The sequence below is a fragment of the Peromyscus maniculatus genome, chromosome 1 (assembly GCF_049852395.1).
Source record: "Peromyscus maniculatus bairdii isolate BWxNUB_F1_BW_parent chromosome 1, HU_Pman_BW_mat_3.1, whole genome shotgun sequence".
Classification (NCBI taxonomy): domain Eukaryota; kingdom Metazoa; phylum Chordata; class Mammalia; order Rodentia; family Cricetidae; genus Peromyscus; species Peromyscus maniculatus.
In genome coordinates, this window is record NC_134852.1 from 154,375,474 (window position 1) to 154,447,065 (window position 71,592).

Genomic DNA, 71,592 nt, shown 5'->3' on the forward strand with positions numbered 1-71,592 from the left:
GGCACAGCTGATCTGCTTCCGGTTAGAGCTGGTTGAACATTGACAGCTGCTCCTGGAGGGAGTCCTGGATCGCATCAGCCTAACTTGGTGTTCTCCCGGCCCATCTGAGAATGTGGACACAGGGATTTCAGGCATCTTTATTGGCCACACATTGGCACTTTCATTTCTCCCTTGAACAAGGTCCTAAGGAGGCTGGGAGGTGGTGGCTGTAAACTTAGATACCAGGTCCCACTGTGTACTTGTGAACTCTGGCTCTGCCTTCTGAAGCCTATAAAAGCTTGAGTAGGTGATCCACCATGTTGTGGCCTCAGCATCCTCCTTTGTGTGTGCTGAAGGTCAGAGTTCGGTCTTCCTGTATTGCTGGAGAAAGACATTTAAGCTCCTGTGGTAGGAGGCCTGGATTCAAATGTCCGTAGTGCTTGTCAATGGCTTATATGGTTCTAGTTTGTTTTAGTCTGGGAGCCCAGCTATGGTTTAGGGCTTTGGTGTGTGGTGCCTAAAGCAGGGAACTAACAAGGCAACTGCTGTGGGACAGTCTGTATGTCAAATAACTCTGATTGGTCAATAAATAAAACACCGATTGGCCAGTGGCTAGGCAAGAAGTATAGGTGGGACTAACAGAGAGGAGAATTAAGGGAACAGGAAGGGAAAGGGAGTCACTGCCAGCCGCAGCCATGACAAACAGCATGTGAAGATGCCAGTAAGCCACGAACCATCTGGCAAGGTATAGATTTATAGAAATGGATTAATTTAAGCTATAAGAACAGTTAGCAAGAAGCCTGCCACAGCCATACAATTTGTAAGCAATATAAGTCTCTGTGTTTACTTGGTTGGGTCTGAGCGGCTGTGGGACTGGCGGGTGATAAAGATTTGTCCTGACTGTGGGCAAGGCAGGAAAACTCTAGCTACAGGCAACTCCACATAGTTAATCTGGTAGTTCAAAGAGGTTTATTTTGGGATAACTTACAAGTGAGTTTCAAAATCTGGGAGAGGTGAGGTGCAGTCCAGCATGGTTCTCTGGAGAACTCTGACTCAGTCTGCCATCCAGTGTCCAGGATCACAAGGAGCCAAGAGAGCCGGCATATAGGTACCTCAGGTCTCAAGGTCTCTGGTCTCAGCCACGCCCCAGGGGCATGTCATAGGCTTGTGTGGCAGTTACCTGCTGCCTTACTAGGGGCAGTGCTTCAAGGTCAAAGCTGGAACAGCTACCCACTAGAGGTGCCCTCACCTCTGGTGCTCAGTGACTGCTGGGCAGTGGGCTGCTCTCCCAGAGCTCTGCCTGCTGTGGGCTGTCTGTCCTGCCTACCCTGCCACCAGCAGATGAAGCCCACTCCCTCTGGAGTGAAGACAATAAGCCACAGAGCCCAGGACCATAGACTATGTCAGCCTCTGCCACTGGCCAGCTACAGCTCTCAGTATAGCCTCAAGCCAGGCTTTTCATGGTACTTCCAACGTAGGGCTAGCTGAACTGTGCTCTGGCCGGGGGCACACTGACAGTCTCCTCACACCCCATCAGGCATCAGACAGACCCAGAGAGATTGAGTGTTGGAAACCATGGGCACAATCAGAGTGACTGGAGGGATCATTTGTCCTTTGTCCCTTGAGATAAAAACTGGATCTCCAGCAACAGGGCCAAGACACCTCCAAACTTGTTTTCCAACCAATCCTCAGAACACAACTTCACAGCAGTAGAACACATCTGCGTTCCTGGAGAGCATTGGTTACGTGGACCTTTTGTGACAACATTGGGTGACTCAAATGGAATGAGGGGATTGAGTTGAAGCCATTTGCCTTGAAAAATGTGCCTGGCAAGTATCTGAGACCAGGTTTAAAAGTAGGTGTCTTCATTCCAGCCCTACTACAAGGGACAGGCCAGGAGACCTGGGGCAGAGTGCATGGAGTACTCACACATACAGGACCATTATTTGGAGATCTGTTTCACAGCACAGGAGCCATAGTTAATATACAGTGTTTTTCCTCTTTAGTTTTTTTTTCCTAAAATGGTGAAGTCTCCCATGTAGCCCAGTTTTGCCCAGAACCTGTGGCAAACCTTTTGCCTCAGCCCCCAAGTCCTGCGGTTACAGATGTGTATTCCCATGCTTGCCTGACTTTTCGATTGAAAATGTTTTAAAATTTTTTTCAGATGTATTTATTTTATGTGTGAGTGTCCTGCCAGTATGGATGTGTCTGGGGGTTTTTAATTACTATGAAGAGACCATGACCACAGGAACTCTTATAAAGAAAACATTTACCTGTGGTGGTGGCTTACAGTTTCAGTTTCAGTCCATTATCATCATGACAGAGAGCATTACAGCAAGCAGGCAGATGTGCTGGAGCTGAGAGTGCTACATCTTGCAGGAAAAAGGAAGTCAACTGAGACACTGGGTGGTTTCCTGAGCATAGGAAACCTTGAAGCCTGTCCCTGCAGTGACATATTTCCTCCAAAAAGGCCATAACCACTCCACCAAAGCCATACCTCCTAATAGTGCCACTCCCTATGAGATTATGGATGCCAATTACATTCAAACTCCCACAGTATGTAAGAGCACTGAATGAATGTCTGGTGCCCAGGGACCAGAAGAAAGAACTGGAACTCTTGAAACTGGAGTTACAGATGGTTGTAAGCTACCATGTGGGTGCTCAGAACTGAACTCCAGCCCTTGGTTTAAAATATTTTTAAAAAAAATTGAGGGCTGGGGAGTTGGCTCAGTTGGTAAAGTGTTTGCTCTGAACCATGAGGACCGAGTTTGAGTCTCAGAACCCACATGAGAAAGCTGGGTGTGGTGGTGTGAGCAGGTAATCCACTGGGGAGACAAGAGACCAGTGGGTTGCTGGGGCTCACTGACTGGCCAGCCTAGTGAATTGGTGAACTCCAGAGTCAATGGGTACAGTGCTTGCTCTGTAAGCTTGAGGACCTGAGTTCTCATCCACGAAAAGCCAGATATGAGCATCTATAATCCCAGGTTCATGTTTAAATGGGAGCCAGAGGCCTGTGGACAGAGAGCAGGGAACCCTTTCTCAAACAAGGTGAAGGTGAGGACCAATACCTGAGGTGGTCCCCCCTTCCCCAAATATTCATTCTCTCTCTCTCTCTCTCTCTCTCTCTCTCTCTCTCTCTCTCTCTCTCTCTCTCTCTCTCTCTCTCTCACACACACACACACACACACACACACACACACACACACACACACACACACAAACACACAGGGTGATTTAAGCCATACGCAGGAGCCCATTGTTCCTGTCCTTAGAGGCTCAGAGATGGCAGCTTCCATTTGGTTCTCCCTCAGCCTCCTCCACAAGCCACCGATGTTAGCTATCAGAAAGCTGTCTTTGCTCCTGGCTTTCATTTGAGTAATTTTGTTTTCTGAGAGGCCCAGGCCTCTGCCTTTCTAGGTAGGCAGGCAGGTGTGAGCCAGAAGTCACAGATGTCATACCTAGGGCCATGTGTTTCCGATGCCTTCCAGGTCCCCTGTCTTCATCTGTCCTTGCCACAGTTCTGTTTTGCAGCCATGCTACTTGGCTCCAGCACCTTGGCTGGGAACTCTTCCAGGCACGTGCTAGGCCAGGAGCCAGGAAGGAACTTCAGAAACTGGGAGGACCTGCTCTCAATCCTCCCTCAGCCAGTGGAGGGTCATCAGATCCCAGTCCCTAGAGCTCTGGTCCTGGTGGCAAGCCTCTCCTCTCAGTGGCCTTCCTGAGTCTCCTTGCTCTGGGCTCTTCTGTATCAGCCTCCAAGATGGTACCTCAAGACCCACCTGCAGGCAATCCTGTTATCCAAAGAGCTCTCCACCCAGAGTAGCACTGACCTGTGTAATCAATAGACTGTAGTAACACAAAATGCAAGTCCATCTTCCAGATCTGCATGGAGGTCATGGTACTTCAGCCTGTGGTCTCTGGGAGGCACCACCATATCCCAAGGACACTTATCAGACTGGGGCAGAGGCCTCCCTCCCACAGCCACACCAATGTGCCAAACATGAGCTGCCTGGGAAACAGGTTCCCTGGCCCTGTTGAGTTTTCAGATGAGATGGCAACCTCCAAGGTCACCTTCTATAGCCTCACAGGGCAGCTCAGCCTGGGACTACCCAGCTCAGTGCTTCTGGACTCCCACACCTCAGAGATGGTTTGATACATGACAAGGTTATCGCTGATGGGTTTGGACTACTACATTGGAGGGTGGTTCAAGGGGGAGGGGTGAGGAGGGGGAGATATAAGCCATCCTTCTAGCAGTGGCTTTGTGACTTGTCAATCAGAGTCTGGAAAGTTCTATTGGAAAGCCTTCCACTTGTCCCTACCTGTTCCCATGCCTTGGCTTCTGCTTATGTAGCAACCGTGTCTCCTGAGCCAAGAGGTCCTGGCTGTGTGTCTCTGGCCTCTCTCGACTGGAACCTCGGACAGGATCCACTGCTGCCACCCTCACATGGGACTGCAAGAAGTAGATGTCCAAAGTGCCTTGAGCCACCTCAGGTCCAGTTAAACATGAATAAAATCTCTGGACCCCAAAGCTCGTCTGTGGTGATATTGTGTTCCCCAATATATTGTGCACCCTAATAAACTTATCTGGGGTCAGAGTATAGAACAGCCATAGATAGACATAGAGGCCAGAAAATGGTGGCACACACACCTTTAATCCTAGCATTCTGGAAGCAGAGATCCATCCGGATCTCTGTGAGTCCAAAGCCACACTGGAAACAGCCAGGCATGGTGACACATGGCCTTTAGTCCCAGGAAGTGATGGCAGGAAGCAGAAAGGTATATAAAGTGTGAGGACCAGGAACTAGAGCCTGGTTAAGCTTTTAGGCTTTGAGCAGCAGTTCAGCTGAGATCCATTCCAGATGAGGACTTCCAGTTTGAGGAAACAGGATCAGCTAAGAAGTTGGCTAGGTGAGGTTAGCTCTGTTCTTTCTGATCTTTTGGTGTTCACCCCAAAACCTGGGTCCAGGTTTTATTTTTATTAATAAGACCTTTAAAGATTTATGCTACACTAGTCCATTGTGGCCCCTCATGTCCATGTCCTGACTCACCAAGGCAACACCAAATGGACTCTGAGGAAGCTCAGTTTCAAGTCCCAGTTCTCATCCCTTTTATATTGTGATACAAGGTCTCACATAGCCCAGGCTCGTTTCCAACTTGCTCCTGTCTCCACCTTCCAGGTGCTGGAATGAAGGTACAGGTACTCACCACCATGCTGGTTTATGTGGTGCTGGTGGTGGAACCCAGGGCCTCAGCATGCCTGGCAGGGACTCTAAGCTACACTGCCTGGCCACACCCTTCTGGAATGTTCTATTTGGAGCACTGACTCCGTACTGTGGTTCCAGACAAGGTACTGGGATGCACTCCCACCTGACAAATGTACCAGGTTCTTTCCTTGACATTGCCTTGGACCTGCCCAAGGTTCTGGGTTCCTCCTTTACCCCTGGAATTGGAGTATCCTTTTGATCTCCTACCATGCCCTGGATCATCAATTCGCGGCCAGGGTTGAGGGCAGGGCCTCTATAGGAGTTCAGATCTCTCTCTGACTTTTGAATCCCTTTGCTATCCCCAGATGACATCCTAGGTTTATTTACCCTTAGGGCCGAGCAGGACAGACATCTAGAGGGCCACACAACCCCAAATAAGAATGAACTCAGGGACAGTGAGGAACCGGTGTAAAATCCAGAAGCTTCTCTCTCCAGGTCATTTCAAGTAGGGGTTGATGTCCCTGCCTGGGTGAGGCCCTGAGGTCACAGCTACGTCACAATGTCCAAATGTCTCAGCAACAGGGAAAGGCCTACAACACCCAGGGACCCTGTCATTACAGAGGGGGTGGGGGGTGGGGGAAGGTCTGTGGTCTCCCTCAGAGACACCAGTGAGTTCCATTTTCCACTAACTTTATGATTTGGTTCAAGGGAGGGGGCTTTCTCCCTGATGGAGTGCAGGCTGTGCCCTCACGGCTGCCGTCGACCTGTGTCGGGCTCTCAGGTTCGGTTTGGATGTCTCTGCTGCTTAAGTGTCTTGGCATCTTTCTTATTTTTATTAGGAAAGGGACATGTTCCCAAGCAAGATCAGCTGGTCCTGAATGAACACACGTGGGACCGGCCACAGATGCCCAGGCTGTCCCCAGGGAGCACGAAGAACTTGAGGAGACCCTAGCCTCCCGCCTGGCTGTTTCCAGAACCCCAAGCCAGGTCTGACGAGTTTCTGCTTTCTTCTGAGCAAAAGTTACTGGTTTTATGCTGTTTGCTTGCCTCACCCTGCTCTGCAGAAAGAACAACTGCTTTCTAGGTGGAAATGGGACCAGATCGTCTCTGGGACTTCGTTTATTCTCAGAAAGCAGGAAGCCCTGTGACTCCAGGGGCCTGAGCAGGTGGTGACATGTGCAAAACTCCTCCTGGCCAGAAACAAGAGTTGCCTGTTTTGGGTGGGACTTTTGTTTGTTTATTTTTTGGGGGGTTTTGTTTTGTTTTGTTTGTTTGTTTTAGGATAGAGTGTCTGTATGTAGTCCTGGGTGGCCTGGAACTTACTATGTAACCCAGGATGGGCTTGAACTCAGATCTTCTTGCCTCTGTCTCTTCAGTACTGGTGTTAAAGGCATGAGTTGCCATGCCTAGCCACAAACATTTGTTTTAAATGAGTGAATGACTAGAAACCAAGTCAAGCTTCCTCCCAGGCTGATAGTAACTCCTCACTCCTGTCATGGGATCTCACTGGCTCAATTGCCAGAGTGGACAACTTTCAGAAAGGGCCAGATTTTACAGCTGTGCTGGTAACTTCTGGAAAGGCCAGCTTCCACAGCCTATCAGCTCTGCCATAGAGCATGGGTTGGTGGAGGCTGGTAGTCTGCTAAGTTAGTATGTTTCAAAAGTTAGTATGGGGTTTCCTTCACCTCATAGTCACAAGGTTAGGCCGGGCATTAGTGACTATTTATGGGACTCATAATAGCCCAGGATAATTTGGCTCTGAATCTGCAGCATTCCAAATCATGAAGTTCTACTCCAGTGGTTCTCACCCTGTGGGTCATGACCCTGTAGGGTACAATATCAGATATCCTACATATTAGATATTTACATTACAGTTCATAACGGTAGCAAATTACAGTTATCAAGTAGCAATGAAAATATCTTTATGGTTGGGGAGGTCACTACAGCTCGAGGAACAATATTAAAGGGTAGCAACATTAGGAAGGTTGAGAACCACAGTCAGTCAGCCTTGTGCAGTCTTGAACACGTGTGTGTATGTGTGTGTGTGTGTGTGTGTGTGTGTGTGTGTGTGTGTGTGTGTGTGTGTGTGTGTTTCTTCTGGGAACTTCAGTTTATCATGGAGAGGAGAGGCCATGTCTAGCTTTGAAGCCCAGGTTGCCTCTCCAGTCAGAGCAGATGCAGCTAGTGGCATTATGTGGGAGCAGATACTGTAGTCTTTCTTTCAGAAAACTCCCAATGCCTGGAAGATGATGCTAATTTCTGTGCTTCTAAGAGGAGAATAAGGTCTGGGGGGCAGTTTCCCTGTGAATGCCACGTTGAGTCTTTCCAGCACACTGTTGAGACCAGCAGCTTCACAGGTGTACATGTGAAGTTTGAAATTCTAGCCCGGTACAGGGGCTCACACCTGCAATTCTGGCACTTGGGAGGAGGCTGAGTCAGGACTGCTATTAATTTGAGTCTAGCCTGGGCTACAGAGTGAGCCCCTCATCTGCTGTTGGTAAGATGCAATCACACAGCACCATACACTAGGGAGAGGTTGTTCATGGAAGGAAGAACTGGACAACATGGTGTCTGTCATTATTTCTAATATTGCCACCATCACTCCAGCCTCCAGCAGCCGCTGCCTGCTCAATTATCACTGTACGTCCAGAGGCTGGATCCCCACTGGCAAAAAGAAGGCTCACCAAAGCCCTGGAAAATTCCAAAAGGGCTGATTACTCTCTTTACTCTGATTTACTGTTGTATCTTTGAGAGGAACCAAGTGTCTTTGAGATATTCTTGTATCTACACAGTGAAGCACAAATACTATACAAAGATGAAAAATGAGCCACAGCTACTCCCAGGAGCATGGCAGGGCCTCCAGAAGAGGAATAAGCAAATGACTGAAAGTTCTCAGATATGGGCTCCCAGGGGACCCTGAGGTGGACTGATAGGGTAAGGAATTTATTAGAAGAGTTGTTAAGGACATGGACAGACAGAACAGCATGCTCTAAAGAGAGAAATCAGGGCCCACAGGTAGGTTTCTTATTATAGCTCTCAGAGGAAGAGGAAGTTTTCACAACTGGAGTCTGAAGGTTCTCTGATTTCCAAATAGGAGGCAGGAGAAGGGTAGCCACAATCCCCTCCATATCCCTGTTGATGTAAGTTACTCCCCTATGTGAGAATCTGAGCTAGAGACCCACAGTGTGTCAGTGGGTGGCCTGGTATCTGAGGGAAGAGCTGTGCAGGTCTTGTGGAGACAGAGGTATTGGCCCAGTGTGCAATAGCCTCAGGCAGAGTTGGCTTGATTCTGTGGGGGGCCCAGAGTGCTGACCAAAATGCTCCTGTGGGCCCTCTAGCTTGGGGTTCTGGGTGAGGTGGGGATTAACACACACGGGAATGCAACCTCATTCCTTGCCCAGTTGTAACCTTCATGATAGAAGTGTCGCGTCCTGCTTGACCTGTTGAACAGGTTCTGAAAGGGGAAGTGTGGAATTCGGAAATGATAGCTATGAAATATAGATGTAGATGAAGAAAAAGACAGAGACACAGGATAGCTTTGGGAGGGTTCTGGGTCAATACTACAGACACCTGAGTTTTATTACTCACAGCCTTTATATACCCAAAGCAAGGGGGGGGGCAAAAGACTCCCCCTTTGAAGGACATCACGGTTCAAAGTGCAAAATATAGTTAAGCGTAAACGCCTTCTTAGTACTCAAGACATATGGTGACCACACCTTACAGCAAAGCATCCTGTAATTAGGCCTTGAAGTATAAGATACCTGGTAACTACGCCTTTGGCCAAAACATCCTATTATGCAGCCTTGCAGGGAGGAAACAAGCTCACACTCTCTGACCTTGAGTCAAAAGGAAAACAAGCCACAAGCTGGGATCTCTGTGAGCCCCCACAACTCCCCCGTTCTTTATAATATAAAGGGTCCTTCAGACCCCTCAGGTGACTGTGTCTGTCTTAGGTTGCCTTCTTCAACCAGACAGCCTTATCCATCTTTGAGATAACATTTTCCACCAAGTGTACTCTGTTTTAGGTTGACAGCTAGCAAGAAGAATGTACTTGTCTCTGACTACCAGCCTCTGGCATGGGAGGGTGCAAAGCTTAACTTTATGCAGCTCTAGATCAGTTTTCCACTAAGAGCTTACAACTAGCTTGAATAATCATAGCAATACACCTGCTCCTTATGGCTTCTATACCTCATAGTGAAGAAATAAAGGATGATCAAGATAGAATGGCCTTTTTTAAATGGTTCATGATGTCCACAGCAATTTTAGCTGTATCAAAATCCAGCTTTGCCCTTTTAAAATCAGTGAACTCCTGTTGCAACTGCATCAAATTTAAGGACTACTTTAGCATCATACCAAATTCCTCTCAGATAAGCTAACATTTTCATTGTAAACAGAAGAGGTTACATTCACCCAGTTAAATTTAGACTGACATTTCAAATGAGCTCTTATCTTTAACCCTCTAATCTCATCTCCTAACAATTGTATCATTTCAAATAAAGCATTCAGCTTATGCTCCATTTTCATAACAATATCCTAACATTAACCGGTTAACATCCTAATTCTAATATGAACTTAGCAATGGACACACAATTGGTTAAATTACAATTTTCAACAACTCCAAATCAAGGGAGAAGAAAATGTTTTTGTGGTGGGTGAGGTATGAGTAATTCCATAATTCTGAGCCTTCTCTTTTTCCGCTCCTAAAATCCAATGTATTGCTGCCATCATCTTCCAAAGATACATTTGAGCTACCCAGTCCCAGAGTACCAAACAGCAGCAAAACTTTTGTTCCAGTTCCTCCTTATCAGTCTGGGAGGCCTCTTCAGTACTTCCAATTTGATTTCTCAACCAGTATACTGCCTCTGTAATAATGTTTGATTGCTCCAAAGAGTCTCTTTTCCACAGGGGGAAAACTCTGAGGCAACTGTTCTCCAGGCCTTCTGTTTCCTCTAGGCAATCAGCAGGTGAACACTGGCAAAGGTGACCTCCATGTCACAAGATATAGTGTAGATAAATGGCCAAACACCCAGTTACAAACAGACAGTCATTTCTCAGCCAGATTCAGAATAACTGGAACTCATAGAAGTCTAGGAAATTTGTGCAGCAGGTCTATCAGGAAGCTGGGAATCATTCCTTCCCTTCCCAGACTGCAGGATGTAACATCGGATGATCAGGAACATAGGTTCAGCAAATCTTACTCCAATTCCTCTGGAGGTGGGTCAGCAACCATGGTGTCATCAGGGCCAGCATTCCCCTGTTCCACACATCATACCAAGTACTCAGGCAGCCATTGAGCTTAATTTTCTTCCTGTGAAAAACACAAGTATGCCCTTGACCCCGTATTAAAACAGGGTCAGGATCCTTCCATAATCCAGAGCAAGAATATTTCCATTTCACCTGAGCAAGAGTCACTGGGGTGCCATCAAGACAAAATCTGTCTGTGGCAGATTGCTCCCAGGCATCCATGTTAAAAAAAAAAAAAAACGCAAAATGAAGAGGGCATGATTCAATGATTGAGGATACAGCTCTCCCCTCTTAATTTTTTGAAGCTGCATCTTGAGGCTGCCATGGACTTGCTCAACAATGTTTTGTCCTTGAGGATTATAAGGAATGCCTGTTTTATGCTCAATTTTGTATTGGGAGTAAAATTTTTGAAATGTTTTATTAATATATCCAGATCTATTATCAGTTTTAATAACTTTTGGTATCCCCATATAGGAGAAACATTTTAGGTAATGAACAATTATATGCTTATTGGCCATCAAAAATCTGGAATAAGTATCTATTATCATATGCATGTATTTTAATTTACCAAATTTCACAACATTGTGAATTTATCATAACTGTTTTTGATGAAATGGCATCTTGAATTTGTTGAAACAGCATCCTAACCTGACCATTATTAGTTCAAATGCAGGGAACAGTTTCTATAACTTGAAGAGCTCTATGAATATAATGGCTATCTGTATATAAATTAAATGAACTATCTTTAAGAATTTGAAATACTATAGTCATAGCTCTCAATTCTATTATCTGAGTTGAAGCTGGAGTTGTTTGTACTATGTAACCTTTACCATTGATGACATCAGCAGCTCTCCCATTGGAGGAACCATCAGTAAAAACTAGCATAGCATCTTTTATGGGATCTTTCATCATAACCTTAGGAAATATAAAGGAATGCATTTGGGCAAATTGCAAGAATTGATCAGCTGGAAAATGATTATCAATTTAGCTCCAAAACTGAGAAAAAGCAATTGCCCAAGAATCATTATTTTGAAATAACCAACCAACTTGTTTAGTTAAAGAAACATTGATCACATTTGGTTCTTCACCAAAATATTGCCTAGATTCCATCTGGCTTTTTTTTGTATTAAACAAGCTACTGCTTCATAATAAGGGTTTAACACCTTAGCTGGTGAAACAAGAAGATGAAACCATAAAAGAGGACCATTTTGCAATAATGCTGCTGTATGAGTATGTCTAGTGGGCAAGATATATGCTTGCCAAGGTTTATCATAATTACTATAATGCATCTGTTGATACTGAATAGCATTCTCAACTTGTAAAACAATCTGCCTACCTTTTTCAGTTAACTCTCTGGGCGAATTAGCCTCATTATCTCCCTTTAAACTATAATTTAAGGGTTCCAAATCATCAGTAGATAATTTTAAATAAGGTTGTAGCCATTGAATGTTCCCTAATAACTTTTGAAAATCATTCAAAGTTTTTTTACCCATCTTTTCTTATTTTTAATTTTTGAGGCTTTGATTCCTTAGGGTATGATACATGTCCTAAATATTGAAAAGGTGGTTGTCTTTGCATTTTCTCTGGGGCAATTAATAACCCTGCATGGGCAAGGCCCCACTGAAGCTGTAAATATGTAGCAAGCAAAACTCATTATCAAATAACTTTGTTATGTGTAAAAAACATCCACCTCTAGCAGTTCCTCTGGCGACATAGAGGGCTTTGTTTCATGATATCTGTTTCAGGGAGAAACAGCCTCTGCCGCTGGGAGCCCAGGCTTCCCAGCCTTAATAGTCCTCATGCTGCCGTCCACAACCAGGCAAGAACCCCAGCACCATGCTGATGTCCTGCAGTGAGCACCCACTTAGGCCGGGCATGTGTGCATGTGTGCAAGTGTGCCGGCCACGCCGTACCTGTGCTGCCCAGTGCGGCCATGTCCCTGCCTCTGCTGTGGCTTTGCCCTCCAGGGCTCAGCCACACTACCTCTTCCACAGCATTCTAGTCTCTCTGGAAACAGAGACTCCAGCCACACCAGCAGTTCCCCTGGCCCGTTCTAATCTAGCTATTGCAGTAGGAAGAGGAGTGCCTTTCTGAGAAGAGAGGAGACCTGCAGAGTCTCCAATTTTTGTGAAAGGGAAACTATTAAATCTCCCAAGCCCTCTAGTCCCTCCTTAGTCTCCTCAAATTCAGCTTCATAAAGGTGTCCACACCTAGTGACTCCAACAACTCTAGACTCAACTCAGGCCTGCAACCTCAGTACATCCAGATCATTCACTCAGACTCATGCTATCACTCATTCAAACTACGTGACATACCCAGATATACATATTTTCAAACTATTTACTCAGACCTAAAAAAAAAATTTACAAACTCAAACCTTCATGACTTATATGCTTGCTGCAACTCTAACTTCCTCTGGCTTTTAAAATATCTCCAAGGGAATGTACAAACAACTGTTTACTATTACTCTGAGTTTTCTCACTGCATTTGCATTTTTGACATCCAGAGTACTCACTTCATCTCTTGGTGTTCCATCATTGGATTCAGAAAGCCCCACATTGGGCACCATTTGTCAAGTCCCACTCGACCTGTTGAATGGGTTCCGAAGTGGGAAGTGTGGAATTCGGAAATGATAGCTATAAAATATAGATGTAGATGAAGAAAAAGACAGAGACACAGGATAGCTTTGGGAGGGTTCTGGGTCAAAACCACAGATGCCTGAGTTTTATTACTCACAGCCTTTATATACCCAAAGCAAGGGGGCAAAAAAGGTCCTTCTCCCTTTGAAGGACATCATTGTTCAAAGTACAAAGTATAGTTAAGTGTAAACAGCTCCCTAGTACTCAAGACATCTAGTGACCATACCTTTGGCCAAAACATCCTATTATGCAGCCTTGCAGGGGGAAACAAGCTCAGACCTCTGACCTTGAGTCAAGATGAAAACAAGACAAAGCCACAAGGCACAAGCTATGGGCCCCTACAGAGAACTTATTTTAAAGGTTATTTTCGTTTTTGTGTATATGCATCTGTATGAATTTGTGTGTACTGCATGCATGTAGGTACCTGTGGAGGCCAGAAGAGGGCACCAGACCCCCTGGAGTTGCAGTTGGTTACAAGCTGTCAGTATAGGTGCTTGGAGCCCTTAATTGCTGAGAAATCATTTCAACCACAGGATGGGATATTTTAGAATCAGTTATGCTATGAGACTACTGAAACAATGGACCCCAAGGCACTGGAATTGCCCCAGGAGTCTCATACTGGCAAAGGGAAAGGTTGAAGTTTGGTGCCAGCCAGGAGGAGAGCTTGTCTCCCAAAGAGGTTTTACTGAGATCTGAGAATTTGTCAGGAGAGACTGGAGCTGACAGTGATGAGTCAGTGACGGGCAGGACCACACCTTGACCAGGACTGCTTAGGAATGCACGCCTCCTGCCCTCTGTTTAAACCTGAGCTTTATGTCTGGGCCTCAGAAGAGAGACTTGGGGGCAACTGGGCCACTTTGTTTCTCTTTCCAACATGACCACGTTAATAAATCTTCTCTGCTTTTCACAATTGCTTTTCAAAATGGTGTACTGGAGATGAGTGGCTGATCATGGCTTATTGGGGCTGCCAGGGATCCGGCTTTTGCCATAAAATATCTGTTAACATCCATGGGGTACAGCTTCCTGAGCTCTGAGCCTGCCTTGCTCTGCAGCCCAGCAATTCCTGTGGTGTTCTTCCATGCTGGAAGGAAGCCAGTTGCCCCATCCCTGCCCACATGCACCGTACTCTGCTTAGGGAGGCCTGGCCTTGTGCAGACCACAGGATCTGTCCCAGTTTGTCCACAACAGAGGTTTTAAAGACAATGTTTCTTTAGTGTTGAAACTAGGACAAGCCAGGCAGACCCACCCAGAGGTTCACACTCAGACAGGACTGGTTTCCTTGTGACTGATTTGTGTATTAGGCACTCCAAACAACTCTCTGTAAGTGCTTCATTTGTTTTAGAGAGAGCATCTGAAGCAGGCCCCCAGGCCGCTGGCCCGTGGGATGACTGTATATGCACACAGCTGTTTAAAGCTCTCCATTCCTAAGTTGCCACAGCACCTGCAGAGTGGCTCATGCTCAGGCCGACCTTGCTCTAGGTACATGGAGCCCATGTCTTGCTGCTGGCACAGTGCCTGTTGGGACAAGGGATGATGTGGTCTCTCCCTGCAGGTGTGTCCAGGCCACCACAGCACCATGGACCAAACACCCATCATCTGTGACTACGGTTCTGGCTTCAGCAAGGTGGGCTTTGCAGGAAATGAGGCCCCTCTGTCTGTCTTCCCCACCATCATCGGGAAACTGAAACATAACGTGAGTGACGCCCTGGCTTCATCCTCCAGTCTCTTATGCTGCTTTGGTTACTGCGACTGTCATAGCTCCCAATGTCCTGACTTCCATACTTCTTTCTGTTAGACATCTCAAGAAGGTGGCTTTAGGGACAGACTAGAGGACATGAGCAAGCAGCTCCCATTCAGGTTGCAGCCTCTTCCACACACTTCATAAGAGGCAGCTGCCTCTGGTTGCAGCTTCTCTTTGTCTCTAGTACCTCCAGTCCCAGCTGGAGCCACTGGCAGCCTTCTCCTCCTGCTTCAGGAACCCCTCCTCTAAGCTTGATTGGCAGCACCCCTCCCACAGGTAGTGGCTCCCTCCTCCTCTGGCATTCTCTGCCACCAGCTTCCTCTGACGTGTGGCATCTCTTTCTCTGTAGCTTAAGGTCTTAATGTGGGTTGTACCTGAAGTCGTCCCATAGCACCAGGGGGAGGGAAGCACATTAACAGTGCCGTGGAGCCTCTCATTTTGTGGGTGTGTCCTGAGAACACCAGTGGATGCCCGGGACTCTGGAGAGTCCTGAAACTTCATACTTGTTCTTACTCAGACCTGTGTAGCATGTGAGTTATAAACCATGTACCCATCTATGTTAAGCGAGAGATGCTGCAGTGTTCATTGTGTGCGTGTGGCAGAGGCAGTCATGGCAGATGATGTTTGCAGAATATGGGTTCACAGAACCCCTGAATGAAGAACCATGGCTAAGGGGGAGCACTGTGCAAAGAGCATGTGGGGGCCAGCAGTGCTTATAGATCAGTTATGTGGGATGAAGTAAAGGGTCATAGCATGGGACAAGTCCATTTCTCCATGAAGATGATAAGCAAATCTTCTACTCAGCCTGTCTCCTCCATCTTCTTTCCTTCCATTAACCACATTCCCTAGCCCTGGGCAGCAGGAGTGGCTCCTATGTTCAGGAGAATTCTTCCTTTCCTTTCTCCTTTCCTTTCCTTTCTCCTTTCCTTTCCTTTCTCCTTTCCTTTCCTTTCTCCTTTCCTTTCCTTTCTCCTTTCCTTTCCTTTCTCCTTTCCTTTCCTTTCTCCTTTCCTTTCCTTTCCTTTCCTTTCCTAGGCATGAGACTCAGCTGTCTCATCTGTGTCCTTGATCTCTACCCAGGGCTGGTGACCGGCAGTGTGAGGGCATTGGGTCAGTCTCTGGAGGGAGGCCTAGAGGGGACAGAGAGGCTGAACAAGGACAAATTCATTCTTTCCATTGCAGTCCTGGCCCACAGGCCACCCAGGGACAGGAACCCTGTCCACTTCCTTGCAGTAAATGGTGACTTCAAAGCTGGGTAATCAGACCCAATCCCCACACTCAGAAAACCACACTCAGAAAAGCATCAGAGGAGGCACAGTGTTGGCAATGCCATGTCCCCTTGGTCTTTCAGTCTTTGAGGTCTCACTCCACATGCTTCCAGCAGTGTAGAGGATCCAGAGGGAGTTGCTTCCACTTGACAGAGAAGGGGATGGGGATTTCGGGAGGTGAGCAGCTCACCTGAGGTCTTGCTCAGACCAAGGCCAAAGCTGTAGAAAGGACTAGATAGCTGAGGGCACCAAGCTCTGTGCAGCTGGACTGTGGCTCAGAAACCTACTGTTCTACTGCAGTATGGCATTACTGTAGCCCTACAGCATCACTGTGATGCTCCACTGCAGCAAGGTATCATTGTGCCATGCTCCATGTGTCATGCACCACTACATAGCACTGCAACACTGCAGCATGGTATTGCCACACAGCTGCATGGCTGCACCGTGGCACCATGCACCCATGTAGCCCTATAGCATCACCGTGCTGCTCCATTGCAGCAAGGTACCATTGCACCATGCACTACTGTAGCACTGTAGCATAGTCCCACCACATAGCTGCATAACAGATGGTACCACACACTGATGCAGCATTGCAGCATCTCAGCATTGCAACATTGCCCAGTTCTATGACTGTCCTGTCACACTTGTACCATATCCTCCAACCCCCTTGTCCCTCTTCCCTGTTGCATACTGCCTCATGCACACCGCTGCTCCCATCTAGCTTAAGCATGAGCTTATCCCGGAGACCCTGGACTCCTCTGATGAGTGAGTATGGCTCAGGGTTCCTCCATGAGCTCGCCGAGTCAGCCTTCCTTGTACACTGAAACACCCACCTGCCTTGTTTTCTTCTTTCCTCTGCTCAGACTCAGATGTGGGCATAGCCTGATGGCTCTTCAGTCTGTGCCCTTGCCCACTCTGCTCCTTCTCATCTAAGCAGGCAAGTTCCTGCTAAATCTTCACAGCTCTAATCCTAATGTCTGTTTTTTGGTGAACTGAGGTAGATGCCCAGGCCCCTCTGACACCACGGGAATTCTGTTCAATCCACCTTGAAAGTAGGCCATCTTCCTGAAACCTGGGAGCTAGCTCATGCCACAGGCCCTTTTCCATCAAGTCTTCCAGACCAAGTGTGCAGGATATGTCCCTGTGCCTTCTCTCCAATTATTTTTTTCTCTGCTGGCCTCAGTTTCCACACCTGCAGTGTGAGTGTCCTTATAGTGACCCTCAGCAGCTCTGGACCTTGCAGGCAATGGCCCCCTTTGCTAGCAACCACTGCTGAAAGTATGCATGGTTGGAGAGCCTCCTCAGTGTCTGGGCTAGTGATTGGTGCCAGCTTCCAGCATCCTCAGGGCACTGGCTTGTGTCCATAGATGAGAGCCAGGTACGGTGGGTCCAGCCCCAGCCTGCCGCTCTCAAGGGCTGTCCTGTTCTGCCCATGTTTTTCAGAACCTGCTGGTGGGGACGGAAGAAGAAGACTGTTTCATTGGAGCTGAGGCCCAAAATAATCTGGTACAGCTGAACCTGAACCACCCCATCACCCGGGGAGCCATCACCAACTGGGACAATGTGGAGAAGGTGAGCTATAGCCCCTGGGGGAGGGGGGCATCACACCCAAGCACTTAGCACTAAGGGAAGGATCTGCTGTTAGGGCCTAGCTCTATTGCGGCTCTCAGTCCCTCCATAGTCACAGTCTCAGGGGTCCTAGTTAGGAGACCGCTGTTACGGTTCTGCCTCCTCTGCTTATTGCCCATGCCACCAGGATATGTGGCATGGCATCTTGGACCCTCAGATTCCTTATCTTATAAGATGATATGATTGTTCCTGTGCCATCATGGCTGGTAGGGAAGGATGGAAAAGAAGTCCTTGGCCTCAGAGGGAAGTAACACACAGTGAACGGTCTAACCAGATGTCCACACACCTGCACTTGAGGACCTGTTGCTTGCTTATGATCTAAGCGCTTGAGGCAGCTGTAATGAAATCCTACAACATGGCAGTAAAATTCTCAGACATTGGTTCTCTCACAACCCTCAAGGCCAAGGTGTTGTTGGTACAGACTGCTGCTGAGGGCTGTGAGGGAAAGCCTGCCTCAGGCTGCTCCCTGGGTTCTGGAAGGCTTGCTGACAGTGTTTGGGGGCTCCTTCACTTGGAGAGCGTTACCTCTGTCTCTGCACTCATCTCCTCAGGGCATCCTCCTGTGTGTGTTTGGTTCAGAATTCCCCATGTTGTTAGTGTAGTACCTGAACGAGATCAGGGACACACCATTCCAGTAGAAGCTCCACTCAGTGTCTCCAACAGCACCCACTACAGTGTATTCCAGAAATGGTGACAATGGGGTCTTGGGGCTTCCACAGAGGAGTTTTGGGCATAACTCAGATATAGCAATGGACTAATGCAACTTAATCAGTCAGTTCCAGGCCCAGATTTATGCCTCCACCCTCCTGGTTTCTGTGGATCAAGAATCTGGGCACAGCTTGGGTCCTGAAGGCGAGGGTGACGCTCTATGTAATGGGTGCAGTAAAGAAACTACCAAAGTGACTGCTCCATGGTGTGGTTCAGGGGAAGGTTTTTTTGTCGTGAGTCAGTGAGAGAAAATATGCAGAGGCATCTGGAAGAATCTAGAACAGAGAGAAAGAGAAATAGACTGGACATGGCCAGGGCTGTCTGCAAGAGAGAGGAGAATGGATAGTGGAGAGAGTGAGATAGAGATAGCAGAGGGAGTGGAGGCAGGGGGAAACCCATATAGAGAGCAAACAGGCATCTCAGAGGAGGGAAGCCTTGGGAGGTGAGAAGGGCCAGCAGGAGGCTTTGACATGTATAACAAGGATTTGTGAGTAGGGACTGAGGAAGCCTGGAGGCCAACAGGGGTTTTGATATGCTACCATAAGTACATGTTAATGGAGAGTCATGTCCCTTCTGCCAGAGGCAAGAGAAATGAAGTGACTCAGGAAGAGTTTCACAAGTTCCCGAGGAATGCTGGTTTTCAATCTAACTGCCAGAAATCCTTCTATAGTCCATCTTGAACTCATTTCTAGACAATTGGAGGGCCTGAGAACTAACAAGCATGAGAAAGAGCCATGCCATCAGCAACAGGACACATCCAAGATGGCACTCTCATGCAACATCTCCTGGGCTTTCTGCAGGTGCATGAAGCCACAGCATGGTGGCTGACTCTACCAGGCCAGGGGGAGCACACAGCATGGTAGACAGGCTGATACTAGGCCTTTGTCACCAGTCACTGTGTTTTTTTTTGTGTGTGGGGGGGGTTTCCAAACCTTTGTGGCATTGCTCCTGGCTCTTCCTAAGCCTCTAGATATTGGTTTCAAACATCTACCCACAACCAGCATCTCTGAGGGACCATCCTCTATCCACCATCTTGTCCCTCACTCATCCCCACAACAGCACCTTATGTCACTGTCCTGTTCTAGGCTGTTAGTGTCTAGCTATCAAAGAATACGCCTGCCTGACTCTGTGGCTTCTCAGACACCCTTCTGCTTCCTGGGTCTTTTGACTGTGGAGCTGTCCGTAGCTGCTTTCTCAGAGTGCTGCATGGCCTCCCCTTGACAGAAAAGGCAGGAGCTTCACACGGGACAGCTAGGACTGTTTGTTATGAACCTACAGTGTGCTTAAGTATTGTAGGTGGCCACAATATGTCCCCAAAGTTTTTTCCCCCCTTGGTTTTTCAAGGCAGGATTTCATTGTGTAGTCCTGGCTGTCCTGGAACTCACTCTGTAGACTAAGTGGCCCCAAATTCACAGAGATTTGCCTGCCTCTGCCTCCTGAGTGCTGGGATTAAAGGCAAGTACCACCACCACCACCACCTGGCTGTCCCTAAAGTTTTTATACTGGAGTCACAAGCTCTATTCTCAGATACTTTGAAGACATGGGTTTTCTTAAAGTTACCATGGCTCTGGTGAAACACCAGGACCAAAAGCAAGTTTATTTTGCTCAGAGTTCCATAGAACAGTTCATTATCAAAAGCAGTGAGGACAGGAACTCATGCAGGTCAGGGATCTCGGGGCAGGAACTGATGCAGAGGCCATGGAAGGGTGCTGCTTTCTGGCTTTCTTCCCATGACTTGCTCAGCCTGCTTTCTTATAGAACCCAGGACCACCAGCCCAGGGATGGCCTCACCCACAATGGATCAGGCCCTCTTACATCAATCACTAATTAAGAAAATGGCCAGCCGGGCGGTGGTGGCGCACGCCTTTAATCCCAGCACTCGGGAGGCAGAGGCAGGCGGATCTCTGTGAGTTCGAGGCCAGCCTGGGCTACCAAGTGAGCTCCAGGAAAGGCGCAAAGCTACACAGAGAAACCCTGTTTCGAAAAACCAAAAAAAAAAAAAAAAAAAAAAAAAGAAAGAAAGAAAGAAAGAAAGAAAGAAAATGGCCTATAGCTGGATCTTGTTTGTTTACTTTTTGTTGTTTTTGAAACAGAATTTCTCTGTGAAACAGTCCTGATTGTCCTGAAAACTGCTTTGTGGACCAGGTTGGTCTTGAACTCACAGAGATCCACCTGCCTTTGCCTAATATTGGTATTAAAGGCGTGCACCACCCACCAATGCCTGGCTATAGCTGGATCTTATGCAGACATTTTCTTATTATCAGTTGAGGTTCTCTCCTCTAATGACTCTAACTTGTATCAAGTTGACAAAAAACTAGCAAGTATAGGGCTTAATTTTTTAATATGTATTTGTTTTATGTATATGACTGTTTTTTCTGTCCTGTCTATGTGCACCACCTGCATGCCTGGTGGCTGCAGAGACTAGAAGAAGTTATCACATTCTCTGGAAATGGAGTTACAGATTGTTGTGAGCCACCACATGGCTACTGGCGAGAATCTAATGATCTTTCCCCATCCTCTCCAGAGGGAAAGTCAACAGTGCACAGGCTGGTCCTGACACACTTTTACAAGCAGGCAGAGCTTGTCTAGTGAAGATGATGGCAGTTTGGCTCAGAGGATAGAACCTTACAACAGGAATGAACAGCATGCCTCTTTGGCAACACTGTCTTCTGAGGCTCACACTCCCTGAGGGGATGGATGCTTTCTTCCATTTTAAAAATGAGGATAGAGGCTAACTAAGGTCACCTTCATGGTCCTGGGTAGGCACATGCTATGTGGCAAACTTCCATCATTGCTGCGTTTTCTCTGTGACACCCAAATCACCTGTGTTTCCACCTCATCACTGAGTTTTGGTACATGTTTCTGTCACCCATCAGACCCAAGAGACCTTTAGATAGTGCTGGGTCTGCCAATCCCTGCCAACCCCATTCCCTAACTTCAGGCCTGGTGTATCATTGGAGGCTGAATCACACTGTATCTTGCTTTGATGGTGATCCAGCAGTGCTGTCTACAATTCAGCCATCCTTTAGAATTATGGGGTCTGGTCCTGGGGCATTTTGGACACCCAGGCCACTGGATTTCTATGTGCAATGGTAGTATTTGCAGGGTGCCAACCAAGTCCTTCCATATGCTCCACATCATCTCTAGATGGACTACATCCTCAGTGTCGTCACCACACAAATTTTGGGACACCGATTGCTTAAAGAACAATGACAAGGGAATGAGTCTGAATATGTTCACTGCAGGCACAGCTTTTTTGTTATTGTTTTGTTTTGTTTTGAGATAGAGTCTCATGTAGCCCAGGCTGGCCTCCTGTGGGGCGTTTACCCACCACCCCCACAGCTTCCCAGAGTTTTCTTGAGTGCGAGCAGCAGGAAATATTAGATAGAAGGATTTATAGCGGAGAATCTTGAGGAGATAAACAGATAGAAAATAAAGGATAGCCTCGAGAGGGCCTGGAACCTATTCCAACAGGCCCCGACTGTCTCTGGCCCAGGGTTTTTATAGAGACGCCAAGGGGTGGAGCAAAAGACCTCCTCCCCCAGCACAGCCAAGTGCAGGCCATCTCAGACACCTGCACTCAGGCCCGTGGTCCTGATCATCCTCTATTCGGACCTGCTGGGTAAAGTCACGAGGAACCCCAGAACGGGCTCCCACAGGTCCCCCCTTCTTAATATATAAAAAAATAACTATTAATGGCTTACAGCAATCTCCATAGCTGTTACACCTCCCAGTATGGGAGTAGAGGATGATATAAATGGCATTTCTCTTTTGAATTAGGTCCAAGGTGACCACAGCAGTCTTAGCTGCCTCAAGCCCTTTCTAAACCAAAACTCTTAAGGCGACTACAAACTTAAAGAATCCCTTAGCTTCATCATTACCATTAACAGGTTAACATAATTATTGCTATACATAATCACAATTCTCTCAATCTTACAACTCAAAGCAAACTCTTAACAGAACCATTTGAATTAGCATATATGGTGCTATATATAGTTAACAATTTTCTCCGTCTTACAACTTTAACTCAATCATTTGAATTTTCTTGTTAACATAGGAAAAACTTCGATGTATTCACAAACTTAAATATTTCCTTAACTCCACAAAGCCAGGGTGCATTGATATCAATAGGTTTCTGCGAACATAATTCAATCTCATAACTCCTCCTTTTCTTTATAATTTTTAAGCAAAATCTCAAGCCTAGTTAGAAAACCCAAACTTTTCTGTTTAAACAGTTCCATTTGTAAACCCAATTCCAGAAAACTGTTCCTAGGTCATTACTCAAAACTGTCCCATTGCAATGAAATCTCTATGGTTTGTTTCATTTAAGTCTTAAAAAATTCAAATGATAAATTCTGGTACTAGCCTTCCAAATATGAGAAATCCATAACCAAAATCTTTTTGTAATTTTATCTCATTTTAAGTTCAAAAAGTTCAAACAAGAAATAAATTCTGGTATCAGGCTTTCACTTCCAAATATGAAGAGACGTTTTACAACCAAGACTTTTTGCAGTTAACAATTTTAGTTCAAACAAGCATCTCTGCAACTTTTGTTCTCACAGACAGACCTTTTTAGTTATAGTAATATTTTAAACCGCACCGTTTTTGCTGTTAGCTCAGGTTTTTCTGTGCTGCGTTGATATTTCACGGATCTCAGCTGCGGATGCCTTGTGCTGGTTCTGGCATCCGCCATTCTTAGCTTCTTAGCGGCTTCTGGAGCTTTTGAAACCATTCAGACTGCCTACCTTGCAGTCTACTAGGACACTATCTCCTGTGTCTCAGGTGTTTTCACCATATACATTAATAGACTCACACTTAACATTTACACTTTTTCACAAACTCACATATAACTTTTTGCCTTGCAAAGCATTTAGACTCATATTCAACATTTACACGTTTTTACAAACTCACATACAACATATTAACATCTACTTATTTATACTTTAAGGAAACTATAGAACTACTTTAGCAAATATATTTCTTATTAATTCTTATATAATTCTATTTATTCCATCTTATTAAACTTACATTTACAACTAACATCTTACAAGCTTATTACTACATGTCTTAAGACTACCTTAGATACTTCTTACAAGCTTATATTCTTAAAGGAACTCTATAGATCTATTTTACAAACTTATATAGGCTACCATTAGCATATATCTAACTTAGCAAACACCTAAAGATTTCTTAACACAGATCTAACAAGACAGAATTTTTACAAACTCACATATCTTATATTCGTCTTTCTACTTCTTACTCTTCATTATCACCATCTCTATCAGAAAGATTCTCTTAACTAGACAGGAAGTACGTACATCATTTCTAAAGTTTACAGTTTATAGTTAGCTTTGTTATAAAGCACTGGGATTTAGTGAGTTGTCATTATAGAGTTGTGATACTTGTTGCTAGGGGATTGTAACATTCTCAGGACGAAGCCACACTCCAAAGTTGCCAGTTCTCTCAGCCGTTCCGGACCGGCAGAGATGCACTGTCAGCGGTAGACAGTTTTTAACTAGAGGCTGTCCCTTCACCCAAATTCATAATAGCTCCCCTAAGTACTTCAATTCAGACAAACGTTTCTATTACAGCAGCACTTTTGGTTTGCTCTACCAAAAAACTTCACTTCACACTGAGGGTGAAATTACCATATTTAGCTGCTGTAAAGCTCTTCGCCAAAGACTGCACAGCTATTAGGTGGTATTTTAAGGATTTTAAAGTGACTTGTTTGCTCTTATAGGTAGCTTTTTGTCATCCAACTGCCATAAAAACTTTGCACAGCTATTAGGGTAAATAAGGCATTTTACCAATGGAGCCCCAAACCGCGAAGCACCTAGTTCCGTATCCTTTCAATCTTTCATTGGAACTGATACTTAAACTTAGACGACTTTCCTACTCATTCTTTTAAAAGCTGTATTTTAAGTTTACCATGAACGTATTTTCAAGCTGACAAAAGTGTTTCAGGGCAATATCGCCATCTTTAGCGGAAAAACTACCTTTCCCAGAATGCGTTTCCCTTATATCAATCCATAATAATATCAGTCCCATATATCATTTCCCATAGTTCTTTTTAGGTCTGAGAGTCAACTGGTTCTCTTTCACCAGACTTGCTTACAAATTCTTGCCTGGGAGGTTTGAACAAAGTCTCTTGCCTTTGCAACGGGAGATTTGAACAAGCATTTTACATTTTCAGCTATGGCACATTGGGAGGTTTCTATTCTCCTCAGCTGGCTTTAACAGGTGTTTCAACTTCATCAGACACTGGCCCCCGGATCAGAACCGCACCTGCCTCGTTAGCCGGCATTGAGGCTGGCATTTCTGATAGCAACTTTGCTCGGGGCTTGTGCTTGTCTTAGCCAGTCAGTGAACAACAAGATCATTTACAACAGCTTTTCCATAGCTCCTTCAGAGATTTTCTCCCACTGATTTTATTCTCATTTTGCTTGCTCCTTCCCTCCCCAGATGCAGAGCTTCAGCTATCTGCGGCTCTGTACCTCTGCTAGCTGCCTTTGGAGGTAGGGGCTTTTTTTCTCCCCCTGAATCTGCCTCAAACTCTAGCAGCTTTGTCATGTCATACATTTTCTGGGGAGGAATCTGTCCCCTCTGTTTCTTCAGAGTCTTTCTCCCTGACAGTATCCAGTTTGGTCTCAGTTTATCCCCTCTACCCCAGAAACAGTTTCCGACACTAGAGCGCTGGCTTTCCCTGCTACTGAAGGTAGGGGCTTTAGTCCGTTTCTGTTTTCGGGGTCTGTGTGGTTTGCGAACAGACTAATAATCTAACAAGGGAGGTTTTTGCCATTTCTAAACTCCCATTAGGACGGGTGTTTTGCCTCATCAGGCCTTCACCTGGCCCAGTCCCTCAATGGGTTGGGTTTGCTTGTCTGGGTGCTCAAGGACAGAGCTTATGCCAGAGGCAATCACCCCTCAGGGCTACACTCCCTCATTTCATAGGGCGTCAGTTGAAACAAAGCTTTTCTCAAGGAGATGCTTTCTCTGACAGAAAAGAAAGCTTTACTCCTGGTTAGTTCTGTTCTGCCCTGGCTGGGCTCTTTCCCCAGACAGCGTTCTGACTCGGCAGCACGACTGCTTCAGACCCAGTTCAGCTTTACTGTTTTCCCAGAAAGGTCCTTTCTCTGATAGGAAAGCTTTTCTCAGATTTTCTTTTTGCAGCTGTGGACCGATCAACCCGGGACTTGTAGGAAAGCGTGCAACTGTGCCGTTCCCACCGGCTTTAGCTTTGTTTGTTCATTAGCAATCTTCCCCTGGGTCCTGCACCTTCCTGCCTCATCCTCTGTGCTCCAGGAAGTTTACAACTGCAGGAATCCTAGTATCCCTGAAATGCACTCCAACTCAGAGACAATGGCCAGTCGCCTCTAGGTTTTTGGTCAAAAGCGAGGATACAATGCTAACAGTTTGCATTGCTTCAGGGGATCTTTGCATTAGGACGATTAGGAGCACCTTTTCATTCTGAAACGCTCACTCAGACAAAACCCTTGTTGCCTCAGCTCCGCTGTAACTATGAAGCTTGGCTTTTTGCTTTTCTCTGGTCAAGTTTCCAGCCCTTTTGGGCTCTCTGTAGCTCTTCACCCTTGCTCTCCCCAAGCGTTTCCCTCAGGGTACTCTGACCCACTGTCTTTTACTAGCTTGAAGAGACAGAGCTTAGAAGGGGTTTTTAGAAACTTGTCCTTGCCTCCTGCATTGCAGGGAGGATTGTCAAAGCTTGAGAGAACTTAGAGAGGTTTTGCTGTCTTAAGTTTGTTGTTTTCCCTTAGAGCTAATCACAGGTGGTCCCCATACTAATATCTTCAGGTGATTCTACTCTCCTCTTTCTGAGAGAGGTTAGAGGCTTTAGTTTTTAAGTTTCTTAAGAGAGAAAGATTAAGGCTTTTTAGAGAGATTTTCCCCCCAAATTTTCCAAGAAAAGCTTTAGAGTTTAAGAGATTTTTTTTTTCCCCCCAAGAGAAAGACCAACTTTTCCCAAAACTTCCCAACTTTCAACTTTGACTTCTTACATCCCCATTTTTGCCTCAGGGAGAAATTACTTTCTCCTGCCGCTTGGATTTGACATTCCAGCTGTCCCCAGGTCAAAAGCTTCCATAGGAAACTTTCTTCCCCATAAGCTCAAAGAAGAGCTTTTTTACTACCCGAAAAGCCCAAAGAAAGATTTTTTTCCCCAGTTTGCTTTCAAAGCCCCCAAAGTGAGAAAATTGAAGAGTTTTTCTGTCTAGTTGCCTTACTTATTTTTCCTACACAATCTTACACTTCTAAGTTTTTCCTAAACTATATTACTACCCTATACCTTATACTTATCACAGATAGAAATTGAGAAAGGGATAGAAGATAGAAAATTTTTGACAGAAGAGAATTTCGCTGCAGCATCGGACATCCTTCCAGTCCGCTTTCCTTTTCTCTCAAGGATAAAACCCCTGCCTCACCAAAAAATATATATAAAAATATATATATTCCATAACACCGGCATGCCTTTCCACTGGCAGGGCTGACTCAGCACTTTCACCAAAAACTCTGTAATAAAACTATTATTTTTCTTTATCTTTAGTCCCTATTACTTTGTCTTAAGTCCCTGTTTATTTGTCTTTAGTCCCCCCTTTTTTTGTCCCTTTTTCTTTAGTCCTTTTTTTTTCTTTTTCTTTAGTCCTTTTTTTTCCCTTTTTCTTTAGTCCCTTTTTTTTCTTTAGTCCCTGTTCACGGTGCCATTCTGTGGGGCGTTTACCCACCACCCCCACAGCTTCCCAGAGTTTTCTTGAGTGCGAGCAGCAGGAAATATTAGATAGAAGGATTTATAGCAGAGAATCTTGAGGAGATAAACAGATAGAAAATAAAGGATAGCCTCAAGAGGGCCTGGAACCTATTCCAATGGGCCCCGACTGTCTCTGGCCCAGGGTTTTTATAGAGACGCCAAGGGGTGGAGCAAAAGACCTCCTCCCCCAGCACAGCCAAGTGCAGGCCATCTCAGACACCTGCACTCAGGCCCGTGGTCCTGATCATCCTCTATTCGGACCTGCTGGGTAAAGTCACGAGGAACCCCAGAACGGGCTCCCACAGCCTCCAACTTGTTTTGTGGTTTAAGATAGCCTTGAACTTTTGACTCTCCTGCCTCCACCTCTTGAGTGATGGGATTTCAGGTGTGCACTATCACGCCTGGTTTATATAGTGCTGGGGATGGACCCTAGGGCCTTGTGCATGCCAGGGAAATATTCTAGCAAGTGAGTTACAGTCCATGGCCCCAATTTTCCCCCAAACATTTTTGATTCTTGGTTGGCTAAATCTTTAGATGTAGAATCTACAGATCTAGAGCTCAACTGTACTGATTTGTCAGAAGAATGGAAGAATATATAACAGATGATAGATAGCTAGGTTATAAATGATAGGCATAGATAGATGGATGTTAGACAAGTGGGTCTCAACCTATGGGTCACAACTCCTTTGGATAGCATATCAGATATATACATTATGATTCATAACAGTAGCAGAATTAGTTATGAACTATCAACGAAATAATTTTATGGTAGGGTGGCCACCACAATATGAAGAATTACATTAAAGGGTCACAGCATTAGGAAGGTTGAGAACCACTGAGTTAGACAGGTAGATGATTGATAGGTAGATAGATGACAGACAGAAGGTAGATTGATAGATTGATGGTGGACGCAGACACAGAGACAGATGCAGAATAGACAGGCGTTAAACAGGTAGTGAGATGAACAGATAGGTGTAGGCGGGTAGTAGTAGATTATATCTAGAGAGAGAGACTAGTTGGTAAACAGAAGACAAAGACGATTTAGGTAGCTAATAGATGTATCTGATACATAGGTTAATAGATGGGTGATAACAAGCAGCATGTCTCTGGACAGCAAACAGCTTGCCTACTGTCCTCTCTCTACAGATTTGGCATCACTCCTTCTACCAGGCCCTCCACATCTCCCCCGAGCAGCACCCTGTAATGATAACAGAGCCACCGTTAAATAGCAAGGATGTTAAATCAAGAATGACACAGGTAATGGGGTATGGGGCCAGCTGAGGCAGGAAGGGAGGCTGCCGTTCTGTCCTGAATTAAAAGTTCCCTGGCTCTGGCCTCATCCTGGTCCTTCCTGCCCTGATGGACTTGGTGGTGGATTGATGAAGTTGAAGGGTGGATCCCTGTCTGTGAGTGCTCCAGCCAGAGCACAGATGGCAGAGTCCTCCTCAGGCTGCAGTGGGGCTAGGTGCAGTGGCTGCAGGAAGCTGCCCGTTCCCCAGCTGCCAGAGTTCTCATCCTGATGCCCAGCTTCTCTGACAGAGGATACAGGAAAGCTAATAAAGCAGGTGGCCGAGTTGGCTCATCTGGCTAGCATCCCTGGAGCTCAGTGGGTCTCCTGCAGTCATTAGTCCCTCATACGCAGGCCCAGGGCCAAGGCATGATTTGCATATCTCAGAGGCCACCTAGACCTGGAAACTGCAGTTCTACCCATCACGGCACAGGTGTGAGCTCACATCAAACAAGCCCCAAACTGGCCCCTGACCCCTACCCCAGTGTGGACAGTCAGATCATGGAAATGGCCACAGCTGGCTCCCCTGAGGACTGGACATGGCTGGCTTCACCCAAAAACATCCAACGTCCATGGGGTTTTTAGCAAACTAGAATGGGACAAGAGAGGGATAAGACCGTCCCGACACAACTGCCTGTCCACTCCTCAACTGTAGCAGACAACGGAACAAGAGGGTGTGTGCACGCCAGGAAGGAGACTGAGAAACTGTGAAGGGCAGGGGCTGAGCAGCTGAGCTCAACCTCAGCCGGCTGGAGCTGCGGGTGTGCTCCCTGCAGAGGCCAGGAGAACAAAGACACATAGAGATGAAGGTTCAAGACTAGTCCGATCAGAAAAGTAGATGACTGGCTCCCATGGCTGGGGCTATCCCCTCCTTTTTCTCCTCCTCCTTGGACAAACCACCTGCCCTTCTCAGCCCCTGACTCAACATCACTTGTCTAGATAGATAGATATATACTTGCAGGTATATAGGGCAGCAAAGTGACTCCTATAAACAGTTTCAAGTAGCTCTTTCTGGGACCGCACCTTCTGGCATGAAGGTCATCAGTGGTGATATTTTGTACAGTTGTTGCAAGGTGTCTGTGGAGGGTAAAGACGCTGGCACAAGGGGAGGGCTTGGTCAGACTAGCCGTTTGACTGACAGTCAAGCACAAGCAGGAAGGGAGTGTCCAAGAGCTGCTAGTTGGAGAGTCAGACAGGAAGATACACCCCAAAGCATGCTGACAATCTGAACTCACAGACCTTATCGTAACACTAACCCTTTCACAATGCTCACACCTGTCCAGTGCCCAGGGAGAGGTGGGGCCCCTGGTGGGTCTCACCATTATGTCCTGATCCAACTAGCCTTCTCATCATCCATTATAGAAGTATCTAGAAGGCGCACCAGTGTCCTAATTAGCATTAACTGTCAACTTGGCACAGCCTAGAGCCACCTGAAAAAAAGTCTCAACTAATTGCCATTATCATATTAGTCTATGTGCATGTACGTATGTGGGAGATTATCTTGGTGGTTAAGTGATGTAGGAGGGCCCAGCCCACTGTAGGCAACATCATTCCTGCAGGTGGTCCTGGGTTGTATAAGAAAGCTAGCCTGAGCATAGCCTTTGAGTGAGCCAGCAAGCATTGTTTCTCCATGGCTCCTGCCCTGTGTTCCTGCCCTGGAGCATCACTGACTTCCCTCAGTGATGCTCCATGACCAGCAGGTATTCACCAAATAAACCCTCTGCTCCCCTAAGTTGCTTTAGGTCAGAGTGTTTTATCACAGCCGCAGAGTGAAGCTAGAGCAACCGCTTCCCAGCAGAGCTAGCTGGAGATAAGTGCTGGCCACCCCGGGCTTAGTCTCCCTGGATCCACAGCCTGCTGCAAGAGGCACTCATGAGCACCTGGGCAGTGTGTGCCACCTGGCCGGCCAGCATGCCAATCTTCCTCCCCAGATCCTCTTTGAAACCTTCAACGTCCCCGCCCTGTACATGGCTAACCAAGGGGTCCTCTCCATGTACGCTGCTGGCAGAACCTCTGGTGAGTGGCCCTGTGGGATCCCTATCCTTCCCAGACACACTGTCTCGTTCTTGGGGCTGGGGACACTCACCACAGCATGCAGCCTCTCCCTGTCAAGTAAAAGCGTAGGAGGGGGTAGCAAGATGGGTCAGCAGGTAAAGATGCCAAGCCTAAAGCCCCATTTAATTCCCCCCGACCCATATGATGGAAGGAGAGAACTGACTCCTGAGGATTGTCCTCGGACCCCCACATATGGGCAGGCCTTGAGGAAACACTACACACACACACACACACACACACACACACACACACACGCACGCACGCACGCACGCACGCACGCACGCATGCACGCTCATACACACACACACACACACACACACACACACACACACACACACACACACACACACGCAAGTGTTATTAAAAAAAAAAGCAAAGGACATTCTTCAAGACACACAATGATCCTCACTTCATAATAAGAGCACTGGGAACTCAGAATAGTGAACGGTCATGCAGTTTATTTTCTGACCTGTACAGTTGGGTCTCATCCTGGAGAAAATGCAAAATGGCTGATGATTTGGTGCAAAACTGGTCTTTATTTTTTAAGAATTGTTTTTTTAGGTGTGTGTGTGTGTGTGTGTGTATACAGTGCCCTCAGAAACTGGAAGCATGGCCCCTGGAGCTGGAGTTCCAGGCAGTGGTGGATCACCTGATGAGTCCCCTGAAGAAGCAGTAGAGACCCTTAACTGCTCGAGTCCCCAAATAGTGGTTTTTATGGTCCCTGATTGCAAGAACACCCCTGCCCTTTGTTTCCCATAAGCTGCTTCTCCAGAAAGTTAAAATCATCCTCTCCTTAGCCTTGTCCCCTTCCCCAGTGCCCTGTCCGCCAGGGGCTCCAGATCCCCTCCCTCTCCAGATACTCAGCTCAGTCACCTGGCAGATTTATAACTTTGTAATTTATAAACTAAAAAATAGCTGTTGCCATCTGCTAACTGGGGAGGACAGGGGCCTACCTCGCCGTTACCTGTGGTCCTCTGGTGAGCTCTGAATACACCGTAATCTGAAAATGGACCATAATGAAATATTTCTTACACACACCCGGATCTTCTCACTCCTTCTCTTCTTTCTTCTGGTGACACAGCATGCTCCTAGAATGCAGACTCATTGTTTTCTTAACTGATTTGCGGAGGTGTTACTGAATGAAATTAACATTATTAAGGAGCACTGACACATGGGTGTGCTCACTTCACAAACCATCACAACCACACCCAAGGTTCCCATTGTGCCCCTCCCACTTCCACGTCAGGAATGTGCCAAGCTTTTGTCTACTTATGTGGGGATGGGAGTTGGACACGTTTCCGGTTCGGGGGATTGTGATGAAGCTCCTATGGACATTCACACATCTGTCCCGTAGCGTGTGGAACAGCAGTGGCTCTCCATGGTTCTTCCACAGCTCTGCTGAATTGTCCTCCTCACTGCTGAGACAAAAACACCTGACAGGAGCGGCTTAAGGAGGGAAGGGATGGCCTGGCTCAGTGTTTGCGGGCGCAGTCTGTCACGGCAGGGAAGGCATGGCTGTGGGCCCTCACGGCAGCTGGCCACATTGCAGCCACAGTCAAGGAGCAGACAGAGGTAACATTGGTGCTCAGCTCACTTTGTGTTCATCCCAGGATCCCAGCCCATGGGATGGTGCCACCAGCATTCGGGGGGGGGGGGGGTCGTCCTCCCTCTTCAATGGATGCAACCTGGAAACTCTGCCACAGACATGGCCAGAGGCTTGTGTTCCTGGTGATTCTTGATCCTGTCAAGTTGGTGACATTAACCATCCCACCTGCCAGCCCATGGGATGGTGCCACCAGCATTCAGGGGGGGGGTCCTCCCTCTTCAATGGATGCAACCTGGAAACTCTGCCACAGACATGGCCAGAGGCTTGTGTTCCTGGTGATTCCTGATCTTGTCAAGTTGGCGACACTAACCATCCCACCTGCCAGCTCTTGGATCACCAGTCTTCTTATCGTGGCCATTCTCATAGAAGTGGCACTGTGTTCTCTCCTGCTTTTACTATATGCTCCCCTCAGAGCCAAGGACTCTGAGCACACCTTCTTGTGTCTACTCAGTGACAGTGGCTCTCAGGTGTCTTAGCAGATTCTGTGTGTTCCAACCACTCTCTTTCCAGTCCTCCTCGAAGGTCTTTCATCAGAAGCGTGTTTCATCAGGTGTGTGCCACCCAGCTTCCGCTTCCCTTCCCACAGTCTTCTCAAGAGAGTGCCATTTATCAATGTTTTCATGTTCGGTGCCACATCCAAAAATCATTTCCTGGACCCCAAAGGCTTTCTGCTTTCTTCTAGATATTTATAGAGTTTAGCTTAATGTTCTGTTCTGTGTTCCATTTGAATGGATTTTTAATGTATCCTGTAAGACAGGAATGAAACACATGTGTTGTTACTCCTGTGGTGTTTATTAAAAAGACCTCTCTTAGCTGTGGACAAGGGATGAGTGCTGAGGGAGGGAGGATCAGTCTCCTTTGGGGTGTCAACACACTCCCACACACTCCCCCCCCACTCCCACACACTCCCACACACTCCCACATACATACACACTCCCCCCCCCACTCCCACACACACACACTTCCACACACACACACACACACACTCACATTCACACACACACACACACACACACACACACACACACACACACACATATAGAGGCAAAAACACCCATACATATAACATAAAAATAGATTTTTTTTTTTCAAAAGAAAGAAAGTAGTGTTGTGCCCAGATCGTGACCCCCAGAGAGACCACCAAAGACGAGCATGCCGGAATGCAAAAGCAAGGTTTAATTCTGGATATCCAAAAGCAATACAAGCCTAGGCAGGGACTTCGTCCAATACATCCAACGCAGTGGAGGCTGGAGGAAGTGCCCACCTGTCTGCAAGCTCAGTTTTTAAAGGGAAAAGTCACAAGGTTACATCATTTAGGGGTGCTAGTACAGGTACAATTCTGATTGGCTCGCTTCTAGGGACTTCTAGAAATTACTTCTAAGGGAGTGGTTGCCCGCCACCATTTCTCATTGGCTGCCCTCAGGTGGAGGCATTTCTGTGATCAGTTACCCTGGAAACCAGGGAGAGGACATTCCATAGTCTGGCAGGCATTACCTCGTGACTATCTTGTGGCTCTGTACTTTTACACTTCCTGGTTTCTGGAATCTGAACTGACTGGTCTCAGTAACTTCTGGCCTGTTCCAGTAACTTATAGCCTGTAGCTAAAAGGAGCAGTCTTAGGCCTTTAGTTTTGGGGTGAGAGCATTTTGGTCTTATTTTGGTTCCACATTTCCCCCTTCTCATGTGCCTAATGGAACCCAATCATGGGTTTTGGACAGTTAGCTCCTAAGTATCCCTCTCTAATAATGGCTATGTATAGTTAGCCATCTTGTCTCTATGCCAGGGAGTTTTCTTTTGACCCAGCATTTCAGCCTTTTCTGAACAGGGAACATGGGTGACGTTCTCTTCTGGAACTGCTTCGAGCTGGCATTGGGGCGCTGATGTCAGGGGGCCCCAAAAGGCTGAAAAGCTAAAGACTGGGCAAGGGGGCATTTGTCAGAAGCATGTAGCTGCCTGACCCCATAGGGACAGGGAAGAACCATGTTAGCTGGGCTGGTCCATGTCAGCTTTTAGCAAGTCTGGAGCTCACAGTCGTCTGGAGCAGTGGAGTCAGCGACTGAAACCTGGAGGTGACTGCCAGCTGAGTAGAAATCTGTTGAGACAAATTTAAACTAGGAACAGAAGTTAAAATTTATGAACTTATTTGGAACCCTTAGGTCCATATTCTTAGTAATGGGAAAAGTAGTAGTCCCAAGACCAGAAGAGAGGAAAAATAACATCTTTAGGAATACTTATCTGGGGTCCTTTCAACCTCTGTGAAATGGGTCTAGGTTTTTATGGCTCTTTTGATCCTTTGAGGCCTACTTACAAAATGACATAAAAGTTTTAGATACATTAGTATAAACAAAGCAGGTAATGGGTATCTGTAAAACAGCAGAAGTGGACTCATACCTTTGAGTCCCAACAAGAACTACAGATTTGGGTTAAAAGCTTGTACATTTTCCTTCTGTCCAGAAAGCCAGGTATAAATTGGACAGAGATTTTTGACCTGATGAGAAGCACTTTTAGGTTTACATTTAGACATCCAAAATGTTGAGCTTGTGACTGAATAGTAAGTAGTCATTGCTCTACCAGCTCATCAGGGCTCCTAAATGCTAAGCTCTGAACCATAGAACAGGAGAGTAATCTGAAACATATCTCATTTTAGACTCATATCTGAACCATTATGACTTACTTAAACTTTTATATCTTAGAACATTTTCTTAAAAGTGAGCTAACAAGCTAGCTATGGCCTTGCAGAAGGATCTGGTTGATGCTGCCATGCTGACAAAGTTAGAGCTAGCCTGGCCATCAGTACTGTCAGAGACCTGAGAAGGATAAACTATATCTGAGTGCAGACCAAGAAGCTTCCAATCCTATAAATTACAGGGATCAATCCCTACCCAGGTCTTCATATGTTGGAGGCACCAGTCAGAACAGCATCAATCTTCTTCCGCCATCAGCAGAGTATTTTTCCTGTGGAATCGGGACATGGAAGACTGACCTTGATCACGCAAAAGGGTGCAATCAATTCCAGTGTCCTACTGCTTGTCCACAGTCTGGGCTGGGTCCTGGCGGCAGGCGTTGCATTGGGGCATCTTGCCCTGTGATCAGCGTTGTCATATTTCAGGCAGAGACGTTGTGGTGCCTCATATGTAATCTTCTTTGGAGACCTTGGGTCACTGCTAGGATCTGGAAGCCTGTCTGATATAGTAAGCTTTTAGATCAACATTTAAATGCCATATTCTGCAGATCTCTGAAGTATGAGGGCTGTCCAGGTATATCTGAATAGACAAACTTTGTTTCTAATTACTTGTTTCAAGCTCAGCCCTAAAAACATATGCAAGAGACTGAGTAAATGAGTAAACTTACATCAGTACTTACTACCCTGACTACAATTAAAAAACTTGATTACTTATGACTGATTATTTATGTTCTCTAACAATCTACAAAAGTAGCCTAAAAACAATGCTTTTAAGTTGAAGCTCTTCTAGCATCAAATACAGGTTCAGTAAAGAAACCAAAACAAAATATCATTATACAACATTCTTAAGCCTGAACGTACCTTGGGTAAGAAGAAACATTTTTTAAGCCATTGGTTTTTAACTATAAAAACTGTTCTTAAAAGACTGAGATCTCTCAAATGTCTTCCACCACTGCAACTAGACTCTTATTGGAACTCTAGTCCTGCCATACATTTGCAAACCTCAGCTGTTTCCTATGATTCCTTTATGTTGCAAAGTTTGGCTGCCAGAGCAAGGTATATTCCTGTGTATAAAAGCATTGATGTAAATTCTCTAGAAACTTGCTGTTGAACACTTGGTAAAAACATAAGTATTAGGTGTTAACCCGAGTAGATCTTTATAACCTTAGTAAAAGATGGCTGCCAGCCACATGACTGCCCATGAGGTCACCAGCCAAGATGGAGGGAGCCACGTGGTTGCTGTTTAAAACTCGTTTTTCTAAACAATAATTACTTGCACACATACACACAGTTGGATCCAAGTTACGTTACACACATACATACATACAGTTAAAGCTTGCTTACATTTTCAAGTCACATGCCTGTATACATACACACATAAGCAGTTTGCAGAATCATTAGCCATTCTTAAGATGAAAACAAATAAGAATTAACTTTCAAATTCAGTATTTGCAGATATAAGAAACCATAACAAACAGTTTGCATCACATCACCCCTGACCTTCTACAACCTTCCATGTACCCTCAGTCCATTCCTTTGATCCCTCAGACATTTACTCCAGACAAATTTCACTTTTTCTTTTCCTTTAAAACAGAAACTCTTACCAAAGTCTTTCTTGTGATTTCCCTCAGTACTCTAGAATATATTATACCATAACAAGAATAACTCTCAATTTGCATCAGCACTGTACCGCAGACGAGAAACTGTTGGTGACATTCCATTCTTGGAGCCAGACCTTGATCAGGTTTTAGCCCCAGGGCAGGTCTTGGGAGCCCCACCCAACAGCATGGAAGAGGAGGACGGGGAAAGCGGGGGAAAGCATGCACCATGGAGACAAAAGATGACTCCACGCCCTGGCTGGGCCCACAGACCTGTAGGCTACTCCTCAGCTGTGACCCTGGAGGGGCAGTTAGTTCTCCACCAGCCCCCACACTGAGCTCCTTGAGGCTCCTGCTGGCTCCCGCCAGCTCTGCCCCATGTCCACACAGGAGCCCAGCCAGAACCTGCCGGCCATACACACAGTGCTCACAGCCCGCTCTAGCACAAAGCCATGCCTAGTTCCCATGCAGCCAAGCCTCTACTCCATAGTTTTTTGAGCGAGCTGGGGCCCGAACCCGCTGCATCTAGACCCCATGATGCTCACGGGCCGCCTAGCCCTCTCAGTGGCGCCCTGGGTCCCCGAAGTAGCAGCTGTGCAGCCACTGCCTGTGCTCTGGTCAGAGAGAGCAAGGAAGCAATGTTAGGTTAGTCTGTGCGTGCCAGTTCAACCACCGAAGGGGTCTCCATCCCTTCGGCTGGCAATCGGCCCACAAGTCCCAATGCACACACAAGCTCAGGCATAAAACACTCACACATGTGGCCACAGTTCTCACACATTTAACAAATCACACTGACGAACAAGATAGGCAGACAAAAAGGAAGAACAAGGGCCCTACAGATGGTCCAGGCAGACGAGAGTCCGGAGAGGGAGCCTCGATAATGCCAAAGACCTACAGATGGGACAGGGACAATTCAACAGAGTCTCCCGATCCCCAGACGAATCCAAACAGACGGACCCCTCACGGGCATCCAAACAGACGGACCCCTCTCGGGCGTCCTATGACGGGGGGACCTGTGAGGACCCCCGCGTCCTGATGAGGGGTTGGAACGTCTTCCAACTCCTCCAGGTCACCTTACAGGCGCGTCCGCCAAGGTGAGCCTGTCAGATTCAACCGCCGGCTTCGGATAAGAAAATGAAAGTAAAACAAAGACAAGAAAATGGAGTGCTCTTACCGATCGGTGCAGATGGACCTCCGGAGCTCTTAGGTGTCCCGGCGGGGGGTCTCTGGGGATCCCGGACGAGCCCCCAAATGTTGTGCCCAGATCGTGACCCCCAGAGAGACCACCAAAGACGAGCATGCCGGAATGCAAAAGCAAGGTTTAATTCTGGATATCCAAAAGCAATACAAGCCTAGGCAGGGACTTCGTCCAATACATCCAACGCAGTGGAGGCTGGAGGAAGCGCCCACCTGTCTGCAAGCTCAGTTTTTAAAGGGAAAAGTCACAAGGTTACATCATTTAGGGGTGCTAGTACAGGTACAATTCTGATTGGCTCGCTTCTAGGGACTTCTAGAAATTACTTCTAAGGGAGTGGTTGCCCGCCACCATTTCTCATTGGCTGCCCTCAGGTGGAGGCATTTCTGTGATCAGTTACCCTGGAAACCAGGGAGAGGACATTCCATAGTCTGGCAGGCATTACCTCGTGACTATCTTGTGGCTCTGTACTTTTACACTTCCTGGTTTCTGGAATCTGAACTGACTGGTCTCAGTAACTTCTGGCCTGTTCCAGTAACTTATAGCCTGTAGCTAAAAGGAGCAGTCTTAGGCCTTTAGTTTTGGGGTGAGAGCATTTTGGTCTTATTTTGGTTCCACAGTAGCAAGGGCCTATTTGGGTCCAGGGCTGTGACAGGAGGAAGCAGAGGATGGACAATGTGACTGAACTAGCAAGTATGCTGTCCCAGGGAAGCTTGTGATTCTGTGCTGTTATTAAACACACACACACACACACACACACACACACACACACACACACACACAGAGTGATAAAAATCACATTTTATAAACTAAGAAAGAGACACGATTCCTTTTCCTTCCCTGAAATGCCTTTGCATCTGTTTGAAGGTGACTTTCCCATGTGTGCCCCAGCTGACCTCTGAGCTCATGGCCCTGTTCAATCAATCTTTTCTTTTCTTTTTTTTATTCTAGGTCAATACCGCATGGTCTTGATGACCGTGGCTCATACTGAGTCTTGAAATGAGGTGGTTTGTCCTACCCTCTGGATTTCTTGAGTTTGAGATGTGGGCTCTGCTAGGTCTTCCGTGGTCCTGCCTGGATTTTAGAACCAGATTGTCAGTTCTGAAAACAAGCGAAACCAAAAACCAAACAAACAAAACCCTTAGCACCACATGTCTGGGTTTTTGTTTGGGGCTGTGTTGAAAGCACGAATCAGTTTTGAAAGAGCCAGAATCTTAAAGGCATCTAGTCTAGAAACCACGGACTGTGGCATGTCTGGGAGGTCTCTGGATCCCTCTCGGCACTGCGTGAGGACTCGCCGAGTCAGGCCTGTCTTTCATCTCACAGGTTCTGGTGCTGTTGAAAGTAGATATATTTGTTATGGTTTGAGTGTGAAATGTCCCCTGCAGGCTTGAGTTATTGTGGGGCTATCGCTCATGGGTTCCGGGTGGTGACTGATCCTGAGGGCTCTCATTTTGATGGAGTCACAATTTCACAGAGGTTGGGAGGCAATGGGAACAGAAAGCAGGGTCTGGTTGGAGAGAGTTGGTTGTGGTAGCATGCCCTGACAGGGTCTGTCTGTCTGGCCCCATCTTTGTTTTCTCTGGTTCCTGTCTGCCATTTGTGAGTACATCTGCTCTAGCCCATGCTCTTGCCATGATGCTCAGCCTCTCAACATGGGTGCTGACTGCATAGACCATCAGTAAAAAATCTTTCCTACTTTTAAATGATTGCTCTCTAGTAATTGTCACAAGACTGACACAGTGAACGTGTGTGCATGCACATTCCTGTGTGCTGTGTGTGCATGCGTGCAAGTATGTGTCTGTGCACTTGTATATGTGCACATGGAGGATAGAGGTTGATAGCAACAGCCTTCCTTACAACTGTCTGCTTTATTTATTTAGTTTTTTGCTTTTTTAAAATTAATTTTTTTTTGCTTTATTTTTTGAAGACAGTGTCTTGGCTCACTGAACCTAGACTAGAGCTAACCAATTGACTAGACTGGCTGGCCAGTGCACTGCAGGGACCAACCTGTCTCTATCCTCCAACCCCAACTACCCAGAGCTAGGGTTATAGACATGCCCCCCCATCCCCAGCTGGATGCTGGGGATTGGAACTCAGTTCTCATGCATATACTGTAGACACTGACCCACTGGATCATTTCCTCATTTTTGATTGCTCATTGCTATTGCACAGATAACAGTTGATTTTTGTACATCGATAATGTATTTAATACTCTAAACTCGTGTGTGTGTGTGTGTGTGTGTGTGTATGCGCATGTGTGTGTGTGCCTTTTTTTCTAGATAGGTGTGTAGCCCTGGCTGTCCTGGAACTTGCTCTGTAGACCAGGTTAGCCTCAAACTCAGGCTAGCCTCTGCCTCTCAAATGCTGAGATTAAAGGTGTGTGCCACCACCACCTGGCAAATATATATCCTTAAAATTTTTAGTTACATTAATTTATACTGTGTGCCGTGGTGTATGTGTGGGGGTTGGAGGACAACTTTTGGGGTTTGATTCTCTGTCATGTAGGTACCAGGAATTGCATTCAGGCCATTAGGCTTGGTGACAAGTGCCTTAACCTGCCTAAGCCATCTGGCCAGCTCCGTGGTAAACATATTTTGACAAGTAGCGTTTACTTTATTATTTCCAAGCCAGGTGGGTTTTTTGTTTGTTGTTGTTTTTTAAATTGTTTCATTCTTTTTTTTTTTTTTTTGGTTTTTTGAGACAGGGTTTCTCTGTGTAGCTTTGTGCCTTTCCTGGAACTCACTTGGTAGCCCAGGCTGGCCTCGAACTCACAGAGATCCGCCTGGCTCTGCCTCCCGAGTGCTGGGATTAAAGGCGTGCGCCACCACCGCCCGGCAAATTGTTTCATTCTTTTCTACTGACTGCCTAGGCCTCACTGTTCTGAGTGGAGGCAGTGAGGATATAAATCTTTGTCTTTCCCCCAGTTTTAGAGGGAAATCATTTAGTCTTACAGTGTTAAGCACTGACATCAGCTGAGGGTTTCATATTTTCTTCACTAATTTAAATGAGTTCTCATGTGCTCTTATTTACTGAGAATTTCTTCTTTTAATCAGGACTAGATATTGGATTTTGTCAAAATGCAATTTATGCATAGTGATGTTAGATGTGACAATTTGCTACAATTTAGAATTGCCTGAGAAGAGAGTCTCAATGAGGGATTAACATTGGGTTTGCCTGTGGGCATGGCTGCCGGGTTAGCTTAACTAAGTTAATTGATATGGGAAGACACAGCCCACTCTAGGTGATACCATTCCCTAGGCAGAGTGTCCTGACTGTATGAATGGGGAAATGGACTGAGCATGTCAAGCAAGGAAGAGAGCATGCAAGCATTTGCTTCCCTGTTTTTGACTGTGGATGTGATAAGACTACCTGTCTGAAGTTCCTGTCTAACTTCCTCATATGGTGGAAACTATTATCTGGAATTATAAGCTAAAATAAACCTCTTTTTCTCCTAAGTGTCTTCTGTCAGGGTGTTTTATCACAGCAACAGAAATGAAGCTAGAACATGTATTTATTGGTGAAATCATATTAGTATTGATTTTGAGCTGTGGAACAAAGGCCATTTAATTCTTTAAAAATGCATGTTGTTGAAATCAACTTGCCAAAATTTCACTTTGGAGTTTCGTGTCTGCAGTCATGAGTGACAATGGCCTACTGTGTTCTTCTCCCATCTCCCAGGGACTATGGGGTACAGTACATGATGGCTAATGTCTTGGGAATAGATTTTGTCATTTTAAGCTATTGTGGATGAGAGGGGACCAATTCTGTCCCCTGTCATGGCTGGAAGGGGAGGTCCCTGGGACTCAATTTTGCTTAATTGAAATGTGCAGTTCTAGATCCCAGGCTCAGCAAGGAAAAGGAGAGAACAGAGAACCTCCTCGACCCCAGTCCACCCCAGAAGCCACTGTGCCACATGCAGTAGGCCCCTTATTGTCCACCCCTTTGCATGTCACACCCTCTGTGAACTAGCACACGTGGGGACCTTACTAACTAAAGCACACACCTCTGGCATGGTGTTCAGGCTTTCCTAATACAGGGCACCTCTCAGAGAGTCGCACTGCCCACCAGGCACAGGCAATACTTCCTCCCTGGTCTCTTTGGCAGCTAACAGTAAAGTTGCATGTCTGATTTAGCGAGAAAACCTACAGGCTTATATTCAAACCTGGTGGTCAGCCTTCACTCTAGTTCACGTCCTTTAGAAGAAGCCGGCTCCTTGGCCCCTTTCCCTTCCCTTCTGTATTTCCTCCTCCACTATCCCTTCCTATGGAACTAACAGTTGCCAAGGGGTGCTGTGTAATGCACATCATGATGACAGAACGCCTTCTTATGTAGGGACAACTATTGAATCTGGAGAAGGGATGACATACATTGTGCCTATTATGAATGGCTATCCTTTGCAACTGTCGACCCTCAAGCTGGACGTAGCTGGACAAGACCTGACTTCGTACCTCCTGAAACTGCTTTCAGACAGTGGGAACTTGTTAGTGGGTGCAGGTAGGAAACAACTATTCTCAGATACACAAACCAGTGCTGTGTATAACATTCTCCATTTTCAATGCATGTGTGTATAGATGACCTGTGTGTGTGCATTCATAGGCTGAAGGACAACCTCAGGTTTCAGCTACCCACCTCTTTTGAAACAGGTCTTCTATTGGCTTGGAGCTTTCCCATGAGGGTATGTGAGATGATTCTATTACAGAGGAGAGTTGACAAGTACCCCATAAGCAGTAAGGGCCTTGGGTCTTTCATTAAGGGCTTAGACAGGATAATACTTGACCCCCTTTGTGCCCTCATCCTGGGCTATATTTTTAGTTCATACAGTGTGCATGACAGCCATTCCCAATAGGCCATTGGCCTTTCTGGTCTTAGACAAGGAGTGGAAGACTGAAACCTAGAGCCCTAAAAAATAGCATCAATTAGAAGGATGGTGAAAACTGATCAGGCCAGAGTCCTTGCATGTTCCTGGCTGCCCACTCTTAGCAAGATCCATGTGTTCATCATCCGTCTGTCTTCCCAAATGCTGATGATTATACTCATCCTTGCAGATGAAGGAAGTGGAAGTTTAAAAAAGACAATAACAAAATAAAAAAGAAAAGAAACCACAAAAAGGAAAATAAAAAAGAATAATTAATTTGCCTAAGTATTAATTAACCAGTTAGCCAAATAAATGGCAGAAGTAAGATGTGAACCAGAACTGTCTCACCAAAACCCAATCCAGGAAGGTGAAGGAGGGAAACACTGGGATGTAGGAGAGTTCCAGAAGCCAAGGACAGAGAAAGGAGCAGCGGATGGTACCATCTGCTGGAGGGAAGGAACAGAGGAGCCTCCAGGATCTGGAAGGAGAATGGAGGAGACATGGTCAAGGAGGTTGGGGTAGGTCAGGAGTAGCAGCACACACACGTAATCATGGTGATTGAAGGTGGAGGCAGGAGGATTAGGAGTTCAAGGACATCTTCAGCTACAATTATGTTAGAGGCCATCCTGGGCTACATGAGACCCTGTTTCAGAAGAAGAAGAAAAAGAAAAAAGAGGAGGAGGAGAAGGAAGAGGAAGAGGAGGAGGAAGAGGAGGAGGAGGAGGGAACTGGAATAAAAGGAAGAGGGGGGAAGGGGGAGGGGAAGAAGAACAAGAACAAGAAGACAAGGAGGAGGAGAAAAAGTGGAGAGGAAGAAGGAATAAGAGGAGAAATGAAATCAGGAGGGGAGGAGGAGTTAGAGGAGAAGGAAATGGAGGAGTTGGAAAAACTGGAGGAGATGGAGGAGGGGTTGGAAGAGGAAGGAGATCTGAAGGAGGAGGAAGTAGAGGAGGAGGGGTTGGAGGAGGGGATAGAGGAAATGAGTGAGTTGAAAGAGGAGATCCATTAAAGCTTGTTATGCAGGCATGAGTGCCTGAGTTCAGGTCCTTGGCATAACCCATGTCAAAGCCAAGTGCGGTGGAGGGAGTGGTGGGAACAGGTGGATCCCTAGGAAATCATTGGTCAGCCATCCTAGCCAATCAGGTGGAGGAAAAGGAGATGGAGAAGGCTGATTCAAGTGAAAGTGGCAGTCTTCAGGCTGAAAAGAGGAGATGAGACCTGTGGTTGGAAGGCTTCTCAAGTCTTGCCTGCCAGCCCTGTAGACCTGCAGCCTGCTTATAAAATAATCACTCAGAAGCTTATATTAATTATAACTGCTCAGCCATTAGCTCAGGCTTATTAGTCTAGCTCTTACACTTAAATTAACCTATAATTCTTATTTATGTTTAGCCACATGGCTTGGTACCTTATCTCAGTTCTGCCTTGTCATCTTGCTTCCTGTGTCTGACTGGCACGACTCCTAACTCCGCCCTTCCTCTTCCCAGCATTATTTTAGTCTGCTCACCCTGCCTATAATTCCTGCCTGGCTACTGGCCAATCAGTGTTTTATTAAACCAGTATACAAGAGCACTATCCCACAGCATTTCCCCTTTCTGTCTAATAAAAAGGAAGGTTTTAACTTTAACATAGTAAAATTACATATAATAGAATCATTATCAAGCAGGAATTACAGTTATAATATCTAGTCTATTTATATTTTGCAAAATTAAAGAAAATATTCTATCTATCCTCTATTTGTGAGTCTAAGGTTTCATATCTACTTTATCTTTTATCATAACCAAGGAAAATTATAGCTATAACTATTTAGTCTTCAACTACATCAGAGACCCCAGAAGGATATAATATTACCTAAGCAAACAGGAAGTACATTGTAAGCAACTTCCAAAATTCTGAAAATGACAGGTGTAGGAGACCAGCCCCTACTATTATTTACCCCAGGAACTCTTGAGGATTGAGAGATAAGAGACTTAGTTAGAAATAAGGAGAGAGAGAAATGGAGAAAACAGGATAGACTCAGGTGGGCCTGGATCCTTATTCACTGGCCCAGAGCTTTGTTCAAAAAGCTATTTATAACAATGTCAAGGGGTGGAGCAAAAGACCTCCCCCTTGCTAGTTAGACTCTTACAAACACCCGGTACCCAGGCTCATGGTCTAATCAACCTCTTATGCAGTCCTGCTGGGTACAGCCTCTTGGAAACCTAGTGGGCTCCAACAGGCAGGCAGTCTGCTGCCTGTCTGGATAGTCATCCAAAGTTCCTCTGTAATGTTGGGACATCCTTCTTCAGCCTACAGACCGAGAGTCTCTCAGTCTCTTCTCTCTGTGTCCTGTAGAATATCTGGCAATTTCTTCTGCAAAGTAGGAACCTGAAGGACCATCTCGCCTTGCAAAGTTCAGTGGTCACCGTCCTAGGGGTCCTGCACGTCCAGTTTATACAACATATTATCATCAGCCCAGGCAAGATTAGCCTCTTGTCCAAATGGCTATTTTTTTCCAAGAAGAGGAAAAACTCTATATGGAATGTCTTCAATGCCCATCTTCCTCTTTGAAGTAATTGATGCTGCCAGGAGCAGATGTGTCTCATTGTCCAGAAAAGTCTTAAGTTTTTAAAACATTTTAAATGTCATATTCTGTAGGTCTTTGAAGTATTTGAAGATTACCTACCTAACTGAAATAAGTCTATATATGCCTAGAAAATTTAACATGACTATAAGTTTGATTATCATAGATGACTAATAATCTGCATTTCTCAATTATACATTGCAATTTTAAATGAGCTGCACAAATATAATACCTTAAACAAGAGTAGAAATATATATACACAGTATAACAAAATTAACTTTAAATTTGTAATAAACTGAAATCTACGGCAATATAAAACATTTTAAACAAGTTGTTGCTCTTTAAAAGTAGATTCAATAATCTACCCTTTCATCCTATCATATCTATAATATCTCCTTTTCTTCTTTAGAAAGAAATTACATTTATAATCAACCTCCTTTAAATAAAAATAAACATTTATAAACAATATTTTGAGAATTTGGGCATAGCTTCTCATACTACTTCCTGCTGGATAGGGCACTGGCAATCTAATGGGGGTCCTGAGAAAATTAAGAATTATGATCAAGTTCTGACTAGAGTAGACTGTGAAGCTGCATTGTCTGAGCCAGTTGCCTTGAAGCTGATTTTGGATGTTGATCATCTGGGCCATGGTGTCATTGGAGACCTTTCAGAGTGTCCTGGTTGATCAGGACCATATTAGCCTAGAAGCAATCCACAGATTCTCATCTTCTGTGGAAACAAAAGTAGAACCTCTTTTCCAAAGCAACGTATTCTTAGACACAAATTTTGAAGTCAAGATACCTTTAATATATATATTGGTTTAACTTAGCAGCCTTTACAATCAAATGTCTTTCTGCAGTTAGAAATCCCAAAGATAACACAATCCAGATTCTCTGTGTAATATCCATCTTTACATGGATTATTTTTATATTACTTTTACTGTCTCTTTAAAGACTTTATTTTTTTAAACTATTTCTTTATAAACTGTTTAGAGGTTCATTCCATCTGAATCTGTCTTATTGTGAATCTATTGCTTTAAACTGCAGCGTGGCTAGGACAGAAGTGGCAGCCTGGGCTGCTGACTCTGCCCATCTCAGCTTTTCAACATGGTGGGGGTTGTTGTCCCATTTACCCTGTCAACTCTGGGATCCATGCTGCCATGTAGTATGCAGCTAGTGCAGCTAGCCCATAAACCCTTTTTGTCTGTATGAGTAAAGTCTAAATCTACCATGCAGCATGCTGTGCAGTTAGGAGACAGCTCTGTGTACCCAGGCAGGAATCCACCATGCTGTTCTCAAGCCCACACACCATGAACCCACCATGGCCAGGGGGAAATGTCACTATACTGTGGCCCACCATGAGCGACATGAGTTAGGAAGGTATTTTTTTTTCTGAGACAGGGTTTCTCTGTGTTGTTTTGGTGCCTGCCCTGGATCTCACTCTGTAGATCAGGCTGGCCTCGAACTCACAGAGATCCACCTGGCTCTGTCTCCTGAGTGTTGGGATTAAAGGCATGCACCACCACTGCCTGGCTAGGAAGGTATTCTTTTTTTTTTTTTTTTTTTTTGGTTTTTCGAGACAGGGTTTCTCTGTGTAGCTTTGCGCCTTTCCTGGGACTCACTTGGTAGCCCAGGCTGGCCTCGAACTCACAGAGATCCACCTTGCTCTGCCTCCCGAGTGCTGGGATTAAAGGCGTGCGCCACCACCGCCCGGCCTAGGAAGGTGTTCTTAACTACATTTATAGTCTCTTCTTAAGCTCTCTCGGGTTTTAGGTGGAAACTCTTGCCACCACATCTGGGCACCATTTGTAGTCGGAAGGTTTCTCAGGGCCTGCCCAGCCCCGCATCCCACAGCCACTTATAAAGTAATCACTCAGAAGGGCAGAGTCAGGAGTCACCAGCCAGACACAGAGAAAGCAAGATGACAAGGCAGAACTGAGAAAAGGTACCAAGCCATGTGGCTAAACATAGGTAAGAATTATGGGTTAATTTAAGTGTAAGAGCTAGTCAGTAATAGGCCTGAGCTAATGGCTGAGCAGTTATAATTAATATAAGCTTCTGAGTGATTATTTTATAAGCAGGCTGCAGGGCTGGGCAGGACCTGAGAAAACTTCTGACCACAGAGGCCTCCAGGTAAGCAACACAGTGAAGTCCCTTTTAGTCAAAGCTCAAAGACAACAGTAGATAAAACATAAAAGCCTAATCAAAAGGCATATCTGGGCTTCAAACCTGTTGTCAGAAACCTAGGAAGGAAAAGAGCATCACTTGCCAGGTTTTCCAGGCACGGGGCCTCACTGGTCATAACTAGTCCTCCAGAGACCAGCAGGCATGGGGCGGGGTGTAGGCAGACTTTTTTGTCCTGCCAACCAATTCCCAAATAATCATACAGAGACTTGTTATTAATTATAACTGCTTAGGTAATAGCCCAGGCTTGTTACTAACTAGCTCTTATATTTTAAATTAGCCCATATTTCTTATCTATGCTCTGCCATGTGGTGGTACCTTTTTTTTTTCAACATGGCAAGTTCAGCTTGCTTCTCTCCAAATCTCAGGACTCCTGAGACTTCGTCCTTCTTCTTCTTCTTTGTGCTCTCTTCTTGTCCATTAGTCCTGCCTAACCTCTATCTGTCCAGCTTTGGCCAGTCAGCTCTTTTATTAACCAGTGAGAGCAATACATATTTACAGTATATAAAGATTATTGTTCCACAGCAGTGGTGGGGGTCCAGAACACCCAGGTAATAACTGTGAATTGGATTTTGTAGGCCCCACAACCATCACACACGGCAGGGTTGCATCTTAGGCGATGCTGAAGAGACCCAGCTCTGTGCCTCCTGTGAAGGGAGGATTATTTCCTCATGCTCTGCCCTTACAAAGCCTGGCCCACAGCCTGGCCAAGACCCCACTGAAGGGATTGCATGGACACAGTGGCTGTCTAGGAGTGGGGCTACCTTCCTGTGCCCACTCTCCTGAGTGGCACCCTCCATGTCCCTGCTTCTTGGTCTTCCTTACCTTACAGCTGACCGTGAGTACATCCGGGACCTGAAAGAGAAACACTGCTATGTGGCACTGGACTATGACATGGAAATATCAAAAACCGCGGCGCCCTCCTGCCAGAAAAAATTCCAGTTGCCCGATGGCAAGGAAGTCAGCATGGGGCAGGAGGCTTTCATGTGCTCAGAGGCCCTCTTCAATACCAGCCTCATCGGTGAGTCCAGGATCGGGGGCGGGGGCAGTGGGCCAATGGGCACTCACATAGAATGCCATGGGTAAGGAGGTGCTGACTGGCATGCACTCCCCCCATCCCAGACACTCACAACATGAGCCATAGCTACATGACATACCCATCATTCAAGGCTGGTGTGGGTTGCTTGCTTATACAACAAAAGGCAAGTGAAAGCAGTTACTCAGTGGCACTTTCCAAGGCTAGCTGTGAGTTGGGACACTGCCCTACAGATGCCAACAAAACAGGTGATGCCAACCTCATCTGAGGCATGGGAGGTCAACTCTTGTCAATGATGGTGCTGGCAGGCCAGGCTTGTGACCTGCTTGAAGTCCACGGGCCTTGAGGTACTTGGTGGCACTTGGGGCCATCCAGAACCAGGGAGGTATCCGTCCTTACAATACTAAAACTGGGAACCTTTGATCCCAAAGCCCTCTTGTGCATTGTCCCCCAGGGAAAAGCAACCTGGGGATCCACATTCAGGCCCAGGAGAGCATCACATCCTGCGACCGCTCCTACTGGAAGACTCTTTTTAGTCATATCATGGTGTCTGGCGGCACCGGTGCCTTCTCAGGCCTACGACTCCGGCTGCAGAGAGAGATAACAAATCTGGCCTCTCCAGACCTCTGTGTGAAGGTATTGGCCCGAGCCTTACCGGGGGCCTCAGGGGTCAACCCATGCAAAGTTTTAGAGTGGCTTTTGGCTCCAGTCATTGTGCTTCCCATTTGAGGATGCACCAATAGCAAAAGTGGCAGAAGCCCCTGGCATTTACATCCTTTGTGTGGGGTGGGGCGGGGGGTGGGGTGGGGCGTGGGGTGGGGGGTAGGGTAGGAGGTGGGGAGGGGGTGGGGACAGTGACAGCAAGCTAAGCTAGTGTAGCAGGAGTGGTAGATGGGAAGGATCTGTAGTCTGCATTGTGGACAGTGGCAGGCTGGGGTGCTCAACACAGAGAACATGTGCTTAGAAGGCACCAAAGTGAATACTTCAGAGGGGATGGGGAGCTATGGGGGGCCAGGAAGAGCATGTGGGCTTATTTTGTCTTTTATATGAATTCGTGTGTGTATGCATGTGGACACAGAGGCCTTGTCCAGCTCTCTTCATGGCTTCTGAAGATCTGAATTCAGGTCCTCACACCTGAGCCCATCTCCCCCATCTTCTGGAACAGATCTCTGTAGCTAGAGTTTTCCTGCCTTACCCACAGTCAGGACAAATCTCTCTCACCCGCCGGTCCCACAGCTGCTCAGACCCAACCAAGTAAACACAGAGATTTATATTGCTTACAAACTGTATGGCCGTGGCAGGCTTCTTGCTAACTGTCCTTATAGCTTAAATTAATCCATGTCTATAAATCTATACCTTGCCACATGGCTCGTGGCTAACTGGCATCTTCACTTGCGGCTTGTCATGGTGGCAGCTGGCAGTGACTCCCTTTCCCTTCCTGTTCCCTTAATTCTCCTCTCTGTTAGTCCCGCCTATACTTCCTGCCTGGCCACTGGCCAATCAGTGTTTTATTTATACAAAACGATATCCACAGCAGCTCTCACTGTGTAGTCCTGGCTGGCCTGGGACTTGCTATGTAGACTAGCCTGTTCTAGGTCCTCCTGCCTCTGCCACCCGAGTGCTGGGATCACAAATATGTGCCACCAAGGCTTCAACATCTCCCAATTTAAAAAGTTATCTTTTCCACTGTGGAGAGATGACTGCCCACAAGTTCTTCCAGGTACGGACACTCTGGGTCCCATTCAGAACTGTTCATTTTTTTTTTCAATGAATATCTTTTTAAAAGGTTTGTTTTTATTTTATGTGTACAAGTGCTTACTTCCATGTACGTGTGTGCACCGTGTGTGTGCAATGCCCATGGAGGCTAGAAAAGGGCATAGGATCTCTGAAACGAGTTACAGACAGTTGTAAGTTGCCACGTGGGTGCTGGGAACTGAATCAGGTCCTTTGTAAGCACAGCAGATGCTTTTAACCACTCAGCCATTGTTCCAACTACAAAGGAATACTTTCTAAACAAAACATTGTAATTGTACTTGTTTTCTTGTGTCTGTATGTGTGCATGCATCACAGAATGTGTGCTGAGGTCAGAGGACAATGGTGGAAGCCATTTTTTTCTTCTAGTATGTGGGTCCCAGGATTTGAACCAAGGTACAGGCTTGGTGGGTGGATCTTTATCCACTGAACCATCTCGCCAGCCGCAAGAACAGTTATTTCAATCCTTATTTATTTGTGTATGTGTGTATGTGTGTGTGCATGTGCACACATGCTACTGCACATGTGTGGAGGTCAGACGACCACTTGAAGGAGTCAGTTTTCTCTTTCTACCATGTGGGTCCTAGGGATTGAACAAAAATTGTCAGCCTTAGGGCAGCTGTGTTTGCTGAATAGCCTTCTCATCAGTCCAGAGTGGTATTTTGATGTGGATTTTCTTCCCCTCCCTCTAGGTGGCCATCTCTCCATATGCCAAGTACGGTGCCTGGGTAGGTGCCTCCATCTTGTGCTCTCTCCCTATGTTCAAGGACATGTGGGTCACAAGTCAGGAATATAGGGAAATTGGCCCTTCCGTCATGTGTAGAAGAAACCTCTGACTGGTGGCTTTCAGGTTCCATCACCTGGGCCAACATCACCATGCCCAGGCTGAGCCTCAGCCTAACTGAGCAGGCCACAGTTAGAACAAGCTTACAGCAAGGCCCCTTTTCTCCTGGAAGGCAGTAAAAGTGTGCAACAGGACTGATTCTGCCTGGTGTCTGGGTGGCCCCTGTAGCATCCCAGTATAACAGGTGCTGATTCTTCCTGTGTGGTGGTCAGGATAACTCAGTGATGCTGCATAGCAAGCATCCCAGCTCCCAGTGCCACAAAGTGATTTGCCTATCACCCTGCTGCCTGCATCCTGAAGTAGGGGTCACTACCCTCACTTGAGACCTTCTGGTAAGGCAGGTACCATCTTTAGCATTCACTCATTGTGAATTTCCTAGTTCATTTTCTGTTGCTATAACAAAATATCCTATACCTGATAATTTATAAAGAACAGAGGTTTATTTAGGGCACAGGTTCAGGAATATGACACCAGCCTCTATGAGGGTTTTGTGCCCTCATTAAAACAGTGTGGAGCACTGTGGACTGAGACAGCATCATGCAAGTTTAAGTCTCTTCCTCTTTTTATCAAGTCATTAATGCTATCAAGAGACCCCATCCTTATGACTTCATTTAACCCCAGTCACCTTCCAAAGCCTCTAAATACCATTAACATATAGATTCGGGACATCTTAAACACCAGTGGCCGAAGTTAGGAGTCCTCTGCTGGGTCCCACTGGCAATCAGGGGACACGGTGGGTGTATATCACAATAGACACAAGTCATACAAGGCCCCACCCCAACCCCAAGAGGACAGGAAGGAGCAGAGTTAGATGGTACAGGGGCTGGAAGGTGTTAACAGCGCACACTGTGCAAGGGGTCTCAACCCTTCAGGGGAAGTAGTCCTCATGAGATTGTTGTGAGGCCCATTTTATTGGGTATGGCTGTAGATGCAGGAACTGCAGCCAAGGTAGACTGGATCAAGGCTATAAAGGTCAACATAAAGGTCAACATAAGGACTTGAAATGAGTGAGTGGGAGCACTGGGGACTGATGCATATAAGGCAACCCCAGGCTGGATACCTGCCCCTGCCCCTCTTCAGCTGCAGCAGCTTCTGCTCAGCAGCTGCCCCTATACCTTGCCTGAGCAACACAGTAGAGCTGGCCCTGAAGGTGTAGGTGTGGGAGAGCTAACCCTGAGAATGTGAAAGCCAGAGAACTGGCCCCGCCCCTTGCTCATTGCTGTAAGGCGTGAACTAGCCAAGGCAATGCAGAAGAGCTCCCCCTGGTGGTGAGGACAAGGGAGAACTGGCGGGCTGATCAATCTTGCAACTACCTAGACCCAGAAGCAGGGTTGTGAGTTGGCTCACCCCAACATCCACCACATCTGCGATCTGCTGGAGCACATAAAGGGACCAGTCTTGCAGACCCAAAGCTGCAGGATCTCCAAGACACAGGGCAACAACAGGATATCCAAGAGGAGTCCCAGGGAGGGCCCAGCATCAATAGTGTAACAGAAACCAGAGGGCTCAAACCAGACCAAGACTGTTTGCAATGAACACTTGCAAGTAACGATATATGGATAAAAGGGTTTACTGTGTGACTCACTGTGTCACACTGCAGTTTCCATGGTGAGTTGAATTTTTTCCTTTTAATTTTTTTTGGGGGGGGCAGGGGGAGGTTACAAGGGCAGAGGGTAGATATGAAGGGATAAGGAAATGAATGAGATATAGATGCATGATATGAGATACCTGCCTCCAGGCTGTGCCCCCACCCCTGCCAGCCACTGGACACTGTCCTGCCAAGACCCACTCTACTGCCCAACCCCAAGCATCTGAGCATCCTCCCTGTGGCCAGCCCTCACCTGCAACCCCAGCAGACTACGCAGGTACAGATGCAAACCACACCAGTTGGAAAAACAGGTGAGTGACTGGCCTCTCGGCTGGACTGCCCCAAAGTTCAGATTCTAACTAAATTAAACCCTAGGACACATTCTGTGCCCCCCCCCCCCCCCGATCCCAACACCAGCAAGGGAGCTGGACCCTGTCCCCACCTCTGGTGGAACTCCACTGCTCTGCTGCAGTCCCCACCAGCCTGCAAGCAGGTGAGATACCTGCCTCCAGGCTGCACCCCTCCCTGCCACCCACTGGACACTGTCCCACCAAGACCCACTCTGCCACCCAACCCCAAGCACCTGAACATCCTCTCTATGGTCAATCCTCCCCTGCAACCCCAGCAAACTACATAGGCACAGGTATAAACCACAACAGTTGGAAAACAGCAGACTTCATAGGCACAAGTGCAAACCACAACAGTTAGAAGAACAGGCACAGACATAAGCCACACCAGTTGGAAGAAAAGATGAGTAAACACCAGTGGTATAAGATATATTCAACAGGCCAGGTGGTGGTGGCGCACACCTTTAATCCCAGTGCTCGGGAGGCAGAGGCAGGCAGATCTCCATGAGTTTGAGGCCAGCCTGGGCTACAGAGTGAGTTCCAGGAAAGGTGTAAAGCTACACAAAGAAAGCCTGTCTTGACAAACCAAAAAAAAAAAAAAAAAAAAAAGGAGCAATATGGATGCCACCACCAGAACCCAATGATCCTACAGCAGCAAATCCTCAACATTCCAATTCAACTGAAATACAAGAAAACCAACTTAAAAATTATCTTATGAAGATGATAGAGGATCTTAAAGAGGAAATGAAAAATTCCCTTTAAAAAGTCAAGCAAAAGACAAACAAAAAAATTGAAAGTAATCAATAAATCTCTTAAAGCAAAGAAAGCCAAGAAAAAGCAATCAAACAGGTGAAGGAAACAGTTCAAGACTGGAAAACTGAAATAGAAACAATAAAGAAAACACAAACTGAGGAAATTCTGGAAATAAAAAATCTGAGGAATTGAATGGGAACTACAGATGCAAGTGTCACCAACAGAATACAAGAGATGGATGAAGAGAGAATCTCAGGCATTGAAGATACAATAGAGGAAATAGATTCATCAGTCAAAGAAAATGTTAGATCCAATAAATTCCTAACATAAAACATCCAGGAAATCTGGGACAGTATGAAAAGACCAATCTAAGAATAATAGCGATAGAAGAAGAATCCTAGCTCAAAGGCACAGAAAACATATTCAATAAAATCATAGAAGAAAACTTTCCCAACCTAAAGAAGGGCATGCCTATGAAGATACAAGAAGCTTACAGAACACCAAATAGGCTGGACTAAAAATAAAGTCCCTTTGCCACATGATAATTGTAACATTAAATATACAGAATAAAGAAAGAATGCAAAGGAAAAAGGCCAAGTACTATATAAAGGCAGCCCTATCAGAATTACACCTGACTAATCAATGGAGACTCTAAAAGCCGCAAGGTCCTGGATAGATGTTTTACAAACACTAAGGGACCATGGATATCAGCCCAGACTACTATACCCAGGAAAACTTTCAATCAACATATATGGAGAAAACAAGATATTTATGACAAAACCAGATTTAAACAAGATCTACCCACAAATCCAGCACTACAGAAAGTACTAGAAAGAAAACTCCAACCCAAGGAACTCAATTACATCCACAAAAACACAGGCAATAGATAATCTCATAATAGCAAAAACCAAAGAAGGGAAACACACACACTACCATTACCACCACCAAACCCAAAAAATAACAGGAATTAACAGCCGCTGGTCATTAATATCCCTTAATATCAATGGACTCAATTCACCTATAAAAAGACACAGGCTAACAAAATGGATATGAAAACAGGATCCATCTTTCTTTTTTTTAAATAGTTTTTTTTAAAGATTTGTTTATTAAGTACAGTGTTCTATCTGCATGTATGCCTACATGTCAGAAGTGGGCACCGGATCTCATTACAGAGGGTTGTGAGCCACCATGTGGTTGCTGGGAATTGAACTCAGGACCCCTGGAAAAGCAGCCAGTGCTCTTAACCTCTGAGCCATCTCTCCAGCCCAGGACACAAGAAACTGCTGCACACAAGAAACACACCTCAACTTTAAAGACATTACCTCAGAGTAAAGGGTTGGGAAAAAAATTTTCCAATCAAATGGACGTAAGAAGCAAGCCAGTGTAGCTATCCTTATATGTAACAAAATAGACTTCAAACTAAAATCAATCAAAGGAGATTGACATTTCACATTTATCAATGGAAAAATTCATCAAGATGAAGTCTCAATTCTGAACATTTATGCCCCAAGTACAAGGACGCCCACATTTGTAAAATAAACGTTACTAAAGCCTAAATCACACATCAAACCCCACACATTAATAGTGGGAGATTTCAATACCCCACTCTCACCAGTGGTCAGGTCTGCCAGACAGAAACTTAACAGAGAAACAAGGGAACTAACAGATTTTATGACTCAAATGGACTTAATAGACATCTACAAAACATTTTACCCAAGCACAAAGGAATATACCTTCTTCTCAGCACTTCATGTAACCTTCTCTAAAATTGACCACATACTCAGTTATAAAGCAAATATCAATAGATACAAAAAATTGGAATAACCCCTTATGTCTTATTGGAACACCATGGGCTAAAGTTAGAGTTCAACAACAAAAACTACAGAAAGCCTACAATCTCATGGAAACTGAACAATGCTCAACTGAACACCTCTGGGTCAAGGAAGAAATAAATAGACTTGCTAGAATTCAATGAAAGTGAATCCACAACATACTCAGACTTATGGAATACAATGAAAGCAGTGCTAAGAGGAAAATTCATAGCACTAAGTGCCTCATAAAGAATTTGGAGAAATCTCACACAAGTGACTTAACAGCACACCTGAAAACCTTAAAACAAAAAGAAGCAAACTCATCCAGGAGGAGCAGACAACAGGAAATAATCAAACTCAGGGCTGAAATCAGTAAAACTGAAACAAATAGAACAATACAAAGAATCAATGAAACAAAGAGTTGGTTGGTTCTTTGAGAAAATGAACAAGATAGACAAACCCTTATTCAAACTAACCAAAAGGCAAATTGAAAATATCCAAATTAACAACATCAGAAATGAAAAGGGGGATATAACAACAGACACTGAGGAAATCCAGAGAATCATTAGGTCATACTTCAAAAACCTGTACTCCACAAAAATTGGAAAATCTAAAAGAAATGGACAACTTTCTTGATAGGTACCACATACCAAAACTAAATCAAGACCAGATAAACAAGTTAAACAGACTTATAACCCCTAAGGAAATAGAAACAGTCATTAAAAGTCTCCCAACCAAAAAAGCCAAGGGCTAGATGGTGTCAGTGCAGAATTCTATCAGAATTTCAAAGAAGAGCTAATACCAATACTTCTCAAATTGTTCTGCACAATAGGAACTGAAGGAATATTGCCAAACTCTTTTTATGAGGCTACAGCTACCCTGATACCCAAACCAAAAAGGGATGCAACAAAGAAGGAGAATTACAGACCAGTCTCCCTCATGAACATTGATGCAAAAATACTCAAAAAATACTGGCAAACTGAATCCAAGAACACATCAAAAAAATCATCCATGCCAGGTGGCGCATGCCTTTAATCCCAGCACTCAGGAGGCAGAGCTATACGGATCTCTGTGAGTTCAAGGCCAGCCTGGTCTACAGAGCAAGATCCAGAACAGGCACCAAAACTACACAGAGAAACCCTGTCTCAAAAACAAAAAATAAATAAATAATTATTAATTTAAAAAATTCATCCACCATGATCAAGTAGGCTTCATCCCAGAAATGCAAGAATGGTTCAACATATGAAAATCTGTAAATGTAATCCACCATATAAACAAAGAAAAAAATTACATAGTCATCTTATTAGATGCTGAAAAAGCCTTTGACAAAACCCAATACCCCTTCATGATAAAGGTCTTGGAGAGATCAGGGATACAAGGGACAGACCTAAACATAATAAAGGCAATATACAGCAAGCCATTAGGCAATATGAAACTAAATGGAGAGAAAGTCAAAGTTATTCCACTAAAATCAGGAACAAGACAAGGCTGTCCACTCTATATCTATATATCAATATAGTACTCGAGGTTCTGGCTAGAGCAATAACACAACAAAAGGAGATCAAGGGGATACAAATTGGAAAGGAAGAAGTCAAACTTTCACTATTTGCAGATGATATGATAGTATACATAAGGGACCCCAAAAATTCCACCAGGGAACTCCTACAGCTGATAAACACCTTCAGTAATGTGGCAGAATACAATATTACTAAAAAAAATCAGTAGCCCTCTTATATACAAATGATAAATGGGCTGAGAAAGAAATCAAAGAAACAACACCCTTCACAATAGCCACATATAATTTAAAATATCTTGGGGTAACTCTAACCAAACAAGTGAAAGACCTATATGACAAGAATTTTAAGTCTTTGAAGAAAGAAATTGGGGAAGAGATCAGAAGATCTCCCATGCTCATGGATCGGTAGGATTAACATAGTAAAAATGGCAATCTTACCAAAAGCAATCTACAGATTCAATACAATCCCCATCAAAATCCCAACACATTTCTTCACAGACCTCGAAAGAACAGTACTCAACTTCAAAAAACCCAGGATAGCTAAAACAATCCTGTACAGTAAAAAAACCGCTAGAGGTGTCTCCATCTCTCTTTTCAAGCTCTCCAATAGAGCTATACCAAATAAAAACAGTTTGGTATTGATGTAAAAACAGACATGTGGATCAACAGAATCAAATTGAAGACCCACGCATAAATCCACACAGCTATGAACACCTGACTTTTGACAAAGAAGCCAAAAATAGGGGTTGGAGAGATGGTTCAAAGGTTAAGAGCACCGACTGCTCTTCCAGAGGACCTGGGTTCAATTCTCAGCACCCACATGGCAGCTCACAACTGTCTGTAACTCCAAGATCTGACACCCTCACACAGACATACATACAGGCCAAACACCAATGTACATAAAATAAAAATAAAAAAATTATTTAAAAAGAAGAATCCAAAAATATACAATGGAAAAAAGACAGCATATTCAACAAATGGTGCTGGCATAACTGTATGGCGGCATGTAGAAGAACTCAAATCCATATCTCTCACCCTGCACAAAACTCAAGTACAAGTGGATCAAAGACTTCAACATAAACCCAGTTACACTGAACCTGATAGAAGAGAAAGTGGAAAGTAGCCTTGAATGCATTGGGACAGGAGACAACTTACTGAATATAACACCAGTAGTACAGACACTGAGATTGACAATTAATAAATGGGACCTCCTCAAACTGAGAAGCTTCTGTAACGCAAAGGACACTGTCAGTAAGATAAAACTGCAGCCTACAGAATGGGAAAAGATCTTCACCAACCACACATCTGACGGAGGACTGATATCTAAAATATATAAAGAACTCAAGAAACTAGATATCAAAATACCAAATAATCCCATTAAAAAACAGGGAACAGATTTAAACAGAATTTTCAACAGAAGAATCTCAAATGGCTGAGATACATTTAAAGAAGTGTTCAACATCCTTAGCTATCAGGGAAATGCAAATCAAAATGATTCTGAGATACCATCTTTCATCTGTCAGAATGGCCAAGATCAAAAACACTAATGACAGCCTATGTTGGAGAGGATGTGGAGTAAGGGGAACTCTACTCCACTGCTGGTGGCAATGCAAACTTGTACAACCACTTTGGAAATCAGTATAGTGTTTTTTTTTTTCAGAAAATTGGGAAGTGGTATCACCTCAAGATCAAGTGATACCACTCTTGGGCATATACCCAAAGGACACTCAATCATACCAGAAGGGCATTTGCTCAATTATATTCATAACAGCATTATTCATAATAGCCAGAACCTGGAAACAACCTAGATGCCCCTCAACCAAAGAATGAATAAAGAAAATGTGGTATATCTACACAATGGAGTATTACTCAGCAGAAAAAAAACAATGACATCATGAAATTTGCAGGCAAATGGATGAAACTAGAAAAAATCATCCTGAGTGAGGTAACCCAGACCCAGAAAGACAAACATGGTGTATACTCACTCATAAGTGGATATTAGATGTAAAGCATAGAATAACCAGACTACAATCCTCAGCCCCAGAAAAGCCAGATAACAAAGAGGGCCCTCAGAGGGATGCATGGATCTCCCTAGGAAGAGGAAATAGATGAGATGTCCTAGGTGAACTGGGAGGGGGGTGAGTAGACAGGAGGGAATGGGGGGATGGGAACATGAGGGGTCAGGATGGTTGAGTTGGGGTCAGGACAGAGAGGGAGAGTAATAAAAGGGATATCTTGATAGATGGGTCCCTTAAGGGGTTAGGGAGAAACCTGGTGCCAGTGAAACTCCCAGGAAACCACAAGGATGACCCCAGCTAAGACTCCTAGCAATAGTGGAGAGGGTGCCTGAACTGGCCTTACCCTGTAATCAGATTGGTGATGACCCTAACTGTCATCATAGAACCTTCATCCAGTACCTGATAGAAGCAGAAGCAGTGATCCACAGCCAAGCTCCAGGAGTCCAGCTGAAGAGAGGGAAGAGGGGTTATATGAGCAAGGGGGTTTAAGATCATGATGGGAAACCCAGAGACAGCTGACTTGAGCTTGTGGGAGCTCATGGACTCTGGACGGACAGCTAGGGAGCCAGCAAGGGATTGACCTAGTCCCTCTGCATCTGGATGATAGTTGTGTGGCTTGGTCTTTTGTGGGGCCCCTAGCAGTGAGACCAGAACCTGTCCCTGAGCTGACTCTTTGGAACCTGTTCCCTATGGTGGGATGCCTTGTTCAGTCTTGATGCAGGGTGGGGAGGAGTTCTGTCCTGCCGCAACTTGATATGCTATGCTTTGTTGATTCTCAAGGGAGACCTTACCTCATCTGAATGGAGAGGGAGGAGGAGGGAGAAGGGAAGTGGAGGTGGAGGAGGGGATGGGAGGAGAGGAGGGAGGGAAAACTGTGGTTATATAAAATAAAATAAAGAAAACAAAACATTAGCTACATGAGGGGTAAAAAAAGAAAGACACAAAGAATAAATAAGAAAGTAAAAAAAAAATAGATAAATAAACTGCTCCACTTTCACTGAGTCCCTGAGTCTCTCATGGAGAAGTGATCCACCATGGGATCTGAGAGCTGGGAGCACAACATGGTGACCAGGACATAGGAGCATCTCTAAAACAGGGGCCAGCAGAGTGGCTGTCCAGAGCATGGCTGAGTCTGCCTGAGGCTCCTGTTCTATGTCACGAGGCCCTGGCCAAGGGAGGCTTGGCACTATTGCGACTCCTGCACGGTGGGTAATACCAACTGAGACCGCAAGGGCTTCTAAGGCACACTCGTGGGCAGAGGACAGCCACTTGGAGAATCAGACTTGAGATAATGGCCACTGGTCTGTCTATGCCATGTGATTGAAGGAACTCCTGCCTTCCTGGGATCTTCAATAAACAAACGAAGCAGCTTCCTACTAATAATGTCTGCTCATCAGATGCCCTGTAACCTTGACAACAGTCAGACATCCCGTAACCCTGACAACCACACCCCCTTTTGACCACCACAGAGGTCTCTTTAACCTTGACTATGTGTTAGGGAACCACTTGCAGCTTGCTCCTTCACAAGCCATTTCTGAAAGCCACGAGGAGACTACAGCACCACCTTGAGAGTTCACACACCGCAGCAGTTCTGCCTGGCTCTGGGTAGCAGGGTATGGTCCACAGAATACAAATGTCCATGGGCTCCAAGCTTCTTCTTTTTGTGGAGCTCAGGACCAATGACAGAGCTGTTATGTCACCTGACTGGCATCACACACCAGCAGACCTTCTCACTGAACCCCATGTCTCAAAGGCACATCCCAGCAGCAGGACCCTGTCTATGTGCTCCCCTGCCACACCCACACTCTGGGTGTTCTGACCGATGCCTGGTGCTGTTCTCCCCATAAATATTTGCATCTCCGCAGAGATGGACTCTGTGCCATTGGGGCTCTCAGACCTGCAACACTGGATCTCGCACAGACTTGTTAGAAATGCCCTCCCCCAGGCCACCATTTGGGGCTTCTGGGGAGGAACCAAGATCAAGAGTTCAGTCCCCAGAAGCGCTGTGTCTTCCAGTTTGGGCTGGAATCCCTCAATTTTAGAGCTGACCAGTAGATGTCACCCTAACACTGGTTGCCAGATCCCGTTCTGACCTGAAGACAAGGTTGGTGAAAGTTTCAGAGGCATCTTGGTGGGGATAGCAGGGATCAACCTCTCAGCTTGCCTGTCCGTGCCCCTGGGTGGACAGCCTGCCTTGAGGGAGGGACGCGGAGAGATAAGGAGGGCACGGTTAAGGTTTGGCATTTAAGGAAGAATCAGGGTTAGAAGAGCCTGTCCTTGACAAAAGTCCAAGGTTAGAGACTCCAGGAAGGGGGCTGTGCTGGAAGCTGAGGACTGGACCTGAGCTCCCACCCATCTCAGGCCCAAGTTTGCACCCTAACACTGTTGTGGGGACCTGGGTGGTGTAGGCAGAGTTTTCCCTTCCCAGGAGCCACTTCCACAGAGATTTATATTAATTGTAAATGCTCAGCCAATAGCTCAGGATTATTATAACTAGTTCTTACATTTTAAGTTAGCCCATAATCCTTATTTTCACTCTGCCACATGGCGATACAGTTTTTTTGTTTGTTTGTTGGTTTTTCGAGACAGGGTTTCTCTGTGTAGCTTTGCGCCTTTCCTGGAACTCGCTTTGGAGACCAGGCTGGCCTGGAACTTAGAGATCCACCTGCCTCTGCCTCCTGAGTGCTGGGATTAAACACGTGTGCCACCACTGCCTGGCTGGTGATACCTTTATTAGCATGGCATGGTCATCTCCTGCTCCCTCTGCATCTGGCTGGTGATTCCTAACTTTGTCCTTCTCCTTCCCAGGGACCAGCTAGCTTCTTTATTAAAACAATCACAGCAACAAATCTTCACAGTATACAAAAGAATTATTCCACAGCAGGGTGGTCTATGCTTTTGTGATAAAATACCCTGACAAAATGCAACTTAGAGAAGGGAGGGTTTATTTGGCTTACGGTTCTAGGTTACAGTCCGTCAATGCAGGGAAGTCGAGTGGCTGCACTCAAAGCAGCTAGTCACATGACACCCACCAAGAGCAGAGCTAGGTCTGCATGAGTGCTCAGTCACCATTCTCACTCTTGCACAGTTCAGGACCCAAACCCAGGGAATGGTGCCCCCTACTTCCGGGCTGGGGCTTCCCACGTCAATTAACATAACCAAGACAGTCCCCCATGGACAGGTCCACAGTCCAGCCTGATCTTAACAAGCCCTCCTTGAGACTGTCTTTCCCAGTAAAATTGTCAAGTTGACAATCAGCCAACCATCACACTAAGTGTCCTCAGGCAGAGGCAGCTCCATCACACTGGGGTGTGCTAGGTAGGCCGGAGGCTCTGTAGAGCCTATGACGTCACCCTTCAGTCAGTGGCATCTGCTGTGGGTGGTGGTACCGGGATGGCATGTACCCCCTTACCAACCTCACTGCATGCCTGCTAAGTATGAGTCACTCTGATCATGCTGGAGCTGGAGACCCCAGCCCTCTCCTTGGTTTAGGTCTTATTGGGAAGCTGTTTGGGACATTAGTGACCATGTGAGGGGGTGGCTATGAGAAGGCAGTAACTCTCGCTGCCCTCCTAAGTCTCAAGGTGAACTTTTGGGACTCTGAGGACCCAGCTCTCCAGCCACTGCTAGCATGGTCATGGTACAGGTTCTGGCTTCTTCCCTAGGCACTGCTCAGATAGCTATAGAGAGTCCTTTCATAACATCTCTATGGAGCCATTTCAGGGCAGATTGTTTCCCTGTAAGGACTAAGATGGGTCCAATCTTCTGGGGTGTGGCTCTTTTCTGGGGAGATGTGAACACAAACGTGCCTGTTCACCCCACATAACTAACACAGCACAGACAAAGCAAAAAAAAAAAAACATTCTTTATGCGCACAGATGTTTCATGCATGTTGTACACCGTGCCTGCATGCAATACCTGAGGAGGCCAGAAGAGGGTGTTGGATTCTATGGAACTGGAATAACAGTTGTGAGCTGCCATTTGTCTACTGAGAATTGAACCAGGGTATTCTGGAAGAACAGCTGGTATTCTTAACTGCTGAGCAATCTCTTTAGCCCCAATTTTCTCTCTTCTATTCACCAGTCCAAGGGATGGTACTACCCGCATTCTGTATGAGTCTTCCCACCTACTAACCTAATCTAGAAAATTCCTCACAGACAGGCCCAGCAGTTTGACTTCATGGTATTCTGGATCTTCTCAAGTTGACAATATTAACTACTACATTCTCTTTCATCAGCCTTCACACCACCCACAGCTTGGTGGTTGGGGCAAGCCAGAGGGTGGGAGACAAGGGCAAAGCTGAATGACAGGCAAGACCCGTGAGCACAGTGCTATCACCATACTCTTTGGGTCAGGTGAACATTCTAAGAGCACACTTAAGTTCAGCAGCTTCACAACCCTGGCACCCCATGCCTTGGCCTCCCTCTGACGTCAGCAGAAGGCAGCAGAAGTAGTCTCATCAGGGGTCCATGAACTTAGTGAAAAGTCACAGGACAGCTAGGACTCTTGGGACCCTCATCAAGGAGACTTCCCATCTGACCCCGCCTTTAACCCTGCAGTGGGTCCCATCACCTGCCATGCAGGTGTCTGGGTGGCTAGCGGCTTTCCTGGAGCTGATGCAGGATAGAAGTGGAAGAGACATGGGAAGAGAGGAAGCCCCTCGCCCCAGGACCAACCTGCCTTTTCTGCTGACTGTGAGAGTCATGATACAAGAACTCAGCGAATCAAGCCAAAACTGCCTGCAGAACAATGTGTGTTTTCCTAAAGCCAACCCAGACAAGGATGCTCAAAACAACAGATGAGCTGTGCTCGCCTCCAGCCAAGGATGCTTCTGACCTTGAGCTTGACGCTTACAATCCCATTTATGGATCCTTAGAAAAAATAAGAAGGCCAGTGCATTTATTTTTACTTAATATTAAAATTTTACTTAAATATTAAGCTTGTCTTAATCTTTAAACCTTGTAAACTGTATCCTTGGAGGGATATGACACAGAAAGAAGCAGGATACATAGAATAGCCTTTGTAAACACACCTAAGCAGGGTTCTTCCAAGAAGCTTGCGCCCATGTGGGTGTGGGTGCTATCCTTTTCCTGTATATCTGTCTAGACAATAAATTCATTAACTTGAATTCACTATGACTCATCCATAAATTCCTTTTCAAATGTTTATTTATTTTTATTTTCTGTGTATGAGTTCTTGCCTGAGTGCATATCTATACACCATGTGCATGCAGTGTCCACTGAGACCAGAAAAGAATATGATGGGTCCCCTGGAGCTGGAGTTGTGAGCCACTGTGCTGGGAACCGAACCTGGGCCCTCTGGAAGAGCCACTGACGCTCTTAACCACGGAGCCATCTTCCCAGCCCCTGGTCTTGAAATGCTTTTTGTGTGTGCATGGATGTGTGCACATGCCCATACAGGTGAGTGTGAGTGTGTCTGTGGGCTAGACGTTGGCATGGGGTGCTTTCCTCAGCCACTCTCTTATTTTCTAAGTCAGGTTCTCTCACTGACCCAATGGTCATAGTCAGGTAGCCCGACTGTCTTAAAAGTTCTAGGGGTCTTCTTGTCTCTGCTTCCTGTGGTGGTTTGAATAGGAATGACCCCCATTGACTTGAGTGTTTGAATGCTTGGCCCATAGGGAGTGACACTATTAGGAGGTGTGGTCTTGTTGGAGTGGGTGTGTCACTGTGGAGGTGGGCTTTGAGGTCTCATATATGCTCAAGCTACACCCAGTGTGGCACACAGTCTCCTTCTGCTGCCTGTGGCTCACTCTTACTTGGGTCGGAATTCAATGGGACTCCACCCAAGGGTCTGCAGTGCTGGAGCTAGGGACTAACTAAGCCTTTCAGATATCCAAGCCACACCCCTCCATGAGTCTGGGCTCAGGGTCTCCAGGACTACACAGCCACTCAGGTTGTGGAGGAGGCAGGCAGAGTGCCTCCTGCCATGGCCATCTGCAGCCATGCGCCTCTGCATAGCTAAGTGCCTTTGGGAGCTGGGAGAGGGATGAGCGGAGGGTCACCATCTGTCCCTCTCTGTGCATGGGGAAGCTTCAGGGCTGCCAGCTAGATCAGAATGTCCAGCTGTTCCCTCCTCAAGGGACAGTCCAGCATCAGTCTGTAAAGCTGGCTCCCACAGCTGTGATGGGGCCTCCAGGGGACCTGCAGGTCTCTGGCTGATCTTTGCTTTAGAAGACAAACGTGCTGATTATGAAGAAAGGGAATATGCGCCCTTCTCCCCCAGCCTGCCTCCATTGGCAGAGCCAGGCTTCCGAGCAGTTTCAGACCGAATGGCGGCGAAGGAGGGTCCGGGGCAGAGTACCACTCCCCTGCCCCCGTGGCCCTAGGAAAATGCACAGCTCACTAACTGGAAGGGGCTTAGCTTAGGCCCAGGAGGCTCCTCCCTTAGGCAGTCAGGCAGGCCAATTGTTGGCATTGACAGAATGCACCAAGGGGGAGGGGTGACTGCCAATTCCAACCCCCTCCAGAATCCTGGTTGATAGCCAAAGGCAGGGCTAGGGTCTTGGAAACCCCTGGTTACATCTGGATGACAAAAATTCAGGAGAAGGAAGACATGCTAGGACATGCCCAGGAGTCCTGGGGCTGTGCCAGGCTGGGCAGGGACCCTCTCTACTCTTTCCCATCTGTCAGCCCACTCCACCCCAGCCACCCAGTTAGTCCCTGTAGCCATGGCTCCCCATGGTGACTCCTTCCTGGGCTGTAGAGAGGCCAGCCTTTCTTCCCTGTCCCAGGCCTCTCTGCCATCTCACCACCTCTTGGCCCTGGTATTCTTCTGGCGTCCTTCCAACTACTGGTCTTGGTAAGTAGTTTCTGGGGAGCCACTTGGCTGGAAGCTTTGTTCTTGTCTTCTGTGGACAGAGGGATGTGGGCAGCCCCATGTCCGGAAGGAAGCCTCGGGTTTGTATGAGTGCAGGGTGCAGGCTGAGCCGGCTTCCTAGCAGCTGCTCCCTCAGCGGTGACCTCGGCCCCTGCCCAGAGGATAGTGGGCAGTGTCTGAAGACAATCATGAGGTTGTCATAAGGAGTGGGGAGAGCGGACCTGGCATCTCGTGGGATAAGATCACTAGGGACACAGTCAACTATGTACACTTCAGTCCTCCACTCTAGGAAGGTCTGTCCCCACAGGACGGGCTGCTGGGCCGACTAGCTCCTGAGGGTGGGGAAGGTGTGGCCTCTGCCAGCCTCATCTCCTGGCCAGGAGCCAGGGAGCAAGCAGACTGAGCAGCCTGAGTGAAGGGAAACCAAAGATTTCCTAGGGCAGGGTGTGGAAGGGACTTGAATGCACCCCAAATCTGCATGGGGCGGGATCTGCCTTCCTTGCATGCACTTGTTATCTTTAGTGAGGGAACCTGGTGAATGCCTGCTGGGGCAATAGGTTCAGCTGAGAAAACAATCTCCTAGACATCCTTGGTGCAAGATGTAAACACTTGACCAGCTTCTGTCCAGGAAGCTGCCGGCAGAAGAAAGGAATGAGACTCTAGGTTACTGGGGAGCAGGGACATCAGGGCAGTAAGAGAGGGGGCCAGTGACAAGGACACCTGATGACCTGAGAACACCAGCAAGAAGGATTTATGGAGTATGGAGTTAGATATCAGACGAAAGCTTTCTGAGTGTGGGAGTGGGAGGAGGGGGGAAGAGAACAGATTGTGGCGACGGCCACGTGGATCTGTGTCTTGTTTGATGACGATTCCACCCCAGCAACCTCCCTTTAAAAAGCCGAGGGCTTCATCTGAACGACAGACCCTTCTCATCCATTCCCCTTCTTTTCCCTCTGACTTGGGATACAGATGCAGTGGCTGGGGCTCCAGGAACTTCAAGTAACAAGGTGGAAGCTGATGCCAGGACCAAGGGGAGGGAGAGAGAGCTGGGTCCAGGTGACAGGGTGACACCAGTCTCATCCTGAACACCTAGAGGCTAAATTACTTTTCATGAGCAAGAGGTCAAATCTTGCATGGCTTAAGCCAGTTATCTAATTATGATTTATGAAGTCAAAGCTTATCCTATGTGAAGCAGCAGCCAGCATTCATTGATGGCCAGTTTTGTGCCAGTCACTGTTCTGAGGACTTGTGTATCGTCTTTTAAAATCTATGTCAATATTTTTGTAATACGTAATGTAAGTACCTTATCTCTACTAAGGTCCAGAGATATCAAGCAACTCACCTAAGATCACACAGATGCAGGGTCCAGTTTTTCACCATGACACCAACCCAGGCCACTCAAAGCTAGGTGTCCCCCTGCTTTTGTCTTGTGAACCCCATTCTCTTTTGGGTTTTGCTGTTGTTTTTAGGTGTTTTTTTTTTTGAGTCAGGGTCTCATGTAGCCCAAACTGGTTTGACTTTGCTATGTAGCTGAGGCTGGCCCTGAACTCATGGAAGTTCTTCTTGTCTTTGCCACATGAGTGGTGGAATTCAAACTGTGTGCCCCATGCCCAGCCCACAACGGGACATTTTAGGAGAACATAAACGAAAATAGCTGTCTCTGAAGTCACCGTTTCCTTCTGTCCTTTACTCTCCAATGTCTGAGTCCTTACCTCAGTGTTCGCAACGCACAGCACTCCAAGTGTCCCAGCAAGGGGCCCTGTAACTTGAGTTTTCCTGCCTTGTCCACAGTCAGGACAAATCTTTGTCACCCGCCAGTCCCACAGCTGCTCAGACCCAACCAAGTAAACACAGAGACTTATATTGCTTACAAACTGTATGGCTGTGGCAGGCTTCTTGCTAACTGTTCTTATAGCTTAAATTAATCCATTCCCATAAATCTATACCTTGCCACATGGCTCGTGGCTTACCGGCATTTTCACATGCAGCTTGTCATGGTGGCAGCTGGCAGTGACCCCTTCCACCTTCCTGTTCTTTCTTTTCTCCTCTCTGTTAGTCCTGCCTATACTTCCTGCCTAGCCACTGGCCAATCAGTGTTTTATTTATTGACCAATCAGAGCAACCTATTTGACATACAGACCATCCCACAGCAGGGCTCCCAAACCTTGAGTACATCCACCCCTTATGCTTGATGCCCACCAGCTAAGCCCCCAGGGCTGGGTGCCTGGCAGCTTTGCCTCAGCAGCTCAGGTCAACTTCATCTCAACACATCAGTTCCCACCAGCCTGCCTCCAACAGGGAAAGCTGACCACAGACATCCCCAAGGGAAGGGAGATTGGAAATGCTCAGGCAGCCATGTGAGTATGAGCTACAGTTAGCAGAATGACAGAATGCCTCTTGCTGATTGCCATCACTCCCGAACCTGCTAACAAAGGGTAAATTTTTCTCAGCCACCACAGAAACCTTTCCTGGGAAATACCAGTTGCAGTCCAGTTGCAGACTTGAATCTATGGTCCTCTGGGGCTTAAAAAAGTTGGTCTATTTTCCACAGAAAACCTAGAAGCAGGACTATTGTCTAGGCCAGAATGTAGGAAAGGCCCTTGAAGTCAGCCAGATGGGGAGCATTGAGGATCTGGTTCCAGGGCTTAGGACTTGAGTTACACAACAGAGTGTGTGCAGCAGTATGTTTTCATGGGTCAGCACCTTTGCCCAGGAGGAAGGGCAAGGACTGCTGCTGAGACTGTGGTAGAGACCAGGCTGTCTATAGGAGGTCTGTAATGGGGCACAGTTCATCAAGAGCCTCTTGGAACATGAAGAAGATGAGGGCAGGCATAAGGGGTGGATGATTGACAGGCATAGTGTTCAATAGAGTTAGAATTGATAACCAACAGATTGGATGGATGGGTAGATAGATGTAGATAGACAGACAGTTATGTGATAGGTGGATGAATGGATGGGTGGGTGGACAGATGGATGGATGGATGGGTAGGTGGATAGACAAATGAGTGGGTGGATGGATGGATGAGTAGACCTAATTTAAGGGTGAATGGATAGATGGAGGGATGGAGGAATGAATGCGTAGGATAGATGGATAGATGCTGTCCTCGTTTGCTTTCTATTGCTGTGACCAAAAGCAACTTGGGGAGGAAATGGTTTATTTAGCTTGCATAGCCCCATCACAGTCTGTCACTGAGGAAAGTCGGGGCAGGAACTCAAGACAGGAACCTGGATGCAGGAACTGAAGCAGAGGCCATGGAGGAATGCTGCTTACTGGCTTGCTCATCATGGCTTGCTCAGCCTGCTTTCGTATACACCCCAGGATCACCTTCCCAGGGATGGTACTACCCACAGTGAGTTGGTCCCTCCCATATTAACCATTAATCAAGAAAATTGCCTTCAGTCTTGCCTACAGGCCTATCTGATGGAGGCAATTTCTCAACTGAGATTTCTTTCTTTCTTTTTTTTTTTATGAACAAGATGACAATATATTTAGCATTGACAGACAGAGAAAAGGGTCTTGTACAAAACCAAAAGGCCAGTGGTTTAAGATGGGTTGCCATATCATGTCAAGTTGTGTTGCACAAATACAATGCTGAATAGAGATATGGGTATGTGGATAGGTAGATGATAGATGATTGGTAGATAGATGATAGATAAATAAATTATTGATAGATGGTAGCCATTAGAAGATACATAGGTAGGTAGATAGATGATAGATAGATAGATAGATAGATAGATAGATAGATAGATAGATAGATAGATAGATAGATAGCCTGGAGACATGCACTCAGCATCTATGGGGATGTCTAGCCCTGCCTACCTCTTTTTTCCCCTGCAGACTCAGGGCATTCTTCTGTTTCCTCCAATGCAAGGCTCCTCTGGTGGATATGATGATGAGGCACCTCGGTGGCCTCATAATGCTAATAACAAGGTAGCAGCTCTGGGGACCTGCTCTCACTCCCACATCAAGAACTGAGTACATAGATCTTATGGCTGAGAAGTTCTCTGCCTGCTGCCCTGCAGGATCCAGGGTGACCAGGGCTGGAGCCATAACTAGTCACATAGGTACCGCTGCCACAGCTTGCTCTAGTTCTGGCTCTGCTGCAGATTGGCTCTGTGACCTGGGGCCAAGGGTCTGACCTCTCTGAACTCCAGCTATCCATCCAAATGCTGGGCTATCTCACTACACTCCCGGGGTGGCGGGGGGAGGGTAGATCAGGAGCAAAAGGAACCACATGCTCTGGACATTTTATAGGGTTTGGCAAAATGGAAGATTTTATCGCTGTCCCCACATCAGTGATAGCCTCTTCTTTTGGGATAAGTTCTGAGAAGTGTAAAGATGGTGGCATTGATGGGGATGGCATCAGTGGTGTCAATTCTTGGCTGCCGGTTGCGTCACGATACTGGGACAGCGGGCAAAGCATGCTGTGCTCACTGGTTCATCCTGTCCCACTGTATCCCAAAGGGTCGCAGTCATTACCAAAGATGGAGATGGGAGAACAGGCTCCCTGAGGGGAATTTGTGCCTGCAGGTCCTAAGTCTTCCCCCTTGTCCCCTGATCTCAAGTTCCCAAGGCATCCTAAGGGTAGTAGAGGGTTTTCAGCTCCAGGGAAGGTCCCCTGGAAAGCTGTGCTGTCTATCTACCACTGGGCCAGATGCTTCTCCCCAGTGAGCAGGGTGAGGAAGGGTGACCCCTGGGTTTGGCATGGGGATTTTCCTTCTGCCAGCTCAAGACTGCAAGTTGAGGTTCCAGATCTACCTTTGTGTTCCTATCCAGGACTCTTTGAGAGAGGGCTCCCCTCTACCCTGTGAGTGAGGGCTGGGTACCAACCTGGAGATAAATGGTCCCACCCAAGTGTGCTGTGGTACCTCAGAGCAGCAGACAGACCTGTGGGCTGGAAGCAGAACAGTGGTGAGTCCCAGGTGAAGGCATAGAGAAACTGCAGGGCAGCTGGGCTCTGAAGGAGGGTGGGGCAGGAAGGACCCCAGCCCCGATCATATTTTCCCAGTCCTCCCAGGGAACGTGGTTCTGACACACAATAGTAGAGTGTATTTCTATGCCTGGCTACTGACTTTTTGGGTAGCTGAAGGAAGTCTTTTTGGTGAGCCCAACTGCCAGCTATTTCTGGAGCCTCACACAGAAAGTTGCCTACAGCCTCTGCCTTCTTCTGATAGCCAGCTATCACTACTGGCCTGGAGAAGCCACAGGCCCCTGGAGAAGCCTGGCCCTGAGCTATTGCTGTATACCTCACTGGAGACCAGACCCAAAGGGATGCTCTGACCCAGAAAAGCAGGGGCCTAGAGGATGTGCAGGGGACAGGTGGTAGTCATGATGACCCTGGGAGCCTCCAGTTATCTCCTCCTAGACCATGCCTCCTTAGGTGGGCATCTCAGTATAACCCAGCCCCAATCCTGGGGACATTTGCTAGCCACCTCCTGCCTCTCCTCATCATCCAGATTCAAAGGAGATGGCTCCTGGACGAGCCCTGAAGTTCCTCAGGGTGTCTTTCTTTTGATTCTGTGCATCCTGGGGAGAACCAGTTTAGGGGGATGTCTCTGAGAGGGAAACAGATGTTTGGTCTCAAGCACCCCAGGCCCAGTTTCTGCCATGATACCTCAGCCTGGAGGTTGCTCCTACCCTCACCACTCTGCAAGAGCTGCAGTTTGTAAGACTGGAAGATTCCCAGCTGGGCATGCTGCCCTCCTCTATGGGGCCAGGGGAGGGTGAGGCACCAGCAATCACCAAGATTAATTGGTGGATACGGCTTGTTCCAGAATTGGAGAGGAAGTGGGTCACTCTTGGAGGCCCTGGTCCAAAGCAGGCACATAATACTTCTGAGTCTGCATGTGTCGCCAGCCAATGGAGAGACGCTTCCAGGAGGTGCTGGGAGCAA

The 71,592-nt window shown here is 46.3% G+C and overlaps 1 protein-coding gene across 2 annotated transcripts; it reads left to right on the top strand.

The window, feature by feature from the left end:
* The first annotated feature begins 5,791 nt into the window (after positions 1–5,791).
* Positions 5,792–50,962, top strand: LOC102923691 (actin, aortic smooth muscle-like). 2 transcript variants are annotated; one of them, XM_042258039.2, is made up of 10 exons: positions 5,792–5,851; positions 6,023–6,170; positions 14,619–14,759; positions 17,519–17,647; positions 28,317–28,427; positions 30,312–30,474; positions 41,931–42,092; positions 48,029–48,217; positions 48,687–48,868; positions 50,677–50,962. In XM_042258039.2, the coding sequence occupies exons 3-10, from the start codon at positions 14,643–14,645 to the stop codon at positions 50,818–50,820; spliced, it is 1,197 nt and encodes a 398-aa protein (XP_042113973.2). In that variant the 5' UTR covers positions 5,792–5,851; positions 6,023–6,170; positions 14,619–14,642; the 3' UTR covers positions 50,821–50,962. The 2 variants fall into 2 exon arrangements, with proteins under 2 accessions (XP_042113973.2, XP_042113975.2); XM_042258041.2 differs by having other exon boundaries at positions 30,390–30,474.
* Positions 50,963–71,592: the final 20,630 nt, after the last annotated feature.

What these genes read in the sequence shown, in the direction of transcription:
- LOC102923691 (XM_042258039.2), top strand. Translation starts at nt 14,643, where the DNA reads ATGGACCAAACACCCATCATCTGTGACTACGGTTCTGGCTTCAGCAAG. An exon ending in CGCTGCTGGCAGAACCTCTG is followed by an intron (nt 30,475 to 41,930) that starts GTGAGTGGCCCT and finishes CTTCTTATGTAG; the next exon opens with GGACAACTATTGAATCTGGA. An exon ending in CTCCAGACCTCTGTGTGAAG is followed by an intron (nt 48,869 to 50,676) that starts GTATTGGCCCGA and finishes CCCTCCCTCTAG; the next exon opens with GTGGCCATCTCTCCATATGC.